At 46.9% G+C, this 72,089-nt stretch overlaps 1 long non-coding RNA gene across 1 annotated transcript; it reads right to left on the reverse strand.

Moving 5' to 3' along the window:
* Window positions 1–37,141: 37,141 nt before the first annotated feature.
* Window positions 37,142–59,170, reverse strand: LOC146871889 (uncharacterized). The gene is made up of 3 exons (XR_014959621.1): window positions 59,066–59,170; window positions 38,932–39,030; window positions 37,142–38,441 (listed from the first exon to the last, which is right to left on the reverse strand). It is a non-coding gene; the product is annotated as an uncharacterized LOC146871889 (long non-coding RNA).
* Window positions 59,171–72,089: the final 12,919 nt, after the last annotated feature.

Raw genomic sequence — 72,089 nt, forward strand, 5'->3', positions numbered from 1 at the left:
CTATTTGGTCTAAAGGAAATGAAATCAGATGTATTTTGGAGTTATTTGAGATATAATATTGTGATTATACTTCTGAAACAAACATATCAGACGGTATTTTAAAGAAATAAGTATTGGTATTAGATGATATTTTTTTAGAATATTATGCATTTCTATAATGTTAAGTTTAAGTAAAAAAAGAATCAGGGCTTTTTTAATACAATCTTTGTGATTGTTATTTTTTTTGCCCGCTGTAAAATGATGAATGCAATTGCTTTCACAATTTATAGTGAAATGCAATATATTCTGAAAACAGCAAAAATAAGGCAAAAATATTTTATGGAAAAAAATGTAAATATGTGTACTGTATTATAAAATGTTTTAAAAATATTAATACTTTTTTCTTTTTTTCCAGATAGATATAGAAAATTTTCGAAAACTAAACATTTTTAAAACTATTTTTAAAAAAAACAAATGAATAAATATTTTTTCAGTGAATATGGTAAGTCAATAATAATAATTGTAGTCTCTCAAGGACCTTGTAATGTGTTTATTGATTTTTAGTGTTTTTTAAAAAAAAAAAAAAAAGTACGCGCACCGTACGCGTACGGTAAAAAAAAATAAAAAAAAGTTTTAAAAAACATATGTAAAAAAAAGATGAAAGATAAGGTTGGCTCTTAAAAGAACCGTTGTGTTCATGCAGGGACAGAGGAAAGGAAGCATGGGAAAATTATTCAAAGCGACAAATGTGTTGATCTATTTTGTTGTTCACTAGGGAAACACTGGTCTCCCTATAGCAAATTAGATCTTGACAAAATGTGCATCGAATATCAACCTTCCGAAATCGAGGGTTGATTTCCAGAGGGCCAGCAAAAGGAGATTCTCCCCCCACAGATGAAGGGCTCACCTGACCTGCAGAAGAAGGAGTCAGCCCTGCAGATGATGGTTCAGGCTGAGCTGCTGTGGATGTACTGGCTTGTCTTTCTGAAGAGTTACCTCCAAAAAGATGACCATGTGTCCTTCTGTGTACATCCTGGAGGTGTCTCTTCATGGTGTGATTCCCAAAGGAATACTTCCTGTTAGGATTACCTCTAGAAAGTACACGCTTACACAGCTTACAAGTCACTAAGGGTGCATTTACCTTTTGCTGGCCTTCAGGAAAAGTAAAATAATCCCATACATAAGAGGGCTTTTGTTTCCTCGATCTCTGCCTCAAGACAGTGCTGCTAGTGCTAGCCTCACTCTCAGAAGAGCTCTGCTGTTCTGCCATCGTATCCCAAAGACAAACCAGCTCCTTCTCCCAAGGGATCACAAGCAGAAATGAGGGGAATGGGTGTGGTGTAGGAGAGTTCTAGAACTGAAAGTAGTTTCAACCAATCAAAAGTTGTGTTTCATGATCACATGACCTACCGTACGCTTACGGTACGCTTACGGTACGCTTACGGCAAAAAGTACGCATGCGCGTAAAAAAGACACGCGCTTGCGCGCATGCGCATAACAGTCACTCCCGGCACTTCCGCGTAACGTGCGCGTGTAGCGTACACGCGTACGCGTCCCACGCGGAGTACGCGCGGCTACGCAAATTGCGTAACTATACGCAAGCAGCGTAGGAAAATTACGGACGTTGCGTAAACCGTACGCTTACCGCGAGCTTACGGTACGCGTACTAAAAAAATTAAAAAAAAAATAGAAAAAAAGTACTGCAAATAAATTTTACATGTTTATTTTAAAAAATATATAAAAAAAAACATTAAAGAATTTTAAAAATTTAATCATAGTCTTTATAAAAGGTAAGAAAATTAAAATAAAAATATGTTAGAAAAAATAGAAGAAAAAAAAAATTTGCATTTAAAAAACCTTGCAAATTCACTGAAAAAACCATGGGTTTCACACACGTTATAGTTAGGAATTAGCATTTAAAAAACCTTGCAAATTCACTGAAAAAACCATGGGTTTCACACACGTTATAGTTAGGAATTAGCATTTAAAAAACCTTAGAAATTCAGTGAAAAAACCATAGGTTTCACACACGTTATAGTTAGGAATTAGCATTTAAAAAACCTTAGAAATTCAGTGAAAAAACCATAGGTTTCACACATGTTATAGTTAGCTGGACATTTTACTCGTAAAAAACCAATGAAATTCCCCCGTTATAGTTAGTTCAGCTAACTATAACTCGCGCGCCCGCAATGAACTGCTGATGACGTCACATATTACATCACTCATGACATGGTCAGTGACATCACTCATGACATCACTGATGACATCTCAAATGACATCACTGATGACATCACTGATGACATCATCCTTGTGATAGAGTGGCAGACCTCCTCTTCCCCTAATAAAACCTTTGATACACACATTCAAAAATAGAGACTAAAATTTACAAAACAATGGACATACCAATAACAGTTACAACAACCTCTTCAGTAATTCTAAGATCCACATACACATCCACTCATTCACCAACAGTCCAATACAGTCACTCATACATGTACTCACTTATCATATGTACTCATACACCTATACATCCTGTTACACAATGCCACTCATCCATAGAGCTACTCACACACATAGTCACTCATGCTAATAAAGAATCAAACATACATTTACTTGCATATACAGTTATACACACACCACCACACTTCTACGGAAACTTACACATACTTAGTCTTTTAAACAATCACTTATAGAAATACATACTTATTCATACAGGAACTCTTTCAATCTCTCACTCTCACATATACTCACATATATAAACCAATAGTCACATACTAGTTTTAAACATATGTAGTTACTCATAAAGACACTATTGAGACAGTCATTCACTCACTAACACACCCATACACACACTCATCCACCCATGCAGACCTGCACACATGCTCTGTTCAACACATACAAACAGTGAGTCACTCATTCATGCACCTATGCACTACGTCATACCCCCCACCGAACCATGCAGACACTCAGACTGATACTCAAAAAACCAACTAATAACCTATATAGACACCCATGTAGCTACTCACCAACCCATGCAGCCACTTATACACAAAGTGAAAAAATGATACAGATATTTATATATTTAAACATTACTCACTAAGCCATGTATTCACTATGATACACTCAATCAGTCAGTTACATAATCAATTTTTCAAAAAGAAATCATCCATTTAGACAGTAATATACCCATTTATTCTTCCATCAACCTTGAGATATACATATATAAAACATATTTAATTTTCAGAAAAACACACATTCACTGGATGATGTCATCAGTGAGGTCATCAGTGATGTCATTTGAGATGTCATCAGTGATGTCATGAGTGATGTCACTGACCATGTCATGAGTGATGTAATATGTGACGTCATCAGCAGTTCATTGCGGGCGCGCGAGTTATAGTTAGCTGAACTAACTATAACGGGGGAATTTCATTGGTTTTTTACGAGTAAAATGTCCAGCTAACTATAACATGTGTGAAACCTATGGTTTTTTCACTGAATTTCTAAGGTTTTTTAAATGCTAATTCCTAACTATAACGTGTGTGAAACCTATGGTTTTTTCACTGAATATATATATATATATATTATCTACTGGCGACCGCCAGTAGATAGTTATAGTTAGGACCGAGTTCCCATAGGAAATCTGAAAATTCTATTTTGAATAACTTTGGCGCCGGTTGACTTATCTTCGTGAAATTTTCAAAATGGGGCGCTCCGCTCAGCTCCTACCCTGAAAGTCTTGGGGTGATTCGTCAAGCGGGGGCTGAGAAAAAAGGGGGGTCCCAAAACGCGTTTTCCCCATGCATTTTCCCATAGGACCTTTAGTCGAAGGTACAGCCCGAACGGCTGAACGGAATTACACCAAATTTGGCAAAAAGGTAGCCCTTGGTTCACACTCGTGCCTTTTGCTTAAATGGTGTAAATCCGTTCAGTAGTTCCTGAGAAAATCAAAAGTAAAATCACATATATATCTGGGCGGAGCCTAACCACACATCTCATCGTGAGATCTGATTGGCTGTCAGCACTTCATCCAAGAAGTGTTGGCAGCCATCTTGGGACCAATATACATGATAGCACCTCATTAAAAAGCATTGCGGTTAATAGAATGTTTTAAGACTTTAGTTACATTATAGATCATTTGTTGATGGTACCATAACCATTTTAGGAATTGTGGTGTGTTCTAAGTGATTTTACCATGTGAAAAAGCCTTCTGCTGTGATATCATGAATCATGTTTGCGAGAAAACTATTTTCTCATGCTTTTCCCACAGAGGTTTGGAAGGTGATCTATAAGCTAAACTGAGAGCATATTTTCTGTAAATTCACATTATCTTTCTCAGTCATGTGAGAATGAAGTGTGACATTCTCAGTAAAACATGTACATCCAACAAGGGCAGAGACTGTCAGTTGATTCCTTTGTGTTCTACTGCAGCTTCCCAGAGTGTTCTAAAGAACAACTAGAGCGCTAAGAGTCCTACTTATGACAAACGTATGGCACACCTGAAGCCATCTTGGTTGGAATAAAGTGGTAACTCTTAAAACATTTAATTTAAAAAGGAACAAAATGAGGGGGTTCATTTTACCATAGAAAGTAGGATAAGTGCTGCAGAAAGAAAATGTAGGGCACATTTTGAGTGACTTCTCAAATCCTCTTCCATTTCATAAAAAAATTCTGACATGCAGACTGAAACATGCACTTTCAATACCAGCAGCAGACTTCCCTGGTGAGCAGTTGCTTTACTACAGTGATCTAATAAGCAACTAGAGTGCTAACATTCTCGATTTATGGCAAATGTGTGACACATCTGAATGCCTTCTTGATGGAATCAAAGTAAAAAACTGAAAGTATTTCCTACTGAGGAGACTGTAGTAAATGAGGAAATTAGGAAACATCATAACAAATAAGTCTCCCAAAATGGCCAGAGACAAAAGAGCCCAAATGTAGCCCAAATATCACCCAGATGTAGCCCAAGTATAGCCCAATGACAGAATGTCCCAGAGTGTTCTAACGAACAACTAGAGCGTTAACAGTCTTACTTATGACAAAAGTATGGCACACCTGAAGCCATCTTGATTGGAATAAAGTGGTAACACTTAAAACATTTAATTTACAAAGGAACAAAATGAGGGGGTTCATTTTGCCATAGAAATTATGATTAGTGCTGCAGAAAGAAAAATTAGGGCACATTTTGACTTCTCAAATCCTCTTCTATTTCATAAAAAAATTCTGACATGCAGACTGAAACATGCACTTTGAATACCAGCAGCAGACTTCCCTGGTGAGCAGTAGCTTTACTACAGTAATCTAATGAGCAACTAGAGTGCTAACATTCAGAATTTATGGCAAATGTGTGACACATCTGATTGCCTTCTTGATTGAACCAAAGACACAAACTGAAAGTATTTCCTACTGAGGAAACTGCAGTACATGATGAAATTAGGAAACTTCATAACAAATAAATCTCCCAAGATGGCCACCAGAGACAAAATAGCCCAAATGTAGCCCTAATATCACCCAGATGTAGCCCAAGTATAGCCCAATGACAGAATGTCCCAGAGTGTTCTAACAAACAACTAGAGCGCTAACAGTCTTACTTATGACAAAAGTATGGCACACCTGAAGCCATCTTGATTGGAATAAAGTGGTAACACTTAAAACATTTAATTTACAAAGGAACAAAATGAGGGGGTTCATTTTGCCATAGAAATTATGATTAGTGCTGCAGAAAGAAAAATTAGGGCACATTTTCACTTCTCAAATCCTCTTCTATTTCATAAAACAATTCTGACATGCAGACTGAAACATGCACTTTGAATACCAGCAGCAGACTTCCCTGGTGAGCAGTAGTTTTACTACAGTGATCTAATGAGCAACTAGAGTGCTAACATTCAGAATTTATGGCAAATGTGTGACACATCTGAATGCCTTCTTGATGGAACCAAAATAAAAAACTGAAAGTATTCCCACTGAGGAGACTGCAGTAAATGAGGAAATTAGGAAACTTCACAACAATAAATCTCCCAAGATGGCCACCAGAGACAAAAGAGCCCAAATGTAGGCCAAAAATCACCCAGATGTAGCCCAAGTATAGCCCAATGACAGAAGTGTGCAAAACACTTATTTGTTGTGTATTTGCAGTTTTATATAGTGCAGACTTGTCAGGTATTGGAGTGCTTTACATGAGCATTGGTTACATCACACAAGATCAAATTCATTCTGGTTGTAGACATGGGGAGATTAAGTGATTTGACCAGAATCACAGAATGTTGAGCTGAAGCAGAAACTCCAACCTGGTTCCCCAGTTGCAAAGTCTGCAGCTCTGGAAGTAACACCACATCCTCTCCTCTAGGTGCAACATTTAATCAAGTGGTCAACTGGATAAAAAAAACATAAAGATTACAAATAATTTAAAAGTTCTTTGTCGCTATTTGAAAACTCAGAAAATATGTCCTCGTTTTAGTTTTTTAGAGCACTAACCATAATTTTGATGCAAATAAGACCCTCTCATATATGTAATTTCTAAAGGAAATACTCTAGGTATTACAGCTTTGATTACATCAAGATGACGTCAGGCGTTCCACACTTTTGTAATAAATATAGAATGTTAGCAATCTAGTTGTTCATTGGGATACTGTTTAGAGGCAGAGGCCAGGGGCACGGACTCTGAAAATTGAAGGCAGGTAGGAGAGTGCAGATGCAACAATTTGACCACACTGGGCAGGCAGGAAGGGCAGTGGCAGCACAACAGACTATGGAGGGCAGTGGAAAGGGGGGCAACAGACCAACAATACAGGACTGGCAAGTGAGGCTGTGGCAATATAATAGACCATTGTGGGCAGAAGGAAGAGGCAGTGGTAGCACAACCATACATGCCAACAGACCCGTTTCAGCCAGGAAACGTCCAATGTTTTTAAGCTCAAATGGGCTTTATTTGATCTGTCTCCTATCTACAATCTCCTCTTTTTCAATGTAACTCAAAGGGGAAAATCAATACCCCAGTTTTTTTTCAAAATCTCCCTCTTACCAAGCTCAAAATGTTCGCAAGCATGGTACATTGGATCATGGTAGGCAGGAGGAATTGGGGTAGGGACATGGACTCGGATAACAGAGGACAGGAGGGACATGGAGAGGTGCACCAAACTGACCCTACAGGGCAGGCATCAGGGTTTGCAGCAGCACAATACACCACACAGCGCATGTAGGACGGGAGTGCAGCACAACAATCCATAGAAAGCAATAGGGAGGGGACTGGACCATGCACATGGACAACAGAGAACAGAGGGGAAAGAGGCAATGGTAGCTAGCTGACCATAATGGACAGACAAGAGTGAAAGCTGCAGCATAACAGACCATAAAGGGCAGGAGGGACGGATCAGGGGCATTACAATGGAACAGACAAGCCAGGAGGGAGGGAATAGGGGTCTGCACATGGAAAAAGAGGGCTGGGGGCAAGGGGGCAGGGCAGGAGCAGCAAGATGACCATGGAGGTCAGGCAGGATGGGCACTAGAAACAAGACATACCATAGAGAGCAACAATGAGACTATGATGGCATACACACAGACCATGGAGGGAAGGTGGGAGGGGGTCAGGGGCATCTAGCTGACCACACAGGGAAGGTGGGAGGGGCCATGGCAGCACAGAAGACCATGCATGGCAAGCGGGAGGGTTAGTGGCAGCACAATGGCTATGATGGGCAAGAAGGAGGGTGCAGGGGCATGCACAAAGGACCATGGAGGATAGAAGGGAGGGTCAGGACCTGGGCACAGACAAGAGAGTTCAGGGGAAGGGGCCTCACAACCGACCGCACGGGGCAGGCAGGAGGAGCAGTTGCAGCACATAGACCAGGAAGGGCAGAAGGGTGTGGCAGTAAAATGGACCATGGAGGACAGGAGGAAGGGGATAGGGGCATGGCATGTGGACAGGCAGTGTGGAGGTGGCAGGGACAGGTTACAGTCATCTGACAATGCTAGGCAGGTGGGAGGGGAGTGGCAGCTCAACAGAACACTCTGAGTAGATAGGAGTGGCAGGTCCATGGAACATGGTGGGCAAAAAGGATGGAGCTGGGGCATGCACAAAGACATCGGAGGGCAGGGGGAAGGAGAATAGGGGCAGCAAGCTAGGCAAAGAGGCTAAGCAGGAGGTCAATGATGGGCCATAGAATTGGGCAATGGAGGGCATGAGGAGTGGACTGGTACATCATGCTAAATGGATGGCAGTGGCAGCACATCAGACCATGCATGGCAGGAGGGAGGAGGCTAGTCCATGGATTCAGACAACAGAGGATAGGGAGGAGGTGGACGGGGCAGCAGGCTAACTGTTCAGAGAAGGTGGGTATTAGGAACTTTATTGTTTTTAAAATGTGTGTCTGTGCGAACTACTTAAAATATAAACAAGTATGCAGCATAATCTCACTTTTATTCAGGAAGAAGAGAACGTTTGTGACTGTGACTCCGGATTCACTTGACAGAAACACCCCCTGACCCTCCACCCCCCATCGCAAAATGTAATGCCCGTGAAAAGGGTAGGTGGACGCAGTGTTATATAGAACATAGTCCTGAGAGCACGATTGAAAATGAAAACTAGATATAGTATATGGTATAAACTATGCACCAAAAAGTGTGATATAAGATGAACCGGGGCGTGAAATATAATATGCAATACATTGTGCGCAATGACAGATTCATTGGAGAGAGCGAGATAGCACAGGCACTAGCGCGTGCTATTCGATATGCGCCTTGGAGTGTAATATGCACAGGGTAGTGTTGTGTAACCTAACTAGTCTCTAAAGTTGTAATATAAAATATGTGCTGGGGAGTGTAACGTTGCATATGCACTGTGACAAAGATATGGATCCCAGATTGTAATATGTATGGCATAGCGCTGTGCGTTATAACATAGGCATCGAGGAAGGCACGTTAGATGGGGCAATATAACCCGTGCGAAGGCAAGTGTGGCATGACATATTCACGGGGTGGTGTTACAGTGCACATGGGCTAGAGAGTGTCATAGCATACGCACTAGCTGGTGGAATACAACACAGAGGTGTGAGGCACTCGGCGGGCACTGGTGGGTGTAACACAGCATTGGGCTCAGCCAGGAGCACGCTGTGACTCTCAAGTGAGGTTTGTCTCCTTTCCAGAGAGTAAAATAAAAAGTATTACACATCCGGCGGTGGATGTGTGTTTTATCAACCGTGAGGGGGTTTCTTGCATAGTTTGGTCTAATTTTTGTCGAATCCGCTTTGAATAGCTTGGTGTGCGTGTATATTAAATGTGCCTGTCAATAGCTACCCATGTTTGTATAAATAAACGACAAGGGTGTCTACTTGGAGAGTAACCACCGGCGGGGGCGCCGGGATTAGGCACGGTAGGGCGTCAGACACGTCAGAGCTTCACTAGCGGTGTAAATACATTCCATGTGGATTCATTCTATGCATAGTCGCCTTTTAATGAATATCACGGTGATAGGTACATACGGTTTGTCCAGCATGTCCTAGGTTTTTTTTATAAATATATTTATTAAAAAAATTATAAAAAACAAAGGCCGGCCCCGGGGGATGGGATCCCCGGGGCCATAAGTGGCCAGAGGAGGGGGGCAACGCAGCCCCCTCCTAAAGAATAAAAAAAAAAAAGGCCATGACCCGGGGGTTGGGGTCCCCGGGGTCAATTAAGGCCTTAGGAGGGCCAAATAAAAAAATTTCAACAAAAAAAAAAAGGGTGCAGGCCCTGGGGGATGGGGTCCCCAGTGCCAGTAAATTAGAAAAAGAAGGGGGGCCACACAGCCCTCCTTCTTAAAAAAATAAAATAAATAAAAGACCGGCATTGTGCCGGAGGCCACGCCCCCTCCTTGCAGCACTCTGCAAACGCTCCCCCTGGCCAGTTGTAAATTGGGGAATTAATTCCCCTTCAATACTGAGGGTCCTTGAGGGCCAACTAGCCCAACAGGTATCTCCAGTATGCGCCAGGGAGCTGCGTTGCAGACAGGTGTTCTGAGGCCACGCCCCTTTTTACACCTCTATGCAACGCAGCTCTGTGGCGCTTACTGGAGGTACCTAGTGGGCTAGTTTGACCCTAGGGACCCTTAGGATTCAAGGGGACTTAATCTCTCAACTTAGAACGGCCACAGGGTGCGTTTACACAGTGGGGAAGTGAGGGGACAGGGCCTGAGGTGACGTGTGCAAACACGCCCTGTGGCGTGTTTTAAGAGGTAGTTTTAATCCCCTGCCCTATTGCGTTGCAGAGAGGTGGTGCAGGCCATGCCCCTTTTTACACCTCTCTGCAATGGCGCTTACTGGACATACCTAGTGGGCTATTTTGCCCCTAGGGATCCTCAGGATTCAAGGGGACTTAATCTCCCAACTTAAAAAACGGCCACAGGGCGTGTTTACACAGTGGGGAAGGGAGGGGACGGGACCTGAGGTGACGTGTGCAAACACGCCCTATGGCGCGTTTTAAGTTGGGGAAATAATTCCCCTTCAATCCTGAGGGCCCCTGAGGGCTAACTAGCCAACCAGGTGCTTCCAGTAAGCGCCTGCTTGCATGTGCATGTGGATATATAGCGGGTGACTCCGGATCGCGAGACGCCCCGCTGCGGAAGTGCGGCTCCAGCGCGTTGATTTCAACAAGCTACAGAGGAACGGTGTGACCATGTTGGTGGGATCAATATAGGCGGGGACCCAGCCCCACCTTGGACAGTAACCTGCTATAGGTTTAAAGAAATTTGGGGGTCAGAGTGGCAAATCACTATGGATTAAAAACAACAAAGACCATAATGCAATTCTGGGCACGCCCATTGGGGCGGACTTACCTCAAATAGCTGCAAATGCGGCGGAAGAACTTTCGCTCTTCTCTCCCTACCGGATGCCAGTGAACAAGGGTGACTAACCCGAAACGCGTATGGCCATGAACTTTGCTGACAAGGTGGTGCTGTCATTTCCCAGCCATCCTGCTAATTAAAAGGTGAACCAACATACCGTGTGTGGCGCCTCAATTGTGGTGTGCTTGCATGTGGATATATAGCGGTCGACTCCGGATCGCGAGACGCCCCGCTGCGGAAGTGCGGCTCCAGCGCGTTGATTTCAACAAGCTACAGAGGAACGGTGTGACCATGTTGGTGGGATCAATATAGGCGGGGACCCAGCCCCACCTTGGACAGTAACCTACTATAGGTTTAAAGAAATTTGGGGGTCAGAGCGGCAAATCACTATGGATTAAAAACAACAAAGACCATAATGCAATTCTGGGCACGCCCATTGGGGCGGACTTACCTCAAATAGCTGCAAATGCGGCGGAAGAACTTTCGCTCTTCTCTCCCTACCGGATGCCAGTGAACAAGGGTGACTAACCCGAAACGCGTATGGCCATGAACTTTGCTGACAAGGTGGTGCTGTCATTTCCCGGCCATCCTGCTAATTAAAAGGTGAACCAACATACCGTGTGTGGCGCCTCAATTGTGGTGTGCTTGCATGTGGATATATATATATATATATATATATATATATATATATATGGTTTCCAAAGTCCTTCAGAATGCCCAATGATGCAAGCAGCAGGAACAGACCACTCCGTGGCTACAAAGTAAAGTGCTTTTATTTTTCTCACAACAGCATGACGCGTTTCGACTGGAGAACCGGTCTTGATGCAGCCTGAAAACATGTTACTAGGCTCAAAACTGCCACAATTGCAATGTTAATCTTTTACATTTGAAAATATAAAGAAACATAAGTCATGATATTCTTATGATACATATAAAGAAAACTGCTTTGAGTTTGCTTTGAAACACACAACCTCTATTTGCAAAGGTAAAAAGGCAAGATCATAAGAGGCAGATTGGGTTAGAGAGGCTGCATATAGAAACAATTGGAAAACTGTCCCTGTGCCTTTAAGAACTCCAGGAACCCCAGGCTCCCATCATGCACCACAGGTGACAGTTAGGTCAGTTCTTTTGGACGGTGTACAACAGTTTAATCACAGCATGGGTAACAGATACATATATATGGCCATGGAATTCGTCCGGGGAGGACTAGGATTACAGGTAAGTAACTTATCCTTCTCTTCCAGGGGATACTCATCAATAGTCATATGCACTGAATAGAGTAGCAAGCCCATCCCCATACCCTGCGGACGAATACCAGCATACCAAAAACCATTTTACCAAAACATATATTACCCAAACAAATTTATCAAGGATGCTTGTCCATATTTAGCATCTGCTTGAGTGTCAGAATCAAGGCAGTAATGGTGTGCGAAAGTATGAACCAAATGCCATGTGGCTGCTTTACAAATTTCCTGAATAGGTAAATTTTTAAGCATCGCTATTGTAGCAGCTTTGCCTCTTGTAGAATGAGCTCTTGGCTTGCCCGGGAGCTGCTTATGCGCCAGTTGATAAGATAACATGATACATGACACTATCCATCTAGAAATGGACCTTTTAGAGGCATGGAAACCAGTGTTCATCGGACCATGATTCACAAACAGATGGTCAGACTTTCGTACACTTTTTGTTTTATCTAGATAGAATTTTAACACTCTTTTTTACATCTAGAGAGTGCAGAGCTCTTTCCGCAAGAGTGTCAGGGTTTGCAAAGAAAGTAGGAAGAGTAATCGACTGGTTAATGTGAAACTCCGAGACCACCTTAGGAAGGAACCTCGGGTGAGTACGTAACACCACTCTGTTCGCGTGAAAAAAACAAGATAAGGCTCTGAAGAGCATAAGGCTTGTATCATGCTCACCCTGCGAGCAGATGTGATTGGCACGAGAAAAGCAGTCTTCCACGAAAGATGCTGAAGGGAAGCTTTGTGGATAGGTTCAAATGGGGGACCGATTAACTTAGAGAGGACCACATTAAGCTCCCAGGAAGGAGATGGAGACCTAACGGGTGGGTAGACCTTTTTTAGACCCTCCAGGAAATCCTTAACAACTGGCATCTGAAAGAAAGAAGCCTGAGTGAGAGACTTTCTATACGCTGTTATCGCTGCCAGGTGAACCTTTATGGAGGAATATTGCAAACCTGCTTTGGCCAAATACAGTAAGTATGGTAACAGTACCTGTTCCTGACCTCGAATAGGGTCATGACCCTCAGCAGACACCACATGTAAAAACGTTTCCACTTAAAAGCGTAAGACTTCCTCGTAGAAGGTCTTCAACCCTCCTTCAAGATCTGCATGCAGTCTTGAGAGAGACTTAAATGTCCATATTGGATGAACTCAGGAGCCATGCTGCTAAACTCAGGGACGGCAGGTTGGGATGGAACACCTTGCCGCCCGCCCTGGTCAGCAGATCCGGATGACATGGCAACCTCCTGTTTGGTACTTTGGACAGATGGCGAGGCTACTCTGGAGCAACCAGGATCATCTCTGTCTTGGATTCGTACAGTTTCCTGATCACCAGGGGAATGAAGGGAAACGGTGGAAAGGCGTAGAGTAATGTCTCTGACCATTCTATCAACAGAGCATTCCCCTTGGATCCTGGTTGCGGGTAGCTGAAGGCGAAGACGCGGCATTTTGCGTTTTCTGCGTCCGCAAAGAGATCTATGTCTGGTGTTCCCCAGCTGTGGAAGATGTCTTGCGCCACTTCTTGTGTGCTACTGCAAAATGCCTGCTTAGGATGTCCGCTTGGACGCTGAGGACGCCTGGTAAGTGAATTGCGGTGATCTTTATGTCTCGTGCTAGAAGCCACTTCCAAATCGCCTGTGCTTCCAGCGACAGGGGTCTGGACCTGGTGCCCCTCTGCTTGTTCAGGTAGTACATCATTGTTGTATTGTATGTCTGAACAAGCAGAGCAGTCGATTTGATGGAAATAAATAACGCCTTGAGAGCCAGATGCACCGCTCTGAGTTCCAGCATATTTATGTGGTATCGTTGTTCTCTTTCTGACCACATTCCTGGGATCTGTAGTGAACCCATATGAGCGCCCCATCCCTGAAGGGACGCATCTGTCATCAGAGTCTGCTTGGGCAGATCCTCTTGAAAGGGGACTCCTATGATGAGATGAGTCTGTTGCATCCACCATCTGATGGAGAGCCGGACAGACAGAGGCAGAGTTAAAGTGTCCTCCCAGCGATTGGAGATTTGGGACCACTGATCCTCTAGAGTCTGCTGTAGAGGTCTCATGTGAAGTCTGTTGTTTAGAACTAGAAAAATGCACGAGGCCATCTAACCCAGTAGAGATGAGACCTGCCTGGCCGTGGGCTGAGGTATCTTCAGGAGGGTCTGACACTTGTGGAGAATGGATGATAGTCTCTCCTCTGAAGGATACGCTCTTGCGCTTACGGTGTCCAAAGTTGCGCCCAAGTAATGTATCCTCTGTGTTGGATTGAGGATGGATTTTTTTTAATTGACGTGTAGATCCAGCTGATGTAGTTGTTGGATGCAGTAAGCGAGGTGCTGCTCTAGAAGAGTTGGAGACGCACTCTTGAGAAGCCAGTCGTCTAGGTGAGGGTAGACGAAGATTTGCTTCCTCCTCAAGAAAGCAGCTACTACTGCCATGCACTTTGAGAATGTGCGAGAAGCCGACTTCAGACCGAAGGGCAGGACAGTGAACTGGAAGTGGTCTGACTAGATGCGAAACCTTAGAAACTTTCGATGCTTTGGAGGGATTGGGATGTGGAAATAGGCATCTTGAAGATCTATGGAACACATCCAGTCCCCCTGATGTAGATGCGGGATTATTTGATGTAATGCTAGGATTCTGAACCTCTCTCTCAGAATCAACTTGTTGAGAAGCCCGAGATCTAGTATAGGCCTGAACTCCTTGTTTGGACCTTTCTTTGGGATCAAAAAATATCTGGAGTAGATCCCCTAGTCGACATTGGTGCCATGGGACCTCCTCGATGGCCTCCTTTAGGAGTAGAGCAGACACCTCTTCTCTCAGAAGATTTATGCGATGGATGACAGTCTTTCGAGGAGGAATAGAAGGTGGAGGGGAATTGAACCTGATGGAATACCCATTCCTCACAATATTGAGCACCCACTTGTCTAGTGTGATTTTGGTCCACTCTTCCAGGTAGAAACGAACACTTCCCCCCACCGGAGTGGGTAACGGAGTTAAGGGAAGCAAGCACTCACTGCTTCTGTTGTTGCTTGGCAGCAGGTGTGGACTGTCTGGAGTTCCCTCCTCGTCCTCTACCAGGAAGGCGCTGGTAGGACTGTGATCTTCCTTGATGTTGCTGGGATGACCACGGAGGGGTTTGAACCCTCTATTGGTATTGGCGTCGATCGTAGGGGCGGTAGCATCGCCTGAAGTCCTTCCTCTTCTTGAGCCAAACCGCCTTCACAGTATTCAATTCGGTCTTCATCCTGGACATTTCGTCATCAGCATGAGAGCCGAAGAGCGATGTGCCATTGAAGGGGAGATTGAGGATACGATGTTGATCCTCTGGCTTCAAACCCGTCAATCTCAGCCAGGCAGAGCGACGAGCACAAATCCCGCGTGCATAACCATGGGCAGCTAAGTCAGAGGCATCAGCCGCTGCTCTGATGACCTGATTGGCCACCAAACCCCCTTCATGAAGGATCTCCAGGAAATCTTGTTTGTCTTCCTTTGGGAGCTTCTTGGTGAAGCGTGAGAGAGAGTCCCACAAAGAGCGGTCATACCGACCCAGTAAGGCTGAGGCGCTGGCTACCTTCATATATGATGCTGAGGTGGTACACATTCTCCTGCCGACAGAATCCATGGCCGTACTGTCTCTATCTGGAGGTACCGCAGATGATGCTGCCCCCGTCTGGTTCTTCAATGCAGCTGACATAATACCGAGTCCGGCGGAGGGTCAACCTTCAGAAAAAAGGGTTCCTTCTCAGGAGCCTTGTACTCTTTAGTGATCTGAGATGGGGCTGCCCCCACCGATGCTGGTGTAAAGAATTTTTGAAGAGCAGGCTCTAGCAGACCAGGCACCAGGGGAAGCAATGGTCTAGATGAAGACCTTTGGTGAAGTGTTTCGAAGATGACTGACGTTTTAGCAGTAGAAACAGGCATCTCAATATGAAGCTTCGCAGCCCCCCAAATAGAACCTCATTGAAGGTCAGGATATCATCAATGGGCGATATTCTACTCAGAGGAGAGGAAGAAAGAGTAGGAGAGTCATCTGCCTTCGAATCTGAAAACCACGAAGAAGATCTATGGCTTCGTCTTCTAGGAGAGCGGTGGCGAGATCTGGATGCCCGACTCCTAGGAGAACGCGATGAGTGCCTTCTCAAAGATGGGGACCTTTGTGGAGTGGCAAGTCGCTTATGTCTTTCAGATGAGTGCACTGATTAAATTATAGGAGATCTGGCAGTCTTGTAATCCTGCGAATCTTCCACTCTCTTAGGTCCCCTAGCCATCTCTGGGGGATATTAGTTGCAGAGGCTGGAGTCGGCCCTGGTGAGGGTTCAGGAGTGACTTGCTTCGACGGCGAAGGACGCCTCGACGTCGATTTTGACGCTGACTCGGAGCACAAAGGTATTTTGGATGTCGATCTGTCCCTCGACGGCGAGTGAGACTGGCGTCTCCTTTTCTCACCTTTCTCTTTGCGTTCCAGCCATGGTTGAGAGGAGGACTTCTTTGAGGGATGTTCTTCTCAGCCACTTGCTGTTTCCTTTCCTCTCTCCTGCATAGAGTGTAGCTTAATCTTCTCCCTCTCCCTAAGGGTTCTTTTTGAAAACTTGCTGCAGTGGTAACACTGGTCTGGCTTGTGAGATGAAGGTAGGCAAGCAATACAGACCGAGTGTGGGTCTGACTTAGCCATCTTTTTTCCACAGGCCGGGCACTTATTAAATAAGGCCGGCATTATGACAGGAAAAAATAGCCAAAAATCAGAAAAAACAACAGGATTAGTAAAATACGTCATAAAGACGCTGAGTGAAACAAAAAATGTTCACTTTAAACCAGAAAATAGTGATAAACAACCACTAACTGGCGAGCTCAATGCTCCAGGATCCTCACAGAAGGAGCCGGAAAAAAGAACTGACCTAACTGTCACCTGCGGTGCATGATGGGAGCCTGGGGGTTCCTGGAGGTCTTAAAGGTACGGCGCCAGTTTTCCAATTGTTTCTATATGCAGCCTCTCTAGGCTAATCTGCCTCTATGATCTTGCCTTTTTACCTTTGAAAATAAAGGCTGTGTGTTTCAAAGCAAACTCAAAGCAGTTTTCTTTATATGTATCATAAGAATATCAAGACTTATGTTTCTTTATATTTTCAAATGTAAAAGATTTACATTGCAATTGTGGCAGTTTTGAGCCTAGTAACATGTTTTCAGGCTGCATATGTATATATGCATATTATCTATATATATGGGTATATATATATATATATATATATATATATATATATATATATATATATATATATATATATATATATATATATTCACAGAAAAAACCATAGGTTTCAGGGGTGTTATAGTTAGCTGCCCATTTCACCCACACAAAACCATAGAAATTCCTCCGTTATAGTTAGTTCTGCTAACTATAACTCACGCGCCCGCAATGCACTGCTGATGATGTCACATATTGCATCATTCATGACATGGTCAGTGACATCACTGATTACATCACTGATGACATCTCAAATGACATCACTGATGACATCACTGATGACATCATCCACTGAATGTGGTTTAGTTTGAAATTTAAATATGTATTATATATATACCAATCTGTATTGAAGATTGAGTGGATATATAACTGTCTGGATGGAGGATTTAGTAGCTGTCTGACTGTCTTTTTGAGTGAGTAATTAAAAGTGTCTCACTTAATACATGGATTAGTAACTAAACTATGTGAATGTGTGCAGCACTGTCTCTGTTGTTGTATAACATGCTGCATCAGTTGGTCACTAACTACATGAGTGTGTATATTAGTTATTGATTAGTTGGGTGAGTATTTGTATGGGACACTGAGTTTGTGTGTGGTTGGATGGGGTATGTGTAACTCTATGCATAGATGTGTGAATGGTTGATTGACTAGGTGTATGGGTTTAAGAGTGCATGTGGAAACAGTTGTTTGGGTGACTGAGTGTATTTATTTGTGTGTTGGTGAGCGAATATATGTTTTAGTTGTACATCTTCAACAAAGTAAAAAAATAAAAGGCATTGTATGTGAGAGTTGGTGTATATAAATAAGTATGTGTAAGAGTCAGTGATTGTGAGAGTAACTATATGAATGAGTGTATAATTTTAATGGTGATTTTTTAACATATTAACAATGAGTTACTATGTGTTTGAATAAATGAGGTGTTGTTGGATAATTGTGTAAGTGAGTAAATTTAAGTGCGATACTTTTTTTTCATGAGTGAGTAGGATGACTGCATAACCGACTAAGATGACTGCTGATGTGTCAATGTCTATATATGTGTATAAGTGCATTTGATAGTGTTCTATTAATTAATGACTGCATGTATAGATGATTCTTTTGTTGAATGGGTAGTTGTGTGTGTAGACTTAGGAATCAGTGAGTGGGTATGTAGTAACTAGTATTGGTGTGTCAATGGTTTCAAATATGTACTCTGTATTTTACAGTGAGTGATGAAACGTTATACTAGTGTATGATGAGGTGTATCAGATTGTCAAGTGGATGATGTCATCAGTGATGTCATTTGAGATGTCATCAGTGATGTCACTGACCATGTCATGAAGATGCAATATGTGACATCATCAGCAGTGCACTGCGGGCACGTGAGTTATAGTTAGCAGAACTAACTATAACGGAGGAATTTCCATGGTTTTGTATGAGTGAAATGGGCAGCTAACTATAACACCCCTGAAACCTATGGTTTTTTCTGTGAATTTCTAAGGTTTTTTTAAATGCTAATTTCTAACTATAACGTCTCTGAAACCTATGTTTCTTTTTCAGTGAATTTCAAAGGTTTTTTAAATGCTAACTTTTAAGTGTAATAGTAGTTATTTCTATTTTTTGTACTGATTTTCTACCGTTTTTTAACTGTTTATTTATAAATATTTTATTCATTAAATAACATTATATATTTTTCTGAAAATTGCTAAAAAAACATTTTTTTAATTAAAACTGAAATATTGATTAATTTTCTTGTTTTTATTTTTTATTTTAATATATTTATATTATTTTCTTGAAAAAAAAAATCCAATTTTTTTCGGAGTCGCGCACTCAAAGTGTACACATCACGGTGGGTGCGCGCATTCTAGCCGCCATTTTAGAAAAGTCATGAAGGATCCGGGTATGGTGTGCGACGGCTGCGTGTTTTTCAGTTACATCATATACATTTAATATCACGTGATATGCGCGATTGGTATGCGACCAGTCTGCGACTCCTGCTCCCACGCATTCGCGACACATGCGCATTACGGTACGAGATGTTTGCGTGGTTGCGGGTCCCGCGTGACATCATATACGTGCTGGGGAGCGCTGGGTGCGCGACTCCCGCAAAAAAAAATTATGTTCCAAAATGATATGTATGTGTCTTTAATATACATATTAAGGCAAGAGATTAAGTAAGATATTCATCAAAATAATATATTTGTACTTATAATAAACTTATATTATTTTTAAATATATTTTCGCGAAGTCGGGTGCGTGCATCGTGAGTGCAGAAAACCAGGTCAGCAGAGCTGCTGTGGAGCCAGAGAACCAGGTCAGCAGAGCTGCTCTAGAGCCTAAGAACTAGGTCAGCAGAGCTGCTCTAGAGCCAGAGAACCAGGTCAGCAGAGCTGCTGTAGAGCCAGAGAAACCAGGTCAGCAGAGCTGCTTTAGAGGGAGAGAACCAGGTCAGCAGAGCTGCTTTAGAGCCAAAGAACCCGGCCAGCAGAGCTGCTTTAGAGCCAGAGAACCAGGTTAGCAGAGCTGCTTTAGAGCCAGAGAACCAGGTCAGCAGAGCTACTCTAGAGCCAGAGAACCAAATCAGCAGAGCTGCTTTAGAGCCATAGAACCAGGTCAGCAGAACTGCTTCAGAGCCATAGAACTGGGTCAGCGGAGCTGCTTTAGAGCCAGAGAACCAGGTCAGCAGAGCTGTTGTAGAGCCAGAGAACTAGATCAGCAGAGCTGCTCTGTAGCATAAGAACTAGGTCAGCAGAGCTGCTCTAGTGCCAGAGAACCAGGTCAGCAGACCTGCTGTAGAGCCAGAGAAACCAGGTCAGCAGAGCTGCTTTAGAGAGAGAGAGCCAGGTCAGCAGAGCTGCTTTAGAGCCAGAGAACCAGGTCAGCAGAGCTGCTCTAGCTGACACTGACTGACTGACACTGACTGACTGACTGACACTGACTGATTGACACTGACTGACACAGATTGACTGACACTGACACTGACTGACACTGACTGACACTGATTGACTGACACTGACTGTCTGACACTGACTGACACTGATTGACACTGACTGACACTGATTGACTGACACTCATTGACTGACACTCATTGTTAGAAATGGGATTTCTGGTTGGCTAGGGCTTGCGCCAAAGCCAGGCAGAAACCACCACTCTAGTCAGGGCTGGGGAGTTACTCGCCAAAGATAACCCCTGCTCACCCCCTTGGTAGCTTGGCACGAGCAGTCAGGCTTATCCCAGAGGCGATGTGTAAAGCGTTTGCGCGCGCACCCAGCAACAACACCCAAGGCCCACCACAAAAGAAACTCCACACAAGGTATTATATAAAAATAGCCTTTGTATTACCAAAACACATTAGTTAAGAACACACACTTTACAATGTGCCAACAGACACGGGCAGAGTTTACAAGGGATTATATGTACAGGGGACAGGGCCACATGGACCACTGTCAGGAATTAGCACTTTGTAGAAATTAGCACTTAGAACATAGGAATAATACTTTAGAACATAGCACATACAATCACTGTAGCACTAAAATAGAACATGTAGCACACAACCAGTAACTACTGGTAACAGGTAAGTACCACCTACGCAACCCTAACCGCCTTAGGAAAATGTCACGCAGGGAACTAGGACCTCACTAGCACCACCTGTACTAGGAGTAAACAAACAACCACCTAAGTATCACAATACCTGTAGGGGTAATAGCACGTTACACATGATGCATGTTGGAAGGCGTTCCCCGGGGAGGCTTCGGAATGCGTTCCTGACCACCCGGAGGCCCACCTTTCCCAGAGTTATGCCGAGCAAGAGCGGGGAGGCCCTTCCTGGAAGGGTCTCGTACCTAGGATCGCACACGCCGCGCTTACTCTCTCTTCGGATAGAGGGACACCACACAGTAATTCGTTGGAAGACAATAGACTTTTATCGGTAGTTGTCAGGGATCTTTATGATCCGGAAGGCAGGTGCAGAATTGATGCCACAAGCAGCAGCGATCTCGTGATGAGGGAAAAGGGGTAGCGGGACAGTCTTTGAATCAGTGTCTCTGCGAGGTATCCGGCGCACAGCTCTCAATCCTCGAGCTGAGGGGATGTTGCTTCTCTCGGCAATCTCTGCCGTTTCTCTTGGAGGAGCGGGCCGCGAGTCACTCAGCAGGCACCGGAGGTTCGTAGTTCGGGGAGCCGCGATGGCGTCAGCAGGGCTCAGATGGTTCAGAGTTCGGGGAGCCGCGACAGCGTCAGCAGGGCTCAGATGGTTCAGAGTTCGGGGAGCCGCGACAGCGTCAGCAGGGCTCAGATGGTTCAGAGTTCGGGGAGCCGCGACAGCGTCAGCAGGGCTCAGATGGTTCAGAGTTCGGGTAGCGTTCTTCGGTTCGGGGAGCGATCGAGCCGCGACCAGGTCAGCAGGCTCTCGTCAGTCCAGGTCTTCTCTGCTTTCGTCCCTTCAGCACCCCTTGTTATACTCCCCCTCCTCTTTGAAGTCCGGGGTCCTCGCGGAGAGGGGTCTGGTGCCTGGGGGGCGGTGTGTCGGGGTTTCCTGTCGCTCGGCCCTTTGATCTGTTCAGGTGGGTCCGGGAGGGACTCCAGACACCCAGCGGGCGAGGCGCCTGCTCCCCGGGAGCCTGGTGGTCGATCGAAACCTCCCTCGGGGGAGAGACCAGAGGTGTGACAGGATCGGCGCCTCTCGGTCTGGTTTGGGGGGGGGGGTTTCGCTCTCCCTCGGCCGGGCATGCATGTTGGGGATCTGGTCGGCCCTCGGGATGTTGGCCCGCGGGAGCCGGAAGGCTGTATCAACGAGGTTCGGCGTGGTTGCAGGGTAACTTGCTGGTCGGGAGGGCCCACGCCACGAGGCCGGTCTCACACGTGCCCCCCCAGCTGAAAGGCAGGGAGAACTACCCATCCACTTGGGGGTTCTCCTCGCTGAAGCGGAAGAATCGGGACAGGCCGTCCGCGTTGGCGTGGTCCGTCCCGGGGCGATGTTCCACCGTGAAATCCATCCCCTGGAGGGAGATGGACCAGCGTAGCAACTTGGGGTTTTCCCCTCGCATCTGCATCAACCACCGCAAGGGTCGGTGATCCGTTTGTACTTGGAAGTGTGTTCCGAACAGGTAGGGCCGTAGCTTTTTGAGGGCCCAGACAACTGCGAAGGTCTCTCTCTCAATGGTGCTCCACCGCTGTTCTCGGGGCAGCAACCTTCGGCTGATGAAGGCTATGGGCCGATCTATGCCCTTGTCGTCGAACTGGGAGAGGACTGCCCCGATGCCGTGTTCCGAGGCGTCCGTCTGGACCACAAACTCCTGGGCGTAGTCAGGTGCTTTGAGCACCGGCGCCGTGCACATGGCGGCCTTTAGGGTGTCGAACGCCTTCTGGCAGGAGGGAGTCCAGTGTACTTTCTTGGGGTGTTTTTTGGAGGTTAGTTCTGTGAGGAGGCCTGCGATGCTGCCATAGTTCTTAATAAACCTCCGGTAGTAACCGGTGAGGCCCAGGAAGGCCCGGACTTCCGTTTGGGTCGTGGGGGGTTCCCAGGACAAGATGGCGTCGATCTTCGGTTGGAGGGGGGCGACCTGCCCACTTCCCACCTGGTGCCCCAGATAGGTTACGGAGCCGTGCCCAATTTGACATTTGCTGGCTTTGATGTTGAGGCCGGCCTGGCGCAGAGCCAGCAGGACTTGTCGGAGGTGCTGGAGGTGCTCGGTCCATTGGGAGCTGAATACCGCTATATCGTCGAGGTATGCTGCGCTGAACCCCTCTAGTCCGGACAGGACCCTGTTCACCAGCCGCTGGAAGGTGGCCGGGGCATTCTTCATTCCAAACGGCATCACCCTAAAGCGGTAGTGCCCATCTGGGGTGGAGAAGGCGGAGCGCTCCTTGGCTCCCTCGGTGAGGGCAATCTGCCAGTATCCACTAGTCAGGTCGAAGGTGCTGAGGTAGCGAGCGGCCCCGAGGCGGTCAATGAGCTCGTCGGCACGGGGGATAGGGTGAGCGTCCGCTCGGGTGACCGCATTGAGCCCTCGGTAGTCCACGCAAAACCTCAGCTCGGGGGCGACACCCGGGGTAGCCGCTTTCGGAACCAGGACTACCGGGCTGGCCCAGGGGCTGTCGGAGGGTTCAATCACCTCGAGGTCCAGCATCTTCGCCACCTCGGTCTGGATGCAGGTTCGGACCCGATCAGGGACCCAATAGGCCCGGTGTCTCACTGGCGGGCTGTCGCCGGTGTTCACGTCGTGGACACACCAGTTGGTGACCCCAGGGGTTAGGGAGAAGAGGTCCGCGAACTGCCTTAGTAGCTGGCGGCAGTCGTCGGACTGTTGGGCTGTGAGGGTGGTTGATAGTCTCACCCCCTCCACGGAACCATCGGTCTCTTTCGCCCCCAGGGGGTCTGGAAGGGGCTCGGTGTCTTCTTCGGCCCCATCGTCGGTGGCCAGGAGCAAACTAAATTCTGTCCGTACAAAGTGGGGTTTGAGGCGGTTCACGTGGAGAACCCGGAGGGGGTTCCGCGGGGACTGCACATCGACGAGATAGGTGACTTGGCTCTTCCGCTCGACCACCTTGAAGGGTCCAGTCCATTTATCTTGGAGGGCGCAGGGTTTCACCGGGGCCATGACCCAGACTTGTTGGCCCGGCTGAAACTCGACCAGCGTAGCATTCTGGTCATACCAGCGCGTCATCTCTTCCTGGCTAGCTTCGAGGTTCGCCTCTGCGAGTTCTCGGAATTTCCGGGTCTGGTTGCGGAGCGCCAGGATGTATCGGAACACATCCGGAGGGGTCCCCCAGGGAGTCGTTTCCCAACCCTCCTTGACCAGGCTCAGGGGTCCCCGGACGGGGTGTCCATATAGTAGTTCGAATGGGCTGAACCCCAGGGATTTTTGTGGAACCTCCCGGTAGGCGAACAGGAGGCATGGGAGGAGGACGTCCCACCTCCGGCGTAGGGGTTCCTCAAGGCCTATGATCATTCCTTTCAGTGTTTTGTTAAAGCGCTCGACTAGGCCGTTTCCTTGGGGGTGGTACGGGGTGGTGAACTTGTACGATACTCCGCACTGCTGCCAGAGGGACCTCATATATCGGGAGATAAAGTTCGTACCCCGGTCACTCACGACTTTGCGGGGGAACCCCACGCGGGAGAAGATCCCCATCAAGGCCCGGCCTACCACGGGGGCCGTCACGGTGCGGAGAGGGATGGCTTCGGGGTAACGGGTGGCATGATCCACCAGGACGAGGATGAACCGGTGGCCCTGGGCGGTCTTGGGGTCCAGTGGTCCCACGATGTCGATTCCTACCCGCTCAAAAGGGGTACTGACGACTGGGAAGGGTTGTAGCGGAGCCTTGCGCTTGCCCCCACTCTTTCCGCTGGCCTGGCACTTGGGAGAGGACTTGCAGTGGGCCTCCACATTTGCTCGCATCTTGGGCCAATAGAAGTGGGTGACGAGTCGTTGGTAGGTCTTATCTTGGCCTAAGTGTCCGGCCAGGGGTACATCATGGGCCAGGCCCAGGAGGAGACTTCGGAAGCGCAGGGGTACCACTAGTACTCGGGCCGATCCCAACTCGGCCGACTTCTGTTCGCTGTACAGGAGGCCGTTTTCCCAGTATACCCAGTGGGTGCCGGTCCGGTCGCCTGCTGCTTGGGCCTCGGCCTGTTGTCGGGGTCCAATGAGGGACGGGCAGGTGGATGGTTCTTGGCAGAATTCTTCACGGGAGGGGCCTCCTTCGCAGTGCCACTGGGCCAGTTCTGGCAGGTCCCCGAGTTCGGTCAGGGATTCGGGGTCGGAAGGCACGGACCCTTCGTCGGGAGCGGTCGTTTCGTCCAGAAGGGGGGCGTTGGCCCCTGGTGGCGTATTCTGGACCTCGGGGATGGTGGCGGTGCTTAGCGGCATGGCTTCTCCCCCCTCGGAGGAAGGCACTCTGAGAGTCATTGAGCGTGTGGTGGCGCAAACCCATTCGGGTAGGCCCATCATCTCGAGATGGGCTCTCCGTTCCACTTGTCCCCACGGGGAGTTCTCAAGGTCGTTGCCCAGGAGGCAGTCCACGGGCTGGGAGGTTCGGACCGCCACCTTTAACTTGCCGGTGACTCCCCCCCATTCGAAGGGGACTAGGGCCATCCGGCAGAGGCTCTCGGAATTGTCTGACGATATGACGGGACAAAAGGCGCCGGGTAGGATCTGATCTTCGGAGACCAGGTGACAATGAACCGCCGTGACACTCACCCCCATGTCCCGGGGGCCCTCGACGCGGTGACCGTTGACCGTTACCTGCTGTCGGTACTTCTTCGAGTTGGCGGGCAGGGACGTTCCGGGGACCATCTCCCGGTCCCCTAGGGAGACCAAGGCCATGGCGGCTGGTTCCCATTCTTCGGAGTCTTCCATCTCTTCCCCCAGGGCTACGGAGGCCATTTGTCGAGCCGGCGGGGTTGTTGTGGCGGTTCGCTGGTACATGGGACATTGAGGGTCGCTGGCATAGTGTCCGGTCTGTTGGCAGCGGAAACAGGTGATCCTCACTCGGGGCCCCGGCCTCCCCGGTGGCCCGGTGCTGGCCGGAGGTGGAGCTGGAAAGGGCAGAGGTTGTCCTCCGGGGGGGCTGAGCGGGGATCCCCCCGGGAGTTCCCTTGGCCAGCCTTGATTCCCTCCGCCCCTCTGGCGGGGGGGTCCCTGACTGTGGCGACTGTAGTCTCCCACGGGGCCCCGGGAGGCCCGGGTGTTTACCCACCGGTCAGCCTCGACGGCCAGTTTCCGAGGGTCTGTGAGTTTGCTGTCCAGGAGGTGCTGGCGCAGCTCTACAAAGCAATTAGCGGACAAGTGTTCCCATGCGATTAGGTCGAACAGCTCCTCAAAGGTGGAGACCTTGCTGCCCTTGATCCACCCGTCCAAGGCCCGGCTGTAAAAGTTCACGTACTCCACCCAGGTGGTACCGGGTATCTTCTTGCAGTCTCTAAACCGTTGCCGGTACATTTCAGGGGTGAGCCCATATCTGGCTACTAGGGCCTCTTTCATGTGACTGTAGGAGTTCATCACCGTGGAGGGCAGGTCCAGCAGGGTATCTCTCCCCTCGCTCAGGAACCGACCCCACAGCCCAGCCCCCCAGACTTTCTGCGGGACTCGGTGGGAGGTCATGGCGACTTCGTAGGCTTTGAACCATTGCTGGATGTCGTCGTTCTTATAGTATTCTTTCACCACGTCTTTGGGGATGTGGACCTTTGGTTCCACGGTGGAGGAGAGGGGTTGGGTTTCCGAGGGTCTGGCCTCCGCATTCTTCGCTTTGAGCTCGATCTCTTTCAGGCTACGTTCGTGCTCCAGTTGGAGTTTTCTTTCTTCGTGTTCTCTTTGTCGTTTCTTTTCCTCGAGTTCTCCTTGTAGGCGTAACTGTTCCACCGCCAGCTTTTTTTCCGCCAGTTTTAGCTCTCCTTCGATTTTTAATTTTGCTAGTTCTAGTTCGTGGTTGCGACCTCTTTCTCAGTCCGCTAGTTCCTCTGGGGATAGGCCCCCCTCGGGGGCGCCGTTCCTCCCCGGGGTGCTTCGTGGTTCGTTGGGAGGCTCTCCTTCTGTTTGTGTCCGGGGAGTTCCCGCCTCGACCCAGGTTTTTAATGCCCCCTGGAAGTCCTCTTTCGTGCTTAGTCCGGTGGTAGCGATTCCAAGGTCTTTGCAAAATTGTTTCAGTTCTCGGTGCGTATAAGATTCTAACAGGTCCTTTTGGAATGTCGTGCTCGGGTTGGTGCCTGCGGCACCTAGGGAAGTTTCTCTTTCCATTTCTTCTTGGTAGTGCGTAAGCCGTCTACTGCACGATCTCTAGGTGTTGGCTCGGATCCCGTCGCCTGCCACCAAATGTTGGAAGGCGTTCCCCGGGGAGGCTTCGGAATGAGTTCCTGACCACCCGGAGGCCCACCTTTCCCAGAGATATGCCGAGCAAGAGCGGGGAGGCCCTTCCTGGAAGGGTCTCGTACCTAGGATCGCACACGCCGCGCTTACTCTCTCTTCGGATAGAGGGACACCACACAGTAATTCGTTGTAAGACAATAGACTTTTATCGGTAGTTGTCAGGGATCTTTATGATCCGGAAGGCAGGTGCAGAATTGATGCCACAAGCGGCAGCGATCTCGTGATGAGGGAAAAGGGGTAGCGGGACAGTCTTTGAATCAGTGTCTCTGCGAGGTATCCGGCGCACAGCTCTCAATCCTCGAGCTGAGGGGATGTTGCTTCTCTCGGCAATCTCTGCCGTTTCTCTTGGAGGAGCGGGCCGCGAGTCACTCAGCAGGCACCGGAGGTTCGTAGTTCGGGGAGCCGCGACGGCGTCAGCAGGGCTCAGATGGTTCAGAGTTCGGGGAGCCGCGACAGCGCCAGCAGGGCTCAGATGGTTCAGAATTCGGGGAGCCGCGACAGCGTCAGCAGGGCTCAGATGGTTCCGAGTTCGGGGAGCCGCGACAGCGTCAGCAGGGCTCAGATGGTTCAGAGTTCGGGTAGCGTTCTTCGGTTCGGGGAGCGATCGAGCCGCGACCAGGTCAGCAGGCTCTCGTCAGTCCAGGTCTTCTCTGCTTTCGTCCCTTCAGCACCCCTTGTTATACTCCCCCTCCTCTTTGAAGTCCGGGGTCCTCGCGGAGAGGGGTCTGGTGCCGGGGGGGCGGTGTGTCGGGGTTTCCTGTCGCTCTGCCCTTTGATCTGTTCAGGTGGGTCCGGGAGGGACTCCAAACACCCAGCGGGCGAGGCGCCTGCTCCCCGGGAGCCTGGTGGTCGATCGAAACCTCCCTCTGGGGAGAGACCAGAGGTGTGACAGGATCGGCGCCTCTCGGTCTGGTTTGGGGGGGGGGGGTTTCGCTCTCCCTCGGCCGGGCATGCGTGTTGGGGATCTGGTCGGCCCTCGGGATGTTGGCCCGCGGGAGCCGGAAGGCTGTATCAACGAGGTTCGGCGTGGTTGCAGGGTAACTTGCTGGTCGGGAGGGCCCACACCACGAGGCCGGTCTCACAATGCATCACATTCAGAGGTGTAGGGAAGGAAAACACATGATGCATAAAAACATTCAGCGGTGTAAAACAAGGCACATGACGCATAAAAACACATTCAGAGGTGCAGGAAAGGAACAATAGCGCAAGAACTCACATAAGCCACCACCTGTGGCAGTCCCTAGGCCAACTGGCCTTGTAGGGGCTAGGACGCCCTGTGTCCCAATGTCAGGGGGGCCTAAACGTGGCAGCTGCCCACTAAGTGCTGGGCAGCTGTGGGGACTGAGGCCTGGGCACCTCTGGGCCCTTAGAACCATTATGGCCTCCTGAGCCCCTCTAGGCTCTAAAACAAGAAATGCCCCCTGAGCCTCGCAGGCTCTAAACAATAATGCGACCCTTCGTTGGAGCCTCGTGGGCTCTGAAACACGAATGCCCCCGTAACGCTGGAGCCTCGGGGCTCTAAACAAATAATTTGCCCCCAATGTTGGAGCTACACTGAGCTCTACGCAAATGCGCCTCATGGGAGTCCCTCTGTACCCCACGAAATGCTGCCCCCGTCGTTGGAGCCTCGTGGGCTCTGAAATGAATGTGGGGCAACGTTGGAGCGGCCCGCTGCCTTCCGGGGCCGCTCTACTAATAGCAGAAAAATGCCCTTACGTTGGAGTCCCGCTCGGGGGACTCGGAAAGCAAATGCCCCAACGCTGGAGCGGTCCGCTGCCCTGCGGGACCGCTCAGTCTCTGCCTCCCCCAACCCCAGCCTACCGCGAGCTCCACTCACCGGCCTTCTTGCTGGAGGGGGGAGACTCTCCTCGGGTCTTCTCCTCGGGAGGCTCTGGCGGCAATACGGCTTTCTCGGCGGCAGGGGCAGGCACCGGCAATGTGCCTCGGCCCCCGCCGTCTCCTGCAGTCTTCTCTCGTTCTTAGAAGCGCGGGGTAGGCTCCCGTCGGCTTCTCTTCCGGGCAGAGTGCCCCGGGGCGCAGAGTAGGCTCCTGCCTGCTCCGGGGCTCAGAGCAGCCGCGATGCTTCGGGGGGAGGCGGGGTAGGCTCCCGCCCTCCTAGTTCAAGTTCCAGTTGTCCCGGAGGCCCGCCCTCGGCCTGCCTGACTTCCGGGTGAAGCCCGGCTGCGGCGGTGATTTTCACAGCTCCCTCTGTAGATGCGATATACGGCGGGGTGGGCACCCGCCGTAAAATAAACAAATTAGCGGGGTGGGCACCCGCGAGCACCAAAAGCGGGGGAATCCCCTTTTCAAAATGCGCGCAGCCCCAGGCTGCAGTGAAACAGAGGCGATGCCCCTCAAAGTTCGCCAAAAAGCGCTCCCAGGCGCTAGGTCCCATAAATAAAGCGCTCCCAGCGCTTAGGGGAGAATAAGCACAAAGTCCAGCAAAGTTTTATGAAGGTAGACAGGGGGGCAAGGCTGGGCCAGGGGCCAGCTCACTGGGCCCTCCAGGGCAGGAAGGCAATCCTAAGTGGCGGTTCCTCCTGGCCTCCAGCAGCAGCAGCCCCCTCCTGTCAGGATCCAAAAGCAGAACAGCTTCTGCGGGGACACAGCCCCATTTTTATACATCTTTTCCCTTTGTTCTGGGTTCAGGGTGAGGGGGAAAACCAGTCGCAGCTGGTTGGGGAGCACCCTTGATGTGCTCAGCCCCTCACTCTATTCACTGGCAGGGCTAGGGTCGTCAGTCGCACCACAGGGGGCGGAGCCAGCATTGTGTGGGGAAAGCCCTGCCCTATTCAGGTCCAAGGTGCACTCCTCCCCAGCCATCAGCATGCTAATCTCACACTCACCACTGGGGCAGACCCAAACAGACTCCTGGAGCCAGGCTCACCAGCCAGCTCCAGCCAATCACACGCCAGACACACTTTACACTAATATGCCAACTCCTAGAAGTGGCACTTCCGCACATGACATAATCACGCATTATATATCATTGCGAAGCATTCGATCACACGAGTCCGCACATACCAAACTCGGGCCTGCACACCCCACGCATCAGGAACTACTAGGGACACATTCATTCCCCATGCATTCCTATGGGAGGGCAGGCCTATCTCACCACATGCACTCAGAGTGCACACGCACTTTACCCTGGGACACAGGGAAAGTGCGCAGAAACCAAAAACCACTATCACCTAGTCACCAATAAAAGCAAAAAAGTTCAGGGGTGAACCTGCCAGAAGGGCCAAGTCCAACACTCATTGACTGACACTGACTGGCACGGATTGACTGACACTGACTGACTGACACTGACTGACACTGACGGACTACTCTCTACTAATCTACTACTGACTCTACTACTCTCTACTACTCTCTCTCTACTACTCACTCTCTACTACTCAATCTCTACTACTCTACTACTCTCTACTACTCACTCTCTGCTACTCACTCTCAACTACTGACTCTCTACTACTCTACTACTCACTCGCTACTGCTCTCTACTACTCACGCTCTACTACTCTCTGTCTACTACTACTCTCTCTACTACTCACTCTCTACTACTCTCTACTATTCACTCTCTACTACTCACTCTCTACTACTCACTCTACTACTCTCTACTACTCACTCGCTACTACTCTACTACTACACTCTCTACTACTCTCTCTCTCTACTACTCTCTACTACTACTCTCTACTATTCACTCTCTACTACTCACTCTCTACTACTCACTCTACTACTCTCTGCTGCTCTCTACCACTCACTCTCTACTACTCTACTACTCTCTCTCTACTACTCACTCTCTACTACTCACTCTACTACTCTCTACTACTCACTCTCTACTACTCACTCTCTACTACTCTCTACTACTCACTCTCTACTACTCACTCTCTACTACTCTCTACTACTCTCTCTGCTACTCACTCTCTACTACTCACTCTCTACTACTCACTCTCTACTACTCGCTCTACTACTCACTCTCTACTATTCTCTACTACTCACTCTACTACTCTCTCCTACTCTCTACCACTCACTCTCTACTACTCTACTACTCACTCTCTACTACTCTCGCTCTACTACTCACTCTCTACTACTCACTCTACTACTCTCTACTACTCACTCTCTACTACTCTCTACTACTCACTCTGTACTACTCACTCTGTACTACTCACTCTCTACTACTCTCTACTGCTCACTCTCCACTACTCATTCTCTACTACTCGCTCTCAACTACTCTCCACTACTCACTCTACTACTCACTCTCTACTACTCTACTACTCTCTCTACTTCTCACTCTCTACTACTCTCTCTCTACTACTCACTCTCTACTACTCTCTACTACTCACTTTCTACTACACACTCTACTACTTGCTCTCTGCTACTCGCTCTTTACTACTCTCTAGTACTCACTCTACTACTCACTCTCTACTACTCTACTACTCACTCTCTACTACTCCACTACTCTCTACTACTCACTCTCTACTACTCACTCTCTACTACTCTCCTACTCTATACTACTCACTCTCTACTACTCACTCTCTACTACTCACTCTCTACTACTCTCTACTACTCACTCTCTACTACTCTCTCTCTACTACTCTCTACTACTCACTCTGCTGCTCACTCTCTACTACTCTCTAATACTCTCTCTCTGCTACTCACTCTCTACTACTCTCTACTACTCACTCTCTACTACTCTCTACTACTCACTCTACTACTCTCTACTACTCGCTCTCTGATACTTTCTCTACTACTCTCTACTACTCAATCTCTACTCTCTATTACTCGCTCTCTAGTCTCTACCTCTCTACCTCTCTCTGCCTCTCTCTACTACTCTCTACCTCTCTACCTCTACCTCTCTACCTCTACACCTCTACCTATACACCTCTACCTCTCTACCTCTCTGTACATGCACACATATGCACATATATATATGCATATATATGCATATGCATTTATATATATGTATGTGTATATATACATATATAAACATATAATCTGCATATCTATATAAATATAAATGCATGCAAACATATACATATACATACATATGCATGGTATGTACATGAAAGTTTGAAAAACTCTAATACAAGCAAAGCTAAAAAGCCACCTAATTACAAATAGAATTGCTTTAACTTAAACGAGGGCGAGACCTATTGCATTTTCAATGCTTGTTTACTTTGATTCCATCAAGAAGGCATTCAGATGTGTCACACATTTTCCATAAATTCTGAATGGTAGCACTCTAGTTGCTCATTAGATCACTGTAGTAAAGCTACTGCTCACCAGGGAAGTCTGCTGCTGGTATTCAAAGTGCATGTTTCAATCTGCATGTCAGAATTTTTTAATGAAATAGAAGAGGATTTGAGAAGTCAAAATGTGCCCTAATCTTTCTTTCTGCAGCACTAATCATAATTTCTATGGCAAAATGAACCCCCTCATTTTGTTCCTTTGCAAATTAAATGTTTTAAGGGTTACCACTTTATTCCAATCAAGATGGCATCAGGTGTGCCATACTTTTGTCATAAGTAAGACTGTTAGCGCTCTAGTTGTTCTTTAAAACACTCTGGGACATTCTGTCATTGGGCTATACTTGGGCTACATCTCGGTGATATTTGTGCTACATTTGGGCTCTTTTGTCTCTGGTGGCCATCTTGGGAGACTTATTTGTTTTGAAGTTTCCTAATTTCCTCATTTACAACAGTCTCCTCAGTAGGAAATACTTTCAGGTTTTTTACTTTCATTCCATCAAGAAGGCATTCAGAAGTGTCACACATTTGCCATAAATTCGGAATGTTAGCACTCTAGTTGCTTATTAGATCACTGTAGTAAAGCTACTGCTCACCAGGGAAGTCTGCTGCTGGTATTGAAAGTGCATGTTTCAGTCTGCATGTCAGATTTGTTTTATGAAATAGAAGAGGATTTGAGAAGTCACTCAAAATGTGCCCTAATTTTCTTCCCGCACTAATCATAATTTCTATGGCAAAATGAACCCCCACATTTTGTTCCTTTTTAAATTAAATGTTTTAAGAGTTACCACTTTATTCCAATCAAGATGGCTTCAGGTGTGCCATACGTTTATCATAAGTGGGAGTGTTAGCGCTCTAGTTGTTCTTTGGAACACTCTGGGAAGCTGCAGTAGAACACAAAGGAATCAACTGACAGTCTCTGCCCTTGTTGGATGTACATGTTTTACTGTGAATGTCAGACTTCATTCTCACATGACTAAGAAAGATAAGGTGAATTTACAGAAAATATGCTCTCAGTTTAGCTTATAGATCACCTTCCAAACCTCTGTGGGAAAAGCATGTGAAAATAGTTTTCTCTCAAACATGATTCATGATATCCCAGCAGAAGGCTTTTTCACATGGTAAAATCACCTTAGAACATACCACAGTTCCTAAAATGAGTATGGTACCATCAACAAATGATTTATAATGTAACTAAAGTCTTAAAACCTTCTATTAACTGCAATGCTTTTTAATGAGGTGCTATCATGTATATTGGTCCCAAGATGGCTGCCAACACTTCTTGGATGAAGTGCTGACAGCCAATCAGATCTCACGATGAGATGTGTGGTTAGGCTCCACCCAGATATCTATGTGATTTTACTTTTGATTTTCTCAGGAACTACTGAACGGATTTACACCATTTAAGCAAAAGGCACGACTCTGAACCAAGGTCTACCTTTCTGCCAAATTTGGTGTAATTCCGTTCAGCAGTTCGGGCTGTAGCTGCGTCAACAGGTCCTATGGGAAATTGCATGGGGAAAACACGTTTTGGGACCCCCCTTTTTTCTCAGCCCTCGCTTGACGAATCACCACAAAACTTTTAGGATAGGAGCGGACCGGAGCTGGGCAAAAGTTTGGAAAATTTCGCGAAGATTTGTCAACCGGCGCCAGACTTATTGGGAATAGAATGTTGCTGATTTCCTATGGAAAATAGGTTCTAACTATAACTACCTACTGGCGACCGCCAGTAGATAATATATATATATATATATATATATATATATATATATATATATATATATATATATATATATATATATATATATATATATATATATATATATATATATATATATATATATATATATATATATATATATGTAGATATATGCATATTAATTGCTATTGCTCCGGGCTCCCCGCACGTGGGCGGGACTATTCAGTGCTTATGACTGTTGATGAGTATCCCCTGGAAGAGAAAGTATGATGTGAGGAATGACAAAGCTGTACTATCAGGTGTCCCATGCCTCCATTTACCTAATCTATAAAAAGTGCAGCAGTCATTATAAAGCCAAAGGCTCATTGTAGCACACAGAATGCACTGAGCAGAGTGCATTCTGGGAGAGGACGTTTTTGTATGTCACTGGGGTAACAGAGCCACATACGTGCAGTTGTATATAAATTTTAGGGGTGGGCGGCATTTGCGAAATTCATTTTCGCAAATTATCGCGAAAATGTTAAAAATCTCCGCAAACACGCGGAAATATCGCGAAGATGCAGAAGTTTTTTTCCCGCCCGTTCGCGGTATGTTCTGCGTGGTCGCAGCTCGCCAACTTACCCATGCGGTTGCTCGCAGGCACGGCCTTCTTGTTTTCACTTGTCTCGCGGTGCATGATCGCGAGAAGAAAGACGTGATCGCGCGACGAATGATGTTACTGCGAGCGCGAACTGTCGCGAGACAGCGCAAATGGCTACCAACAATCCAACATCTTGTGGAGAACGCGACCGGATCGGGAAAACTTGTCGGCGAACGCGGGGATTCAGGTAAGGCGATCGCGTGCACTCAAGAATGTATTATTTTACAGCGGTAAAATGCGGATTGCGGAAATTTTGACATTTTCGCGCTCTCTGCGGAACGCAAAAATGTCAAATTATCGCAATTTCCGCGAGCGGAACGGATTTTTAGCCCAGGCCTAATAAATTTGCACTGGCAGCACCATTACCAGTGAACCAAGGGCCTTATAACTGATGTGTGCATTGGGTGAGGAATGGTACAGACACTGTCAAGTGCGTGGATGAGAGGCCTGTGGGTGTTGGATGCTGTGGCTTGCATTGCCTTTTGGGAGATTGAGTGCTGATTAAGATAGATCATCATGTGCCATTCAGTTAAGACAGACTTCGAGATCTTTGGCTCACTCTTAAGTGATACCAACTTCTCTAATGAGGTCCACATACACACAGCTTCCTAACAGTGGCTCATTTGTCCTTTGTCCAGTCAAGGCAGCTGTAACAACTAGCCACAACTGTTCACCAGGGTACAGCACTACCTGAGAAGTCTTCGAAGGCAAAATGTGGCACTAGACTGTTGGGTATTGTGACTGAATATGGAAATGTTAGACTCACCACATAGCTAAGCTAATATCCCAGCCCCTATTTGGATATGTGCACCCAAATCTGCATTGTGTTGTCTCACACAATGCTACACAGTAGATGACATTTGTTAGAAAGTGTAAAAGTGTAGAGACTTCATATCACATGATAATTACAATACCATCTGGACTGTCTCCGATCTTCTTTTGTAGACTGGCATTTTAAGATGCCTATGTAGGAATGACAGGAAACACAGATTACAAGAATGCAGAAGATGAGGGTTGGTCAGTACCGAAGTGTAAGATGTCAATGTGTGAGACTAATGAGGGCACCACAGTGAACATACACGTACTTCAGCCTCCAAGTCACTTACATTTATATAGTGTGATCAGAGGAGAACTAAGTCTGCACTTGCTTCGTGTAGTTATGTGTGTCGTTCTGACGTGTACAACCACCACATTTCAGTGGGCCCAGCTGGCCAACAGGACCAGGACCCGGGTCAAAGCAGGACAGAGGTTGGGGCACCGGCAGCCACGATCTCTATCCACAACTGAAAAGGAAGAGGAGGAGGAGGGACCTTCAACATCAGAAGACAGGGGAAATGTGCCCACCCGGACAGAGCATGACAACACCTTAAGTGCTACAGACCGGGTGGAGGCTGAGAACATTGTGGGGTGTAGGGAGGGGTGAAGAACTGGATACCCCTGGCCCGGGAGGAAAAGAGATACACTCTCCTCCTGACAAAGCACATCAGCTCCCCCCTGTCCGTAGAGGCCCCCATTCCATCGAGGTCTCAAACTGCATCCCCTGCCACTAGTCCCCCTTCAAGTGGCTGCCAGCAAGACCCTAACATAGGCTCTGACCCCAAAACACCACACCCCTCATGTTCAACCCAAACCCATCCCTGTATTGTGACTCCTGTGGCTGCATCCCAGGAAGTGATGAGGGCATGAGAGGGTCAGCCAGACGTCCTTTCACATCATGCTGCAGCTCTGCAATGAGGTGCGTATGATGCCAGAGGAGCTTGCAAGATCTATGGCCACCCTCAATGCCAGTGTTACTTCCTTGGGTGCAGCCATGTTGTCTGTCCTTGTCCAACGTCCCTCCCAAACCACCCTCAATGTTTCCACCTGCATGTTGTCCCACATTGTTTCCCCTATACTCCTTGTGTGTTCCAACCCTGTGTGGTGCCTGGTCCTGCACCAGCCAGACAGGAGCCTGCATCTGAATGGGAGAATCTGAACATTGTTGAGGTTGAGGATAACCAGAAGGATTGTTGACTTGTTTGCCAATGACTTTCTTTTGGACATTTACTTACCTCTTGTTTATAGACTGGTTCTCCTGACATTTTTTATTTATGTTGCCCAACTCCCTCCAAGTTCCCTAGTCCATTCTGTTCAAAGAACATTATTTGCTTTCCTTTCTCCCTTCGAAATGGACTGAATTTGCTTTTTTTCCCCATCCATTTAATATACATAAACTTATATTTAGAATCAAACTTTCTCTATCTTGTTAACTTCACTGTAAATGTTGTGTTCAAAGTATGGACATACACATTGGAAGTAGTTATTTTCTCAGCACATGATAGCTTGTTGCACCGACGGGATTACACTTTTACATGTGTTACTCACACACAATCATCCTCACATCTCTAGGCCACCACAAGGGTAAACAATTGGCCATCATTACATAATAGGCAACTTAGTCTTGACTTGTGAGGACATTTATCTTTTATTTTCACATATTCAGGATGATATCTTTTCCTGTGATCAAGAGAGATCGTGCTTGCGACTTCGCACAAAGTTGGTGGTGATGATGGCTGTGAGTAAGTATGTTTGTGTTGTTGCTGAGGTGCAGGTTGGTGTGGTGCAGCTGCCAGTACAGGGGGGAAGTTCTTGGACAGGGGCTGATGGTGTCTCTACAGTTGGGTCGAGAGCCTGGACAGGGGGTGGTGGTGGATGTGTTGGTGGGGGGAGTGCCTATACAGGGGGTGGTGGTGGATGTGCAGGTGGGGGAGTGCCTGGACAGGGGGTGGTGGTGGATGTGCAGGTGGGGGAAGTGCCTGGACAGGGGGTGGTGGTGGATGTGCAAGTGGGTGGGAGTGCCTGTACAGGGGCTGGTGGTGGATGTGAACTCTTGCAGCGAGCCTGTGCAGTTTGTGATATGGGTGTGTGGGTGTGTGTGCCGCAGGTAGGTGTGATGGCTCCCCACCCTGCATTGACCTTGAAGGGAGACTTTGGGTACGTTTCAGCATGCCCTCCATCATCATCATGGCCAAGGCATGGTGTCTTGCACCCTCTTCCCTATGGATGGATATAATATCATTGATCTTCTTGGACATGTCTTGCCAAGATCTGTCCATCCTGTCCAAAACCTGGGTCAGTCTGTCCATCACCTGAGGGATTTGGTGCATGTCCTGCAGTGCCTCGGACATGTCCGACAGGGTAGCCCCTATGGCACGAATGTCCAGCCTCACATCAGCCTGCAGCTGGAAGAACTCCTCCTCCCACTGGCCACCACGGCCACCTGCTAGTCTCTCCGCATGGGACGGCCATGGATATGATTTTCAGGTTCTCCAGCAGGGGGATGGTGGCAAGTGGTAGTCTGTGGACAGGAGATTGGCTCACAGGGAATACCTGCACGCACCAGGGGTGGTACCTCCCTCAGATGGTGGAGAATGCCTGGGATGCACTGTATAAAGAGGAGTATGTAGGGGAACCACCCCATCTGTCCTAGAAGTGAGGGCTGTGAGGGAGTGATGTCTACGTTGAGGTGTTTGAGAGCTGTGGCTGGTTAGTGCTATGCTGAGGAAAGGCCATCATGGACTTTGGATATTGAGGCACTTTGCTGAGCGGGGGGGAGGTGGCCCTACACATTTTGGCCAGTGTAACAAATGTTCTTGTCAGGACATCTGACTCCTCATCCTCTGTGAGAAGGGCCAGATAGTCTCCATCTTCCTCCAATTCAACAGCCACCACTGGTGGAATGTCCATTGTCCTCATGGTCCTCTTCACCTGGAAGACAAAGGTTGCAACAGGTTAAATAATTGACCTGGTAAATTATGTGGTGCAACACAAGGATTGATTCTACTGTACTTTGCATCAACAGATGCACTTGTGACCTGGTCTGGGTACGCCTACACTTGACAGCTCACTCCATAGCACTGAGGTGTTGAATGGAGATGTACAATGCAGAAGCAAACTCACCAGCTCCAGCCACAGCTTTATGTTGCTTTGCGATCCCCCTAATGTCAGCTGCTAAACCTGGTCCTCATAGGAGTAGCTGAAGATGTGGTACGCAATCCAGCAGCTTGAGAGTGAAGTGACACCATGCTTAATGAGCTGCATGACTAATATGCTAACAGGCACATGTGCCACTCACATAACTGAAATAGTATGTATGTAACCTTTTACACACCAACTACAGATGCTATGCAGTAGGGGATTTGGATCTTTGGAATGATTTTGGAATCCATAATAGGGAAACAATTTATGGCATGCTTACCTGATGGACAGGTGCTAGTGGGTTTTACTGCTGCAGCCAGGATGTCTTGCATACCCCGGGATGATGTTGTCTGCAGCACTGATGGTATCCTGCCAGCAGCTGTTATGAGACACACATGTCCATATTCAAGTACACAGGATGATATAAATGAGATAACATGTATATGTCATTGTCATGGACCATTGATATGCAATTTCTGGCCAGTGTGCCACACGTTTACCCCCTGAACTTTACGTGTGGGCCCCTGCTCACCAGCAGCAGTTGCCAGCTGTTACCTCCACACAGCACTGACATCAACAAGATAACATATTAACAGACAAACGTGTATGAGAAGGTAACTGATATTTGAAGGAAGGGGATAATTATGCTGAGCGCTCCCGTCATCCTTTGGTTACACCTTTATTATTAGGCCCATCATGACTATTATGTTGTTTGTTGAAGAAACAACTGATGGACAGAATGCTGGACAATGCAAACATTCACCTCCAGTCACAAGCATCTGGGTTTAATCCATCATTATTTTGCTTTCCACACCACCCCAATTTGAACCCAGCTATATGCAAATCAGTCTTTTTTTTTTTTAAACAACTTTATTGGGATTTTCAAGTGGGGGTACATCGTAGTACACATGACATTGAGCATTTTAGTTATACAGAGAGCGCAGGATACAATGCAGGCATTATACTACCGCTGTGCCCCATGTGGTGTTGTCATCGAAGCCTATCCAGAATATCACAATACAAATAAGGAGGCCATCAGTTCAACACAGTGTTATGCAGTACATTCCTAGCCTCCAACCTATCGTGCCCAAAGGGAGCATTGCCCGCTCAACTGACCCCCATCCCACATCCCACCCGGAACCCACCCTCCTTACCCAACTATGCCACGAAGAAAACAATCTTAGTCTGGGGGGGACTCAGAGCATATCCTTGGGGGGGGGGGGGGGGGAAAGAAGGGGCGGGCCAGGGCAGAGGTCAAAACCCCCCCAGCTCCCGGTATGGGAAGGAGAAAGGCCGGTCCACGCAGCACGAAAGGGGGGGACTAAATGGACAGGCAAGACCCTCCCTCAACTTGTGGGGGGGGGTGTGCGGGGGGCCCGCCCCACGGCACACACCCCCATCGGATAACAGACACATTCACACTAAACATCACACATCCCCTGACCAGGAGTCAGCCCCACACTCTCGGCCATAACGACCCACCTCTGTCCACCGGTACCACTGCTCATGCGGGGGAATTCCGGGGGGGCAGCCACCACAGCCTCCCCCCCTCCCTCCTCCTCCTCCATCTCGCCCTTGAATAATTCGGTCAGATGCGCCCATTCATATGCAAATCAGTCTTGATCCTGTTCCTTGTGGGAACAGTCCAGCCCAAACTGCTAAGCCAGACCCTCCCTGGACCGGAAACAAGCATCCTGGGACCGGTTTCAGGGCATCACGCTTCATCAGCCAGGCTAGCTTGAATCCAGTGGTGTAGTGCGCACGGGACCCACGTCTGGGCATACCCTTCCAACTTTGGTCGACCTATGCAAAAGAAACAATCGCTGGACGGAATGCTGGACAATGCAAACATTCACCCCCAGTCACAAGGATCTGGGTATAATCCATCATTCTTTTCCTCACCACACCACCCCAGTTGAACCCAGCTATATGCAAATCAGTCTTGACCCTGTTCCCTTTGGGAACAGTCCAGCCCGAACTGCCAAGCCAGGTCCTCCCTGGACTGGAAACAAGCATCCTGGGACCGGTTTCAGGGCATCACCCTTCATCAGCCAGGCTGGCTGAATCCAGTGGTGTAGTGAGCACTGGACACACGTTTGGGCATACCCTTTCCACTTAGAGTGACATATGCAAAAGAAACAATTGATGGACGGATGCTCTCCATGCCACTGGAGTCAAGCTATCCTGGCTGATGAGGGCTGAAAGCCCGAAACTGGTCCTAGGATGCTTCTTTCCAGTCCAGGGACGACCTGGCCTGGCAGTTCAGGCTGGACTGTTCCCATTTGGCGCAGCGTCAAGACTGATTTGCATATGGCTGGGTCCAAACTGGAAAGGCATGGTGAGCAAGAAAAAGATGGATTTAGGCCCAGATCTCTGTACTGGAGTGAATGTATGACATTGTTCTGCATTCTGTCCATCAATTGTTCTTTTTGCATTTGTCACCCCGAGTGGGACGGGAATGCCCAGACGTGGGTCTCGTGCTCTCCATGTCACTGGAGTCAAGCTATCCTGGCCGATGAGGGCTTTCAGCCCGAAACCGGTCCTAGGATGCTTGTTTCCAGTCCAGGGAGGACCTGGCTGGCAGTTCGGGCTGGACTGTTCCTATTGGGCGAGGGTCAAGACTGATTGTATATGGCTGGGTCCAAACTGGAAAGGCATGGTGAGCAAAAAAACAATGGATTTAGGCCCAGATCTCTGTATTAGGGTGAATGTATGACACTGTTCGGCATTCTGTCCATCAATTGTTCTTTATGTTGTTTGTTGACAAATCTAAAGGAGTGCACATAATCATGCAGACCAGTTTCATATTTGCAAATCAGATCATATCATTGCATTTGAGAGTTAATATGTGAGATGTCCAATAGTCAGGTACATTTTGTGGCACATTTGTGCTCCCCTCCTCATGAAGTCACAACCCCCAGTTAGGACTGGGAGATCACACATTTGTTATGTTCAATTTTTGTGTGACCTCTGTTCCCATTATACATGTATGACATAATGGTAGAACTTAGCTGTCAATGGATGATGTCTAGTACAGCACACATCCTAACCTCATATATTATCCTGTCACTTATATATGGGAATACGGTAGGAGAGAAGGCAAGCTGAAATCAACATTTGACTAGGATCACATATTGTGGTAAAGTGTAGAAGCTTAGATGGTTGCCGCCTACACTGGATTTGCGTTGTGCAGTTCAGCCACCAGGTGTTTATATTTTACTTCCTCTACATCCACCTTAGCAGCCCATACACTCCTCCCAAAACAAAATAAACTAACTGGCATTAGTGAAACCCTCATCCTCATCAATGTCCATACATTTTGTGCCCTGTGATTTTCCTTGCGAGTTTTCATATCATTGACTTACAATCCAGTTGTGGTTACTCCACTTCATAAGGCACAATATAGTCTATTATGTACCTACTGCACTCACTTGCCATACATTCAGTGTCATCCTTTCACTTGCCACTATGATGTAATATGGTATGCTGTAAAATGCCATTTGTGAGCATATTGAGATGAGGAACAAGAGCGATGTTAAACACATACAACGTACTGCAGACATTAAATCCACATTTTATGAGCATGAGCATTCCGGTACATCATTCTTGGGTTTACTTAACAGGGTTCCGCATACGCCCAGTGCGAGGTTCCTGACCAGATGTCAAAGCCAACCTTTTAGCAGATGTCACTGTGGGGACTAGAATCCAGGACGACATCATTGGGTCTACAAAGATATGTGTGTTTGCCAGTTAACATTCCAGTTCCCACATGTGATACATTCGACTTCAGAGTTCAGTTCACAGTTCTGGCACTGTTGATGGAATACATGTAAAATGTCCATGGGCCGAAGGAGGGGAGAAGATGGCGGCCGGCTAGAGAGCTCGGTCGTGAGCTCTGCGCTCTTAACGAAAACTAGCACAAAAATGAGTAGCAAACAAGTTTTAAAAAAAGAAGGATCCTGGTATACGAGGCTAGGCGTGCAATCAGCGACATGAAGTAAGGTGGAATAATAGATGCACAATCTACAAAAGTGAAAACTAAGAAGCAAACAAAGCAAAACTACTTGAGGGGCGGAGAGGTCGAGGAGCACAGGGGTGGAGCACGCAGTAAGCAGGAGCCGTTCCTGAGCCGAGTGAGGAGCAGAGTGAGTAGGAGCTGTTGCGGGTTGACGTAGGCGGCACGTACGAGCAGGCATCAGTGAGCTGCAATACACGCAGCAGACAAAAGTGGAGGTGGAAGGAGTCCCGCGCTTCTGCGCGGTTCCAGTGTGGGCTGAGGCGGCCACGGCATGTCAGACCTGCAGGAAAGTCGCAGCAAGAGTAGTGTACAGGGGGAAACGCCCGGAATGCACACCTTGCCGCATAGAAGAAACGACCCCCAGAGGCTACTGCAAACCGGGGAGGAGGACGGATTGGTGGTGCATGCTGCTCGGAGTGGAGGTGATAGAAGTGAAAGTCATCGAACTACTCGTGTAAGTGAAAAGGGGGGGATCTAAACAACACAGTGTGTGGAGGACAGGATGCCAAATTAAGTGTTAAATTCAGTGAGCAGAATACAAGTATTTTCACCACAAACTGCACAGATCTAGCTAAACCACAGGCTAAACCACAGGCTGTAGAGCTGGAGCAAGTGGGAGTAAAAGTGGTAAAAGTGGCAAACTCTAAAGGGAGTACGGAAACGAAGGTACCAATAGCCCCGTGGGGGTTAACTCAAACAGTGTAGCCGAGGGTGAATTGCAGGTTATTGTTTAAGAAGCAAACATTTTCCACTAGAAGAAGTGGAGCCAGAGCACCCCCCTGAGTTAGTAAAGCTATGCACACACATTAAAACCTCCTCATCTACCTCCGATACATCCCCCCCTGTTGTCCCTAAAAGTACAAGGAAAAAGAAGAGACAAACTACAGCAGGGAAATCACAGCCCCCTGTGTCTTGAGCAAGTCAGGCCAAGCTAAAAACATTGGGCTTGACAAAACAAAAGATAACACCCTCCTTAAAGTCCTTCTTTAAAGTAAAGGAGTCTCAGAAGGCGGAAAAGTACCACAACAAATCCCAAACCGAAAGACAAGTCGAAATCCCCAGAGAGGAGGTAGCAAAAACAATGTCAACGTTCAGCAACAGCAACAGGTACAGTGTTCTAGAGACATTGGACCAACAAGAGCTAGCCACTGATGCCACGGACTCCGCCAGTGCCAAAGTGCCAGATGACGGCCCACTTCCACAAGAAAATACGGAAAGAATGGAAAAAATGATGACTACCACGATGAGAGAAATGAGATCCAATTTCGTGATATCAGAGAAAAATCAGAGAAAAATTCAGGAAGCATGCCACGTAATGGATCAGAAAATAAATAAGCTCATGGAGAGAGTAACTTCAGGGGAATTGGAAGTAGGGGTGCTAAGCAAAAAGGTGCAGGAAAAACAAAAAGAAATAGACCAGCTCAAATCCACAGACAAGGAGATATGTGACTGAATGGAATCAATGGAAAACAAGGCAAGGAGAAACAATCTTAGAATCCTTAACGTCCCTGAAGGTTTGGAAGGGGAGGATATCAAAGCCTTCACGATCAAGCTACTAGGAGAGATAATTCTCTGGACGAAGTCCGTTGAGCTTGCAGAGGACATCCAGAGAATTAATCGGGACCCATTTGGGAGAGCCTGAAGAACAAGTTACTTACCTTCGGTAACGCTTTTTCTGGTGGATACAGTATCTGCCTGTGGATTCCTCACCTTATGAATATCCCCTGCACCAGCATTCTAAGGACATTTTTCGTAGCTCTCCACGCCGACGAGGTTGTCACAATGCCATGGCTCTGCACGCGGCTCCGCGTGACGTCACTGGAGCCATAAGAAGACCCCGTTGGCGTGATGACGTCAGTTCCACCCATTTGTTCCGTGCCACCGAGGCGAAATGGGCGGACCGACCATATAGAAAATGCATACATAGTACACAGTATTCACACAAATACACACAGTGTAAAGTGAAAGAGGAAAGCAAAATAAAGCAAACATTTCCTTTAAGCCTACAGAAAGTCAAAACAGAGGCAATGCAGAATGACAATATGAAACAACATATTAACGAATACCTCTTTTAAGGTATAAAAGGGTGGACAACGGGGAGGCGGGTGGGTCAGTGAGGCATCCACAGGCAGATACTGTATCCACCAGAAAAAGCGTTACCGAAGGTAAGTAACTTGTTCTTCTGATGGATACATCTGCCTATGGATTCCTCACCTTATGAATAGAATCCCACAGCAGTCCCACTCCCGGAGGAGGGTGTCGACCCTTCTATACCAAAAAGTCCTGTAAAACAGAGTGTGCAAAATGGCCCTCCCTCCTCACTTCGGAATTTATGCAGTAATTCTTCGCGAAAGTATGAAGGGAGGCCCAAGTTGCAGCCTTACAGATGTCCAGCACAGGAACACCTCTGGACAAGGCAGAAGTAGATGACTTAGCCCTGGTGGAATGAGCTCTAATGTCTTCAGGAGGCTCCTTACCAGCCAGAGCGTAACAGATCTTGATGCACAAGACGATCCACCTGGATAAAGTGCGCTTGTGCACCGCCTTGCCCTTCATCCGTCCAGCATAGCCCACAAAGAGCTGATCATCCTGGCAAAAGTCCTTTGTTCTATCAAGATAGAAACTGATCGACCTCTTTGGGTCCAAACAATGAAGCCTTTCTTCCTCCTTGGAAGGGTGAGGGGGCGGATAGAAAGTAGGAAGGGTATCAAATTGTCCTAGATGGAAAGGAGTTACCACATTAGGCATTAAAGCAGCCCTGGTCCTGAGTACCATCTTTTCAGCATGTATGGTCAAAAACGGAGGCTTTGAACTCAGAGCCTGAAGCTCACTCACCCTCCTAGCCGAAGTGATAGCCGCCAGAAAGACCGTTTTGAAAGTCAGCAGTCGCAAAGGACAGCTATGCACAGGCTCAAACGTAGAACCCATTAAAAAGGTTAACACTAAATTCAAATCCCACAGGGGCATAATAAAAGGAGTGGGCGGGAACATGTTAGTAAGCCCCTTAATGAACCTTAAAACTATCGGAGATTTAAAAAGAGACGGTTGATCAGGCAAACAAAGAAATGCCAATAAAGCCGACAAATATCCTTTAACAGTGACCACAGCAAAACCTTGCTGGGCCAAATGAAGCGTAAAACAAAGAACATCAGAAAGACGACCTTTCAAGGGATCAATAGACTTCTCTCCGCACTATTTAACAAATTTTGACCACCTGTAGGAGTAGATAGACTTGGTGGAGTGTCGCCTGGCCGATAATATAACATCCACCACGTCGGGCGAGAAAAATAATTCAGGTTGCCCCGTTCAATCTCCAGGCATAAAGGTGCAAGCTCTGGAGGTGGGGGTGTAGAACCTGCCCCTCCGACTGCGAGAGGAGATTTACCCTGAGAGGGAGACGGAGTGGAGGGTGCGATGAGCGGTGAAGTAGATCTGTGTACCACACCCTTTTTGGCCAATCCAGGGCAATTAATATGACTTGGGCCCGGTCTTGGCGAATCTTCCTCAGAACCCGAGGAATCAAGGGTATGGGAGGAAACGCGTAAAGGAGTTGTGAACTCCAACTCAACTGAAACGCGTCCTCCAACGCCCCCTGCATCGGAAACTGGAGACTACAGAACGACGGGCAGTGCGCGTTCTCGAGAGCGGCAAACAGGTCTACCCGAGGAGTTCCCCACATCTGAAAGATGTGTCGAACTACCTCCGGATGAAGCCTCCACTCATGGTCGGCAGAGAACTGCCGACTGAGACTGTCTGCACGCACATTCAGCACCCCGGCCAGATGATTTGCCATCAAGCAAATCCGATGGTCCTGAGCCCAGGACCAGAGCCGCAACGTCTCCCTGCAGAGACGGTACGACCCTACTCCTCTCTGCTTGTTGACATACCACATCGCGGTAGTGTTGTCTGTCAGGACTTGAACCGACTGACCGCGAAGGGAAGGGAGAAAGGCCTTGAGTGCCAAATGTATCGCCCGCAATTCCAGAAGATTGATATGAGACAATCTTTCCTCTGGAGACCAGAGACCCTTGATCTCCTGATCCCACAGATGAGCACTCCACCCTAGGGTAGAGGCATCTGTTATCACTGTGGCCACCGATGGAGGAAGATGAAAGGGCTTTCCTTGAGACAGAGTGCCCTCCACGCTCCACCAAGACAGATCCGATGCAGACTCCCTGAGATCTCCGTTGTTCTGATACCACTGCCTGCGGAGGCACCACTGGAGCGCCCTCATGTGCGAGCGTGCATGGCTGACCAACAGGATGCAGGAAGCTAACAGACCGAGCAGGCGAAGGACCTTCAGAACCGGAACAACCGCTCCATTGTAAAACAAGGGACTCAATTCCTGAATGTCGAGAATCCTTTGTGGAGGAGGGAATGCCCGACACTCGATGGTATCCAGTACTGCCCCTATGAACAGGTTGCGCTGTGAGGGCACCAGGTGAGACTTGGGTACATTTATCGAAAAACCCAACTTGTACAACAACTGGGTTGTAAGCTGCAGATGATGACTCACCATCTCTGGAGACTCTGCCTTCAACAGCCAGTCATCCAGGTAGGGGAAAACTAGAACCCCCGACCTCCTGAGATGGGCAGCCACCACTGCCATCACCTTGGTGAAGACTCGAGGTGCGGTAGTAAGACCAAAAGGAAGACAGCAAACTGGTAGTGTTGCGACCCAACCGTAAAAAGGAGACACTTCCTGTGCGACTTCAGGATTGGGATGTGGAAATATGCATCCTGTAAGTCGATAGACATCATCCAGTCCTCTTGTTGCAGCGCCTGAAGAACGTGCACTAGAGTGAGCATCTTGAACCTCTCCTGCTTGAGAAACAGATTCAAGATTCTGAGGTCCAGGATAAGACGTAACCTGCCATCCTTCTTGCGGATCAGGAAATACCGGGATTGCAACCTTGACCCCTTTCCTGCTCCGGAACCACCTCTATCGCACCTTTTTGTAACAGGGTAAGGACCTCCTTCTGAAGGAGAAGCAAATGATCCTCCATGTAAAACCCTTGGCAAGGAGGGTAAGGAGGAGGGAATTCCCTGAAGGGAAGGGCGTACCCATTTTCTACCAGATCTAAAACCCAAAGGGCTGAAGTGATTAATTTCCAATCTTGTAGAAAATGGGCCTCCCACGGGACCTACGTGATCCAGGATGGCGGATCTAGGGCTGCTTTCCTGCATTACCAGGAGGGGCTGGGGAGGTGGAGGTGGAGGAGGAGGAGGAGGAGGAAGAAGGCTGACGTCCAGATCCACGAAGGCGACCTCTGCCTTTACCCCTGTAGCTCTAATACAAGGGGTTCTGCTGCTGATGCTAAAGGTGCTGAGGCTGTCTGGACCCACGAAAGGAAGACTTCCCAAAGCCACGGTATCATTTATATCCATAGCCTGTTGACTGAGTCTGCAAACCCAAAGACCTTGCCGTTGCCTTACTGTCCTTAACTCTTTGCAGGGCAGAGTCCGCCTTTTCACCAAAAAGCTTGGACCCATCAAATGACAAATCAATAAGCCTGCACGTCAGGAGAGAACCCAGAAGGTCTTAACCATGCGGGCCTCCTTGTCGCAATGGATGAACCAAATACCCTGGCAACAGAATCCGCCGTATCCAGACAAGATTGGATAACCTGGTGAGCCGCAGCTTGAGAATCCACCAACACCTCACTCAGATTCCCCCTGTCCTCCTCAGACAGCTTAGGAAGAGGCTGTTTTGCAGAGTCCATTAGGGCATGAGTATACCTGCCCAAGAGACAAGTGGCGTTGGTAGACTTCAGTGCCATACTGGTCGATGAAAAGACCTTTTTCGCAGATTGCTCCAACTTCTTGGAATCCCTGTCTGCGGGAACCTGCGAAAATTCCCCTGTAGATTGCTTCGAACAAGAAGCCTGCACCACCAGACTTTCAGGAAAGGGGTGAGAAGAAAGGAAAACCGGGTCTCCAGGAGCAGGTCTATACCTTCTTGAGACTGACCTCGAAACCGCAGGAGCCGAAAGAGGGTTGCGCCACACATCGAGGATTGGCTCAGTCAGTGCATAATTAAATGGCAAAAGGGGTTCAACCACCGAAGATGGAGAATGAAGCACTTCAGTGAGAAGGTTAGGCTTATACTCCGCCACAGGAAGCTGCAAATCCAAAAGTTCCGCAGCCTTCCTAATAACCGTATGATAAGAAGCAACATCCTTAGAGGGAGAAGCCTTTTGAGAAGCAAAGTCCCACTCAGGAGAAGTGTCAAGCCCACTTGCCTCGCACAAGTCCTCAAACACATCTTCTGTGTCATACACCTCTCCTTCCTCCCTCCCTTCAACCTGGTACTGCTTCTCTTCCAATAACCTCTGCGCCTCTATCCTCGAGCGCATCTTTGGTTGTGGCGTCAGCGGCGCCACACGCGGCGTCGACGGCTTCGGGAGTGGCATCGAAGGTGGATCCACTAACATAGCCGGCGCCGATCGAATCCGAGAAGCTTCACAGGATGGAGCCGGGGACTGACCATACGACGTCGACATCCTCGGACCCAGAAAGTGCCAGGCCGGCATCGCTGGCATGAATGGCACAAAGGGGGCCTGAGGGTACTGCTGAGGCACACCCAAACTAAATGCCATAGGACCCATGGGACCCGAAGGTGCACCAGAGGGGTATGAGGCCCTTGCGAACACACCATACATCGCATTCAGAAAATGCGAAGGATCCGAACCCGGCATCGGAACCTGAGGGTATGAAGCCGGTTCAAGATCCGAACGAGGTACCTCTGGAGTCGGAGCGCTGGAGCCACTGATTGGAACAGCCAGAGCCGAAGGAATCTCTGTGTCAGTCGGATTCAACACACCCTCTGGAGTCGGTGAGAATCTCGGCATCGTCGCCTGCTCGGGAGTCCCCTTATATGAGGGACATTATGCAGGAGTCACCTGAGGAGACGATGAAGGAGAAACCAAGTCCTTTTCTCGACGTCGAACAGGAGAAGGTGACCACGACACTACAGACTTCGAGGATTGGAGCTGAGAAGCATGTCTCCTCTTCTTCTTATGCTTCCTCTTGGAGTCGTGCGACGTCGAAGACTTGGACTTTGACCTTTTCCGACCCCTTTTTTCTTTTCTTGCCTTGGCCATATAGAGCTTGGCTTCTCGCTCCTTCAACGCCTTAGGATTCATCTTCCTGCACGAAGAACATCCCTCGACGTCGTGGTCTGAAGATACACACCAAAGGCAATCTTCATGCGGGTCAGTAATTGACATATGTCCACTGCACTCCCTGCAGGGCTTAAAACCTGACTTCCTCGGGGCAGACATGTGAAAAGAGAAAGAGATACAAACAAAATTACAAAGTATCCAGATGAAGAATGGAGAGTCCCAGAAAAAAACGTTAGCGTAGACAGCGCAGAAAAAAGGGAACTGACGTCATCACGCCGACGTGGTCTTCTTATGGCTCCAGTGACGTCACGCAGAGCCGCGTGTGGAGCCATGGCATTGTGTCATAAGGTGAGGAATCCACAGACAGATGTTTCCATCATAAAGCAGGTTCATTCTTCCAAATCAATTGGACGTGTAGAATTAGATCAGATACAACGCAGGATAAGCAATGGCAGCTCGGCCAATATATACAACTGAAAACACTTGGAGCAATAGTTCAAATGCGGTTCCCAGCCTCACTGAGAATAATGTGGCAAAATAAAATGCACAACATTAGAGACCCCAAGGAGGTAGAGTACTTCGTAGAACAAATTAAATCACATTTGTAGGATCAAGCATGACAAAGCAAAAAGAATGCAACAAAAGAGCGAGGAGCTCAAAAAGAGGCTAAGGAATGCTCCAATAAGAGTTAGGGGAGGCTTCTCCTGGGAGGGTGAAGAGGGGAAAGAGGTGGGGGGGACCACACAGTAAAATCCGTAAAACCAAAAAAACACACAAGGTGGGGAGGAAAAGGGGGGGGGACATGTTCAAACTAAGCAGTATGAGGGAGAAGGGTCCCAGACAAACTTTACAGAAAATAGAAAGGGCACAAAAGGGATTGGTCTAAATGTCTGTTAAAATAATGTCATGGAATGTCAACGGACTCAGGATAAGGAAAAGAAGGGCTAAAATACTGGAATACTTAAAAATCGTGGACTGTGATATAATGATATTGCAAGAAACACACTTACTAAAAGAAGAACGGGAGAAATTCCTTAAAAACCGAAATGGATAGATACGTGGGTGTGCACAAACAAAGAGTGTAGTGTGAAGGGGGTGATGGTACTCTTTAAGAAATCTCTAGGAGCACGGATTGAAGCCACAGAGGTAGACAAGAAAGGGAAATTGAAGATACGTAATAACTTATATACAGTGGTTGGATACTATGGGCCCAACTTGGATGACCCAGAACAACTTCAAAAACTATACTCGCAACTCCTAACAGCGCAAGCACCTATAATAATGGGGGGGGATTTTAATATAATTCTGGACCTGAAGAAAGACAGGTTCCCTCCCAAGAATGGCCCAAACCTACCAAAAATGAAGGAGTGGGTGAACCTTTGTATTAAAGATCTAGGGATCATGGATATATGGAGGGTAAAAGGTAATAAGTCCAATAAATTCACGTTGCAAAACAAGAGATTGGGGCACGCATCAAGAACAGACTACTTCTTAATAGACAGGGGCCTATTAAATTCTATACGAAGAGTAGAACATGTACCAGCACACCTGTCAAACCGCTCCGCAGTGATCTTACACATTAACCTAAATTGTCCCACACCCACCCCAAGATGGACGGCAGATAGGGGAATATTTTTAGACGAAAGCTGTATAGAAGCACTGGCCAAAGATACCGAGGAGTTCTTCCAAACAAACGAAGAAGGGACTACGAAGCGAACCGCCTGGGAGGCCTATAAGGCCTTTATCAGGGGAAGAATAGCCAGCCTAGTGGCATATAAAAACAAGTTTAAAAAAAATAAGATCCGAGAACTAGAAAAAGAGACAATATCCCTGGAGCACGAACTAAACAGGGTCTCTACCACCGAGCAAGAGAAAATCAGCATTGAGGAGGAGGAGAGAACCTTAAAAAAATTGAACTGGCAGACTTTCTTGAAACAATTGTTAAAGATAAATGGGAAGCAAGCAAGGTATCACACTACGAGTACGGGGAAGGATGTGGGAAACTACTAGCGTGGAAACTGAAAACAGAGGCAACACATAACAGGATAGAAAAGATACAGAAAGAAGATCAACAGTACACCACAGAAGAGGAAGATATTAGGAAGGAGTTTGTGAAATTCTTTAGAAATCTGTATTCAGAGGAAAAGGTAGTCACGAAAGACCAGATACAATCAACGCTGGAAAAAATAACAGCCTCCTGGAATGATGCAACCATTAAACTTATACCCAAACCAGGGAAAGACCCCACGAGAAGTGAATCCTACAGGCCAATCTCACTTTTAAATGCCGACTACAAGGTATACACACAAATTTAAGCGAAAAGACTCGGAAAGATTGCAGGCTCTGTGGTACACACAAATCAAAAAGACTTTACCAGAGGAAGGTACATACAAGAACTTACACATGACCTCATTACTGCAATAGATATTGCAACACACCACGCAACCCCACTATCGATTTTAACCCTGGACGCCGCTAAAGCATTCGATAGGGTGAGCTGGCCCTTCTTAAATGCAACCCTAGCAAAATTTAATTTGGGAGAGACCTTCCAGAACGCAATCAAACAGATATACAAAAACCCGTCAGCAAAGGTGCTAGTGAACAGAGTGTTAACAGAAAACATAATGATAAAAAGAGAAACAAGGCAGGGGTGCTCGCAATCCCCCCTATTATTTGACCTGCACATTGAACCACTAGCAAAATTAATAAGAAAAAGGGAATAATAACGTTCAAACATCAGGGATGGGAGAAGAAGGTTGCTCTGTTTGCGGACGACCTGTTGGTATTTAAGAGCAACCTAGATGCCTCCCTCCCACAAATACAAGAAATCTTAGAAACATATGGAATAGTATCAGGGTACCTAGCAAACCAAGCAAAAACAGAAATCCTAGAGTGGAATACCAATTCTCAAGACCCTAGAGTAAAAGATAAAATAAAATACTTGGGCATAGACCTCACAGTGGACATAAAGGCAATTGCAAGTCTAAACTTTGAAAGAAGTTATAAACAAGTAAGAAAGCTGCTAAAAGTATGGGAAGGTCTCCCTCTGTCTTTTATGGGAAGATCAAGTGTAATTAAAATGGCCATACTCCCAAAATTCACCTACCTGTTCAGCACTATCCCACTGGAATTTAACCACGACCAAATAAAAAAACTGCAAGGAGAACTAAGCAGTTTTATTTGGGCTGCGAAAGGGGCAAGGATAGCCTGGAAAAAGATAAGGAGAAAAAAGGTACAAGGAGGGATTACTACCCTAGACATCCTAAACTATTGTAGAGCGTTCCAATTTAAAAACATTAGGATAGTTTTAGAAAGTTATGATCTGTACCCTGACCACTTGAAAGCGGCAGTCAATAAGGAAGGAAGCCACTACTTATACAAATTTTGTCATCCCAAGTACTTTAAGAAAATAAAATTAAAAAGCTTAAAAGCAGCGGCAACACTCTGGCACCAAATGAGAAGGATACTCAAAATTCCATACTACAGCAGATATGCGCCCATATGGGATTCCCCAGGAACCCCGGACTGTATTAGCAAACCCCCTGAAGGAAAACAATATCACAAAACGGGGTGAGCTAATGACACAGAATTCTGTCATAGAGTGGGAGGTACTGTGTGAAAGAACTAAGGGCACAATCTCTAGATTTAAGTACTACCAAATAAGCAGTTGGGTCAAGAACTTAAAAGACAGCCAGGATGGAAGCGGGATAATAGAGGAAATGCTGCAAAGAAACAAGATCACTGAAAGAAAAATAGCATACTGGTACGGGGCACTGATAGAAGAAGGGGACTAACACTACGAAATTCCAAACAAGATCTGGGGAGAAGTACTGCCAGAGCTGAACATCCTACATGAATGACAAGTATCTATAGCTACTTGTTGGAAAATTGTAAAATCTACACCATTGAGAAGGAATCACCCATTCACTATTCACAGAGCGACCTGGACCCCGAAGAGGCTATCAAAGATTAGAGGCCAAGACGAGAGAAGTTGCCCTAAGTGTGGAGAGCCGGGAGCAGACGACCTGCACATGTTTCGGCAGTGCCCCCAACTTGAGGAATTCTGGGAAGAGACGGGTAAAACTTTGTCTAGAGTACTGGGTCGGCAGGTGTAGGTGAGTATAGATTTGGTTATTTTTGGGAGAAGTCAGAACGAGGCTGAGGTTACCAAACTGAGTAAAGATCAAGAAAAAATTCTGTTTATATTGATACTTCTAGCAAGAAGGGAGATATGTATTAACTGGGTAAAATGTACACCTCCAGCACATAAAGAGTGGGTGGCGTCCGTACAAAAAATTGATTAACTAGACAGAAGTGGGCATAGGGGAAAGGTAAATAAATTTTGGAACATCTGTGAAAACCATAATATCACAAGTTAACGTTAGCGAAAGCATTGTATGGTCCAATAATTATGCAATGCAATAGAAGTATTCAAGTGGGAACTTGAAAGAGTGGTCAAAATGACTAGCTCAACCTAGAACCGAACTGCACTGGAAGCGGACCAAATGGGGCTCAAGTACTAAAAGGGGAAGCAGATATTTTCCACGCATACATTGTGCTTACCCAGGAGAAGCCCCGGAAGGTCGGACTACAAAACGAAACGGGCCTCCGACACCTCCAACTCCAAATTATTGCTATATGAGGACTTAAAAAAAAAAAAAAAAGTCCATGGGCCTCATTACGATGACGCTCGGAAAGCATTCTGACAGATTCGGTCTCGGAATAGTTTCTGACCAAATCTTATTCGGGGAGTCCGACCGACCAATTATAATGGTTCCGAACACCGTTCGGTCGGACTCCCATTGACTTCAATGGGAGCCTGTGTTCCAACCGACAACACACGCTCCCATTGAAAATAGAGGTGGTTGCGGAAAACCATGCACCCTGTAGTGGGCACCCCCGGAGACACATGAGGCTCTGACTCACTATGCTTTTTATACATACTTGGGATAACTTCCATAGTCACAGTTGTGGTGCAACGCAGACAGCAATTTCCTAATGATGTTATTGTCATCATATTTACCTGGTACCACATTGTGGACATCACTCACAGGCAGCCCATGGAGCATGTGGAGGTGTATGTTGTGGAGGACATCCTCCTCTAGTGGGGTGAGATAGAGGTGGGGCCTGGATTGTACACCAAGGAGAACTCTGGCCACCTCAATCCTGGCGTACTTCTCCTTCACCCGCCTCTTCTCATCCTGTCACCACTTCTTTATGTCATTCACTGCGTTCACTGAAGTTCAATGCTGTGACTGCCGTGACTAAAGACTGCCATAGGGCTGCCTTCTGTGTGTAACTGGTGATGTAAGGGGGGAAACCATGGAGCCGTTTGTGGTGCATCACAATAAACTCCAAGATTATGGTGGTCTCCTCCTCAGTATAATTTTTCTTCATCCTCTGGTGTAGTATTTTCTGAAGTAAGGCGCAGACCTGGCAAGCAGGAACTCGATGTGGCCAAACCTGGGCCTTGTTTGTTTGCTGCTTTTATATGGTTTGTAGTGTAGGTCTTGCAGGTGGTGTCAAGTGACTGTGGGAGTAGGTGATTAGACTTCATCCGGCCCATGCGGGGGAGGAAGGAGTAAGCACTTACACAGGTGTTTAGCATTGAAGACAATGACCATCTAGCCCAACTGCGGAAATTCTGGCCCGTGTGCAGAGATTCTGGCCAGAGTGTGGAGATTCCAGCCAGGGTGTGGAGAATCCACCCCAAGTGCGGACGTAAACATACGACTCGTAAATGACTTCTGTGAATACCAGAAGTCATAAATGACTTCTGTGAATACCAAACGTCGAAAGTTAGACTTTTGGCTCAGATTACCTTTGTGAATCAGAACCTAATATTTAAGGATTAATACCCTGATGATGTTGCTATGAGTGAGCCAATTACATTTTTGGCAGGGACTATATAAATGGTTCATAACACAATCGTAATATAATATCCAAAATATAATGTTAACAAACTATAAATTAATGTGTTTTTGACCACATCACACTGCAAGCTAAATCAGCTTTAGGTGCTACCAAATTTAGAAATTGAAGGTGGCCATACATACCCAATACCCATAGGCAATTGGGCACAGCTAATGAAAATGTGCAGCAGGTTCTGATAGAATAGGGTTATGAGCTGGGCATCATAAGTCCACATCCATCACATAGAGCCAATTAAATAGAGCCATAGGCAATTTGCAGGAGTTCTGGATGCGTGTGGAATAGGTGTGGACAAAGGCCACACTCATCTGACTCACTGACCCCCACTAAGGGCTGGCCCCAACAGACTATGTGTAGGAAAGTAGGATCTGCTTTCATGGTTACCCCCAACTTTTTGCCTGGTGTTAAGTGTGTTTTGACTGTAGTTTGCTGGGATCCTGCTAACCAGGATACCGGCATCTGTGCTCTCTCTCCCAAAATGGCTTTGGTAAGTACTGCTGTATCTTCACAATTTGCTACTGGTGTACCCTTATAAGTCCCTAGCATATAGTACTAAGGTACCTAGGGCCTAGGCAATCCAGGAGACTCCCATGGGCTGTACCATGTATTGTGCCACCCATGGGAGTCCACTTAAACTCTGACATGGACCTTCCATTGCAGCCTGTGTGAGGTGGTGCTTGCACCCCTCACAATAGATATAAGTTTCCTTATATCTGAGATCACTACACTTAAAACATATAAGTCACCCCTAAGGAAGGCCCTTTAGTCCTGAGGGCAGGGTGCTTGGTTATAAGTGTGAGTGTTCCCCTGCATGAGCAGGACACCCCTATAAACCCCGGAGCCGATTCTCCAGGCTTTGTAAGTGTGGTCAGCCTTTTTAAGACATATAGTGGACATCAGTCATTAGGAGATGGCTAACTACATAATGGCTGCGCTGAACCTGGTTATGTTTGGTATCAAACATGTTGGAATCACATACCAACACCGGATAATGCCATGTACTGGGGGCCCATTAGGGGAGCCCCCTGTACTTCAGGTTACAGACTTTCAGGGTCAGCCAGCACATTAGTGCTGCTGCTAACCACAGACACTGTTCTGCCCCCCTGGTGCTGAGCTCGAGCAGGGAAAGGTAGAACAATAGGTTTCCTCTCACAGGGAGGTGTGATCACCTCCTAGACATGATTTAGTCTATTGGGCTGAGGTGGCGGTGCTTTTCAGCGTCACCAGACTGCATTGAAGGGCACGTTTGGTGCCCTCCTTGCATATTCCGGTTTGAGCCGGTTCAGGAACCCTTAGTTATCGCTCTGGCAAGAAACTGGACAAAGGACAGGGAAGTATCCTCCCTCTCACCAGTTCCTCCTCTGGGGGAATCCTAGAGTAGTTCCAACCCTTTCCTTGGGTATTTATGGGGCTCCCCTGTGGGTTGGTCATGAGATTTGATTTGGAACAAGACTCGCCTCTGAAACCAAGACACTCTTCGACCGTCTGGATTCTTGCACTTCGTTGGACTTTGACTGGAACCAACACCGAATCAAGGAAGACTCCTGCCCGCTCCTCGTCTCGCTGTTCTTCAAGCCTTCTGCCTCATCTTTGTCTGTGCTTGGCTCAAGTTCTCCAGAAGACCTATGGGCATCAAGGACATCCAAAGAAATCTACATCTGCAGGCACCGCAACAAAGCTGACCGGTCTGCTGCTCCTATCGTCATATAGACTTTCTGAGGCACAGCAACACAGGCGGTGGTTCTTTGGCTCTCCCGAGGCCTGACCAGTCTCTCCTACAATTTGGAGGACAGTATCCCTCGTCGAAGCCGCTGGGACCAAACCCCTGTTCACCGTGTCGACTTGCCGTTGACAAGGCTTGTTGGCTCTGCGCTCCACAGATTTTCAGACTACAAGAAGCTCCAGCCTCCAGCACCTCATCCTTCGAAGAGCAGTGTCCTCACAGCATCCCTTGCACCGTGGACTTTAATCTTTGGTGAGCTGTCTCAAGTCCTCTTGCGTCTCCTGTGGCTTTGGCCTATTGGTCCTCTTGAGGGTATTTTTCTGCTTTGCTGAGCTCCCCTGCTTAACCATGGCCTGCTCTGACTCTCCTGCACATGGTGAGTCCCTTGGAATTTGCTGGTCCCAACGATTGCCTCTTGTCTTCTTCCATGCCAGTTGCGGCTACCAAGGCTTGTTGGTGCTCCTGCTGGACTCCGACCACCTAGACACCGACATCCAACGAGACACAGCTTGTGCATGGCTCCTGGTCTTCCTCATTGTCGTCTGGTCCCCACAGCTGAAACAACAAGGTCCTTGTCAACTCTTCTGTGCTCCCTGCTGCTGCGTGCCAGTCGTGGGCATTATGCTTCCATGCCTCCTGGTCACCTTCGAGAGCTTGCAGTTTATCCTCTTCAAGAATCCACCCTTTGATTCCACCAGACATATTCAGAGAATTCTCCAGAGGCCTCTATTCCCAAGTCTTCCATCGTCATCTAAGGCACGGTCCAACATCCCTTCACCCCTACGCACCAGACTTTTTTTTTTTTTTACAGAGTTTTACATAGCGCAAACTTGACCCGAATTGGGTATCAGAGTGCTTTACATAGCACCAGTTGCATTACATGATTTGTTTTGTTAGGCACGGGGAGATTAAGTGATTTGCTCAGAATCACAGGATGTTCAGCGTCATTGCCAAGACTTGAAACCAGTTGCCCAGATTCAAGGTCGACCGCCCTAGCCTCCTCTCCCATTCACGATTGGGGTGGCTCTCCAACCTTCCGTATTCCAAAGGGTTTCTGGCCAACATACATCATAAGAAAGCCATATTAATTCACTTAATAACTTTTGTTAAAGGTCAGTTGCTATTTTTAAATTCATAAATACTATCCCCAACTTAAAATTACTGAACCCTACCTGCAACCATGTCCTTAAGCACGCAATTAGCTGTAGGTTTGAATCCTAGTGACCACTAAATTATAGCTCTACTCCAGATATTGTTGGTAAAGTGCTTGTACGCTTGTTTCCAGTCTCCAATAAAGGCGACCTTACAGAGTACGGAGATGGAGGCTGCTCTTAGTGCACAGTACATATTAGCATTTTAGCCAATAATAAAGATTCACGTAATTTAATGACATGATCATATATTCAAATTCAGAATATAAATGAATCAGAATGTAGGGGAAATATTTTGTCAAAAGCAACACAACAACCCAAGTGTAAAATGAATAAGAATGTTCAAAATGGTGCGAATGAAAATAGCAGATAGGATAACTAAACACTGCTGTACGTATGCTCTTCTGTGACTTTATGCCCACATATTAGAAGTATATCATATTTGTTAAAGTTTAGAAAATGCAGACCTCTTTGACTCGGATGATATTCTTTAGATCCTGTTGACTTTTTTTCAGTTCTTCAACCAAAACCTCTACACGTTCTTTTCCATTTAAAAGTTCTTGAATTGACTCCTGGATTAAAGATTGAAAATCCAAATAAAAAGTTATATCTTGCCAAATGATAAAGCATTTGTATATAAACCATGATGTGTCTCAAAGTAAGGGTTTTCCATATGATTAACACTTGACCATGAAATACTTTATTTTTCAAACATTACACAGTTTTAATTATATTTAGTTTATATCGGTTGAGGTCTGCACCCCAAGTTAAGAGATTATGGATGCTAATGAATAGAAATACCAAAACTAATATAAGTGAGAATGTAAGTAGCCCCTGTGGAGTGTGCAGCAAGGTTGCAGTAACCAGCTTTCTTAAACGAGCCATTGGATTCAGCAGCCTCGAGCCGACTCTATCTAGTGAACCAATTACATTTATTTCATAGACAACAATAAAAATGGTCAAAAATACAGTTATTATATATAGCGCAACATTAAAGTCTGACAAACGTTAAATGAATGTCTTTTTAGGTCACACCTTTTGCTACTAGTATAGAGTAGATTTTAGGTCAGTCCCTTGCTCATGACTGGATGATTCTGTTGTCTATCCCACTTTTGATTTGATGGCTTTCTTCCCTCCTAGTCCCAATGCTGCCTGCCCCACATCCCGCTCTCTAACTTAGACCAAAAGTCTAACTTCATATATATTTTTTCAGTATTCACAAACAGACTTGTGAGTGGTATTGTTACGTATGCGGAAGGACCGCACTCAGGGCGGAGGTTCTACACTTGGGGCAGTACGGTCGCAGGTGTAAAGATACTACTCCTAAGTCCCTTTGTGCTTACCAAAAAGTAGTAAAGTTAGACTTTTGGTATAAGTGAGACTTTTGCTCTAATTTACCTTTGTGAATCGGGCTCTATAATGGGAGGCATGTCATCTATTCCCTCTCCCTCCCCCAAATGATGCCCGCCCACTCTCCATCCCAGGGTTAAATTGCTTTTATTATTCTTTTTTAAACTGGAAAGCACAGTCCAGCCTTTTTTTACATGCTCTGTGTGATTTTTTCATTTCATTTAATGATGAAATATGTCTGTTCCCCATGTTAGATCTGTAAATTAAAAATTGGCTGCCTACGTTATGACAAATGTGCATACATGGGTCACAAGGCATGTGTCACGATGTATGCATAAACATCGATGGCCATCTTGGAATGGACTTTTTAAATAGAAAACCCATCACAAAATTGCCAGCCATGCATGCATGTGTCATGAAGCATGCAATTGGAAAGCAAATTTTAGCAAAGCCAAACACTCAGCATTTTAGAGCTGTAACCTAACTGCTTTTGCAATGATAGTTTGAACAGCAGAACCTGTAAAACAAATCAACTTCAAATGCTATCAAATTGATGAAATCAAAAATGGTCATGATCTGCATAGAGATGGAAGGGCACAGCTAATGGCCATACGAAGCAAGTTCTGTTGGAGGAACACTAGCAGTGGCAGCTGCTGCCACGAAAACTCAGTGGCCAGCGTGGGGGGAGAATAATACAAAAATAAAGAAGAACTTATCTGCCGCTACCGAACACCCCCTCGGTGCTTCTCTGCTCCAGCAAGCCCCGGTGCTCCTCTGCTCCCCACCCAATCCAGACGCTCCTCTCATGCTATTACCCAGCATGAGAGAAGCACCGGGATCGATCTGAGCAGGCTGAAATGTCGCTCAGTTAGGCACAGAGAGCCTGTGCCTCTTCTCCCACCTGGTAGTGCAAGACAGCTGGATTGAAGAAATATAAGTGTGCATGTCGGGTTGGTCGTCCTAAAATGGCTGGCCAAACCAACATGTGCACTTACAGTGCACCTACCAATCCTCCTCCCTGGCTGCTGGTGGCGCAGAGCATGGCCCGACTGCTCCCTAGACTCGGAGGGCTCAGCCGAGTGAGTGAAAAATAAAATGATAATTAAATAGGTTTTTATAATATTATTTTTCATCTGCTTCCTTTCAGACGTGGTGCAACACTTCTCTGCCATAACGGAGGAGTCACTCCTGAAGACTAAGGGGCCGATTCCGATCCTGGAAAAACCGGGTACAAACTGTATCGGAGCGTTTTCTCTGTCCGACTCGTATCCGGGAAAAAACCCTACAAACTTGTAAGTACGATTCGTACGGAAACACCATTTCCGTACGAATCAGAAAAAAGACCGACCGACAGAAAAATACGTACAAATGTGATCCGGGACACCGCGGACGTGACGTCCGGACGGAGTTTGGCAGCTTTTTACGTACCAGCAAGTACGATTCGTACCGACAGCACTCCGGACGGCAATATTTTTACGGCACCCAAAAAGTGCCGGAAAAGCGAAGTACGCCACGAAGCGTACGGAAAAGGGGGCCCGGTACGTGCCGAACACCCCCCTAGCCCCCCCGTAAGTACGCGCCGGACCCCCAGACCCCCCGTATGTATGGAGCGTACCCCCAGCCCCCCGTATGTACGGAGCGTACCCCCAGCCCCCCCATATGTACGGAGCAAACCCCCACCCCCGGGGGGCTGGGGGTCCGCACCGTACATACGGGGGTGGGGGTACGCTCCGTACATACGGGGGTGGGGGTACGCTCCATACCTACGGGGGGGCTGGGGGTACGCTCTGTACATAAGGGGATGGGGGTACGCTCCGTACATACAGGGGGTGGGGGTACGCTCCGTACATACGGGGGGCTGGGGGTACGCTCTGTACATACGGGGGGGCTGGGGGTCTGCACCGTACATACGGGGGTGAGGGTACGCTCCGTACATACGGGGGCTGGGGGTACGCTCCGTACATACGGGGGGCTGGGGGTACGGCGCATACACACGGGGGGGCCTGGGGGGGTGTTCGGCGCGTACCGGGCACCTGTTTGGACATCTCCATGGTTGCTATGGGAGTTCGCTCCGGACGGTCTTTTTTCCATACAGTTGTACAATCGGACGGATGGGACGGATCGTACTTGCGCATTCGGACTTCAGTTTTCTCATTTGTACGTAAAAATGTCCGGGGACATGTCGGAGACTTTTCCCGACCCGAGGACGTGTGGGGGAATTTTCCCAATGCGATTCGTATGGACTTTTTCCCATACGAATCGTACTTGCCAGTTTGTACAGGACTTGTATGATTCGGTCGGAAAAAACTCCAGATACGATTTGTACGGGGAATATTTTTCCAGGATCGGAATCGGCCCCTAAATGCAGAGCATTGCCAAAGGACAGACCTGGCACAAGAACTGACTATTTATGGGCAAAGGCAACAAAGACAATCACAGTGGAAATATGCACAGCCAAGATCTGCTGCTACGTGGAATAGGTGTTGAAAAAGGCCACATTCTGCACTCCTGGATGCTGGACACTGTTAAAGGCTGTATTCTATGCACTTTGGTGACAGGGAGGCTCGAATCAGGGTGAGGGCTAATGGCAAACCCTGCATCCAGTAAACACATTGACAAGTACAGCATTCTGAAATGAAAAGAATTCATTTAAAGATTATGAAGGTAAACTTTAATAAAGAGAAGCTACAAAATGATACTTACTTGTAATCCTGGTCCTGCATTGTAGAAATTGTCAATGAAGTCAAATATGCAAAATAATTTCAGCCAGTGTTCAGAGAGCCCAACAGGCGCTGAACCACCAGGGAAATGCACTGATGTTCCAGCCATGTCAGGAGATGCAGGGCCTCTTGACAGAAGGTCCACAACCCCACTCTGCCCTGCTTCTTGCAGCACCACATGGCGGTGGTTTTGTCAATAAGCACCTGCACTAGCCTTCCCCTGATTGAAGGAGAAATGCTTTCAATGACAATCGGATCGCACACATCTCAGACAAGTTGATGTGGAGTTTGGATTCTGCCGAAGACCAGAGTCCTCTGATCTCCACCTCTCCCAGATGGCCGCTCCATCCCAGGAGTGACACATCTTTTACTCTCTGCCATTGACCCAATCGCAGTTCTTTAGCCACCACTGCAGATCTTTTGCAGTTCCCTCTGAGATCTGGGCCATATCGGAGAGATTCCCCAGAAGCTGCACCTACATGGACTTCAGGTCCCACTGGAGAGCCTGCGCATACCAATGGGCATGAGTAACAAGCAGGATGAAGGAGGCCATGTTGCCCAACAACATCAGAGTCAGTTTCACTGAAATACAGGATAGAGGTATAAACATTGGAATCATAGCCTGAATATACTGACTCTTCCGAATCTGCACTGTGTCCAGAACAGCTCAGATGACAGACAGTGTCTGAGAGGGAGTCAGGTGTGACTTTGGTAAGTTGATGGTGAACCCCAGCGAGGTTCGCTATAGTCTGAGGGTGGGAGACGACTTATTGTAAAAAGGTGGAGGAATTGTGATCACTGACACTGATAATTATAAATCAAAGATGCAAGCTATGCTTAATGACCATAAATTTTACACAAAAATAACATCTAATCCTATGACCAAAGTGAGCCAAGAAATATTAACATATACAAGGGCCGCCCTAGAGGCAGGCCACATCAATAAAAAAGAATTTGAATTTCTAAACTATTCAGATAGAAAAACTCCTTGTATCTATGGGATCCCGAAAACACATAAAAACATTTGTGATCCCCCGTATAGACCCATCGTGTCCACTATCGGCTCGGTCACTGAACCAGTATCAAAATTCCTAGACAACAAAATCAGACCATTTGTTTGCCAGATTCCTTCATTTGTGCAAGATACACGTGACATTATTAATAAAGTAGAGGATCTCCTTTTTAATCCAGCCACTGACATGCTAGTAACCTTGGATGTAGAATCCTTATATAGCAATATACCCCAAAAAGAAGCATTGGAATCGGTTCTCTGGTTCATTGATGAATACAATATCCCTTGCTCCAAGCCTTTCCTCACCAAATGCTTAAAGACAGTTCTGACAGAAAATACATTTGAGTTCGATCAACAATTATATCACCAAACGAAAGGAGTCAGTATGGGAGCTTCAGTTGCTCCCACAATAGCCAATATCTATATGGCTCTGTTCGAGAAAAAATGTATTTACAATGAAGTGGCCCCATTTTTCGAGTCTGTCTCCCATTGGTCAAGATACATTGACGACATCTTTTTTATCTGGACCGATGGTGAAGATACCCTCGTAGAATTTTTGCTGTGGATAAATTTAGCAGACTCTAATCTCAAATTCACAGCTCACAATAGTACACAACAGGTGGAATTTTTGGACATCTTGATAAAACATAAATCTGGGAAATTAGAAGTTGAGTTATTCACTAAACCAACAGCAAAAAATACTCTCCTTCATTTTAATAGTTTTCATCCACGATCCCAAAAAGACAGCATTCCGTTTTCACAATTCCTTAGAGTGCGCCGCAATTGTACTAACCTGTCGGATTTTGACATCCAAGCAGAAAAAATGAAAGAAAAATTCTTACTCCGTGGTTACCCACGGAGATTGATTAGAGAATCCTATAAACGAGCACGTTTTTATGATAGAGACCATCTGCTTACAAATAATACACGTAGAAAGAAAGACCAACTAGTCTGCATCACTAAACATTCCACCCTAAATGCCACTGTGAAACAAATAATAAACGCCAACTGGCACATTTTAAACAGCCACCCAGAAGCAGAAAATAAGATAGCTAAACCTCTATTTGCACACCGAAGAAACAAAAATCTCAAGGATATCATTGTGCACTCTAGGTTTAAATCAGACACTCCTTTCATTCAAAAAACTATTGATGGCATGAAACCAGTCAAAGGTACCGTGAGATGCTCCGCATGTAAATCATGTGATCAGGTTTTAGAAGGTGAAACCCTAATACACAATGATTATAAGATCCAAGCATCACAACTATGGAACTGCAAGACACAGAACGTGATTTATCTCATTTTGTGTCCATGCAATTTGGGCTATGTCGGTGAAACGTCTAGAGCAGCCCATATCCGCATAGCTGAACATCGCTCTGCCATCCGTAAGGAAAAATTGTCTGCGCCTCTGGTCAAACATTATTTAGACGCAGGACACAAACCAGAAGAAATCAAATGGAGAATTCTAGAGAAAATTCACATTCCTGAGAACAGTGGTGGTGGCAAGGTACGCAAGAAAATGGAAGTTTTCTGGATTTTTGTCCTGAATACATTCCAACGCGGCCTTAACAACGAATTGCCATGGGAAAATGCCATTGGATAGGTTATTCCATCTGAATACCCCTTATTATTTCATTCACATTCACAGTCCCCTATATTACATACTGAAGATTATTTTAATTTCTCAAAATCTGTACACAATTATTGCCCCTTACATTAGATCTACATATATTTTCTCTAGAAAAATACAAACAGAGTTTTTACCATCAAAAATAGAATAAGATAGTAATTTTCCCTTCCACTCCGCATCATATGGTCTCTAGCTATAAATTAAAATGATATATTCTGTGTACCAACTAAGTACATGAGATCATTGTTGGATCACAGAAATAGTGAATTGTCAAAAATAAAGTTTTACCGTACTTGACGAAGGAAAAAAGAAAAAAAGAGCAGAAGAAATAGCTATGGGTCTTTTGAAATAATGATAAGCCAAAAATAAAGTTTGATTGTATTTGACAAATGAAAAAGAAAAAAAGAAAAAAAGAGCAGTAAAAACAGTCTTGTGTCTATGACATATCTGAGTAGGTTGTTACAAATTCATCATTCACGCCCCCACTTTTACGTGCTATACGCACTTCCTTTATATCCATGTCATTATGCGTTTTTTTCGTCCTTTTTGGGACGTAACTGCATCAGTACATTCGTAATCACATGATCACGTTACGTACTGCCTGATTGTTTAAAACTCCACCCAAAGCCATTCCTACACTGATGGTGAAAATTTTCCCGGTAGCAGTAAAGAACGCGGTGAGGCACGTCCCTCTTCCTACGAAGGTCTTTCATCAATAGGTAAGCTCTGCGGAACCTATTAGTTTCTGTCATCACGTTAGGAACGTCTGCAAAATAGAAGTAACACCGTTATGTTAAGATATATTGGCTTACTTTCGCCAGGTACTAGTAGCATCGTGTAATCATGTCGCTAGGAACGTATGCAAAATTGAAGTAACACCGTTATGTTAAAGTATATTGGCTTACTTTCGCCAGGTACTAGTAGCATCGTGTAATCATGTCGCTAGGAACGTATGCAAAATAGAAGTAACACCGTTATGTTAAAGTATATTGGCTTACTTCCGCCAGGTACTAGTAGCATCGTGTAATCATGTCGTTAGGAACGTATGCAAAATAGAAGTAACACCGTTAGGTTAAAGTATATTGGCTTACTTTCGCCAGGTACTAGTAGCATCGTGTAACCATTTCGCCTTTACTTTATTTCGTAGACCATCTTGGGCAAGAGAAAAAAAGAAGATATATACTTCAACATATCATTGCAAAGAGTAATATATATCAAATCATCTATTAACTACATCTCCGTATTTAACCGGGTAGGCATCATTCCCTCTCTCTCCCCGCTTGACTATAATATCAGATAAATGTTTTGGAGATTATGTTAGTTTACAAAAGTATTCATAATTATATATTCCCTTAGAAGTCACCGGCGTCCTTGTTGCCTCATCAGTCTTTCTTTCAATACGTCTCATTTATCAAAGAATATCGGTTGATAAAAGAATCAGTCACAAGGTAATCTGTCGATAGTCTTAGACCTATCCTAAAATCATAGTTTTATTTTCGTTAGTGTCTTACAACAATAACCCCGTCTCCCCCCTTTATGCCCTCCCTTTGTTTGATCTGCTTTTTAGTGACTACTCAATCAACGAGAATTAGACCTCCACAATTTTCAACCTTTTTAATCTTATTGCTATTACAAGTAAGTTTCCCTCTTGAAGGTCATATTGTGCTTATTATCCCTCTCACAAATGGTGATCATTATCTTCTCTTGGGATTTTCTTGTAATCTTTGATCAAATGGGTCTATTTACCATCAGCTGGAAAAAATTCTCTTCTTATCAATTCTAATTCACTTCGTCCACTTTGGATATCATTTCTTTCATAGCACTTTTTATTTTAGCCCTTGGTCACTATCTTCACTTTTCCTTTACTACTTTTGTCCTATCTCTCGCACTGACTTGCAGTATGTTTTCGATAAATTTGGAAGAGCTAATGTTATAGCTAATCACATTAGCTACTATGTTATCTTTATAATCATGTTATTTTATTGCCTAAGCCAGTATACCTTTTATTTTCAGGAAATATTGTGTGGCTTTCCTGACGAAGGCGCTAGTGCGCCGAAACGCGCGTCGAAGACAATCTATTGCCGCAACTTTGTATATCCTGAATGTTTACATTTTTGTCTTATCTTTTTTATTTAATATTGTGTTCATTGAATAACTTTTTTTATGTCATTGTATTTGTATTTTAGTCTGTATTTTGCTAAGTTTTTTCAATATAATTTTTACAAAAAACGTGTATTTTTTTAGAAAGTATATTGTGTTTTGGTCATATGTTTATTTAAATATAAAATACTATTAATTGTTGACAATAAAAGGATGATTTTTTAACTTTATTGCTATATGGTATACTGGCTCTTATTAAAAATTTCCCTAATGTTTTTGGTTCTATATCAATTGACCTAGTGGCTGGTATTTGTATCAATTCTGATTGCCTAGGAATATACTCTTCACTGAGACGACTGCCTAGGGCCAGCCCGCCTTCAACTGCCAACCGCTGAAGTAGGAGAAAACTTGAAATTTCGACCTCCGCAGATGAGCTACAACCATGCCATTACTTTCGTGAACACCGAGGGGTGCTGGTAAGTCTCAAAGGGAGCATGGCAAACTGAAAGTTCTCTTGGCCTACTGTGAACTGCAGGTAACATATGTCAGGGCGCAGGACGAGGATGTGGAAATATGAGTCCTGCAAGTCCAATGCTACCATAAAGTCTCCCGGGTTCAGAGCAGACAGGACTTGGGCCAGCGTGTACAGTTTTAACTTCTCTTTTTTCAGGAAGATGTTGAGAAGGTGCAGGTCTAGGTTAAGGCAAAGTCCTCTATCCTTCTTTGGCACTAGAGAGTATCAGAAATAACAATCATGATCTACTTCTGATACAGGCACCCTCTCTATGGCTCCCTTGACCAAGACAGACTGCACTTTTTGCCAGAGCGAGGAGAGATTGTCCTCCATCAGCCAATCCTAAGTGGTTGGCGGAGTAGTCTAAAGGGAATAGAGTAGCCCCTTTGGATGATTTGTTGGACGTAACACTCTGATGTCACTGGCCGCCAGTGGGGCAGGTGATGGATGCCACTGGATGTCCAAGATGGTTGGACGATAAGCTAAAGGGGGTTGAAGGCTGCGGCTGCCGGAGGGATGGATGACTGACTCGACCTCTGGCTGCCTGTCCCAAGTGGTTTATGGGACCTGTGTCCTTGGTTATAAAAAGGCTGGAAAGCATGTCGGCTACAATAGCTGGGAGTGTATAGATGCGGTTGGAGACCCCTTCTGTGGCCACAAAAGGGGCAGAAGGCGGACTGGGTTTGGTGAGGGGACATAGACAAGCCCATGGATATGGCCACAGCTCTGCTGTCCTTAAAGACCTCTGGTGCTGAGGCTGTCTTCTCTCCCCAAAAAATCGAGAGCCATTAAAGGGAATGCCTATAAGGGAAGCTCGGATATCCCCTGAAATGCCAGTTGTTCTCAGACAGGGGTGGCACCGCAAGGCCAACAACGATGAAATAGCTCTGCCTAGGGATTCGGTCGTGTCAAGCCTACACCTTGCGGTGAACTTAGCTGCACCTCTCCTGTCAGCATAGCCTGGGTGAGTATGACTCGGGCCTCCTCCGAGACCATAGGCAGCACTTGCACAATCGACTCCCATATTGTATAGGAGTAGTGGTTCAATGATCATGTGGTGTTTACCAACCGCAGTGCTAGGGTCGCAGAAGAGAACATTCTCTTACCAAAGGTATCCAGCCTCTTCGATTACCTATCCGGTGGAGTGGTAGGGAACACATCAGGGTTAATTCTGGATGTGGAGTCTTGGACCACCAGCTCTCCGGAGTGGGGTGAGGCATCAGGAGTCCCCAAGAGCTGGTGATGGCAATTGTCCTATACACAGGATCCGCGGTGCAGGGCTTGGACCGGGCTCTGAGTAAGAAGTCTTTAACAACATTCATTGAAGGGTATAAGGGGTTCAGTAGAAGTGACTTCCGTCTGAAGCATCTCCCTCAAAACATCAGTCTTGACTGAAGCCATAGAAAACTAAAGGTTCAGGAGCGAAGCTCCACCCCACGCACCACCATTGGAGGTTCTCTCCCCCATAGTTCTATACCAGTTGTCTTTTCCTCATCAGGGAGCTGATAACCATGAGGGTCCATAGACCCCTACCAATTGTCTCCATCTCCAGGCCTAATAAGGCACTGTCTCCACTCCGGGAAGCATGGGTCCGGTTGGTGCCGGAGTTGGCGTCAGACAACACCCATCCAGCTCTGTGTCAGAGTTGGGAATAATGATGGAGGCAGCACTGCCTAGTGGTGTCCTTGATGCCAGGTGCATCCGTACTGGAGAACATGCTGAGGAAAGTCTTGGTCTGGCAAGCGGCTCCGCTCTGGATCCAGCATGGGATCCATGGTGCCCAACTGGCACCGAGGTTGAACCCGCTGGAGCAGGTCCAGTAGGGACCCCTCACATATCCCTGTGGCCCGAACACACTCCAGAGGTGCCGGGTACTTATAAAACTCATTCAATTGGGCAGGGATCACTACAGCTCTGGGGAAATCCGGAAAGTGTAGAGCGGGCCTAGATTTAAGTTCCTGCAGCTGTGACTCTTCAGTGTCTTGTCAGACGACTGAAACTTCTTGAATTTTATTATGCTTGTGGGACTTCCCTGACGATTTGGAGTGTGATGATTTCTCTCTTAGATAAAAGAGGCTATGATGTTGTGGGTGGTAATGATATCAAAAAGAAACTGACATCAAATGAACACTAACATCAAAGCTGTTTCTATCAGGTATGTTTTCATAGATATCAAAAGGACCGAGCACATAGCAAACATTAAAGCCCTCAGCAGCATAGTGTAACATGGCTTTGACTTCCATGGCATAGAGTCAACATCAAGGCACTGCCTGCAGTGGCCAACTCTTGGGAAGACAAGGAGCAGGGCCTCTGGAGCCTGATGAAAATCCTGGAAGATGCCTTGTGACTTCTGAGGCGGCCAAAAATATCCAGTCGAATAGCCTTATTGAACAAGTTACTTTCCTTTGGTAACGATATATGTGTAAGAAACATTAGTTAGTTAGATTCCTCACCTTAGAATATCCCCAGGCGTCAGGCTGGATCCGGAAAGATTTTCATCAGCAATACCCTTGCGCGTCGCTAGGCGTCGTCTACGGCTCCGCGTCCGTCGTCGGCGTCGTGATCGTCGAATTGATGTTGTCGGAGTACTTAGACGCCGCCCTCGCGCGCTGACGTCAGTTCTTGCACATAGCTTTCCGTGCCAGGAACGCAGAGCCATACAAGAGACCGACACTGGTGCCAAAAAATTCTAGGGCCCTGAAAGGGATGACCTTAACCCTAGATATCGGTTCGCAGAACGGGAAGGATGGGTGGGTCGGTGAGGAATCTAACTAACTAATGTTTCTTACAGATATATCGTTACCGAAGGTAAGTAACTTGTTCATCTGAAAGAAACACGTTAGTTAGATTCCTCACCTTAGAATAGATACCCCAGCAATACCAACCCCGGTGGTGGGTCTGCGAACCAAGATCACACCAGAAAGTCCTGGAGAACAGAACGGCCAAAGAAGCTGTCTCTCCGGACTTGGCTCTCCAGGCAATAGTGTTTGGCAAACGTGTGCAGCGAGGCCCACGTTGCTGCCTGGCAAATGTCTTGCAAGGGGACTCCCCGGCCCAGGGCAGTGGTCGCCGCTGTGGCCCGAGTGGAATGGGCCCTCAGCCCTACAGGAGGTTCCTTTTTAGCTAAGGAGTAACAAGCCTTGATACACAAAACGACCCACCGAGAGATGGTTCGTTCGTGTACCGCCCGCCCCTTCTTAGCACCCACATAGCCAACAAAGAGTTGGTCGTCCACCTAGAACTGCTTGGTGCGTTCCAGATAGAAGGACAGTGCAGTTTTGGGTCCAGACGGTGGAGCCTCTCTTCCTCTTTCGAGGGATGCGGAGGCGGAAAGAAGGTGGGCAGCGTAACAGACTGCCCGATGTGAAAGGCAGTCACCACCTTAGGAAGAAAGGAAGGGCGAGTTCTGAGAACAACTTTGTCCGGATGGACAGAACAGAAAGGAAAGGAGGTTTAGAAGAGAGAGCCTGGAGCTCACTCACCCTTCTAGCAGAGGTGATGGCCACCAGGAGAGCAGTCTTAAGCGTCAACAGACGAAGGGGACAATTGTGAAGTGGCTCAAAGGCAGCGCACATCAGATAGGTCAATACTAGGTTCAACTCCCACTGAGGCATTACGAAAGGGACAGGAGGAAACATGTGAGTAATGCCCTTAAAGAAGCGAGAAACAACAGGGGATTTGAAAAGAGAAGGCTGATCAGGAAGCCGTAAGAAAGCAGATATAGCTGAAAGATAACCTTTAAGAGTGCCCAAGGCAGAGCCCTGCTGGGCCATGGAAAGAAGAAAGAGGAGAACCTCCGAAAGAGGGGCGGAAAGGGGATCAACAGCCTTTGCTGTGCACCATGCCACAACTTTGTTCCACCTGCAGGTGTATACCGATTTTGTGGAGGGATGCCTGGCTGCCAGAATAACATCACAGACTTCAGGAGGTAAGTCAAATGCTCTCCGAGATCAGGACATGGTCGGTAGGCCTGGGCAAAAATTTCGTTCCGTTCGCGGAAATTGCGATAATTTGACATTTTTGCGTTCCGCGGAGAGCGCGAAAATGTCAAATATTCCGGTTTCCGCAGCTTGGCGATAATTTGTTTCTTGCTCGCGCTGTAAAATGATACATTCTCGCGCGCGCGCTATCGCCTTACCTGAATCCCTGCGTTCGCCGACAAGTT

This window comes from Triturus cristatus, chromosome 1_1 (assembly GCF_964204655.1).
Source record: "Triturus cristatus chromosome 1_1, aTriCri1.1, whole genome shotgun sequence".
In the NCBI taxonomy this organism is placed as follows: domain Eukaryota; kingdom Metazoa; phylum Chordata; class Amphibia; order Caudata; family Salamandridae; genus Triturus; species Triturus cristatus.